The 69,844-nt window shown below is 33.0% G+C and overlaps 2 protein-coding genes and 1 pseudogene across 2 annotated transcripts; all 3 read right to left on the bottom strand.

Annotated features, from left to right (window-relative positions):
- Window positions 1–812: 812 nt before the first annotated feature.
- Window positions 813–2,407, bottom strand: LOC132945718 (uncharacterized). The gene is made up of 2 exons (XM_061015473.1): window positions 2,324–2,407; window positions 813–2,126 (listed from the first exon to the last, which is right to left on the bottom strand). The coding sequence occupies exons 1-2, from the start codon at window positions 2,405–2,407 to the stop codon at window positions 813–815; spliced, it is 1,398 nt and encodes a 465-aa protein (XP_060871456.1).
- Window positions 2,408–17,021: 14,614 nt separating this feature from the next.
- On the bottom strand, window positions 17,022–21,274 carry LOC132945717 (uncharacterized; annotated as a pseudogene).
- A 4,838-nt stretch (window positions 21,275–26,112) lies between these two features.
- Window positions 26,113–66,274, bottom strand: LOC132945716 (uncharacterized; the record flags this gene model as incomplete). Its single annotated transcript, XM_061015472.1, has 5 exons — window positions 26,113–26,318; window positions 31,481–31,534; window positions 32,068–32,127; window positions 64,267–64,299; window positions 66,202–66,274. Coding segments are annotated over 5 exons (264 nt in total), but the record flags the coding sequence as incomplete, so codon positions are not given.
- Window positions 66,275–69,844: the final 3,570 nt, after the last annotated feature.

Raw genomic sequence — 69,844 nt, 5'->3', positions numbered from 1 at the left:
CAGAGAGGTACAAAGTTATACCCCCCCCCCCCTAATTTTTCCCACCCAAGAACTGCAGAATGGCTACCTCATGATTAATATTGAAAACTGTTAAATTAGTTAAATTAGAGATAATTTATCACCGTTTAAAAATCAAAATAGGTACCCCATATCTATTATATTATATTCTATAACCGCGTGGTTCATATATCCATATTTTCAGCTTTCGATATCAGTAAAATGAGTATGTTCCGTGATAAAACCGCGTGGGTCAGGCCTATTATCCTAGGTAGGATAATTTTAAACTGGTCTATACTCTGTTCAAAATAAGACCGTACCTCGGCGGCCGAGTTGTGCGCATGGGCGTGGCTTATTTCTGCGACTCGGCCTGACACGCCGCCACCGACGAGAGCGCCGCATTATTCTAGTATCGACTGCAGACGAGTACAAATAATTTCAAATGCATTGTTTAGCTCTGAAGCGTATTAATTTGTACGACACTGTCAGGTCGCCGGTCGGACGTGAATTATCAATGTATATAAATAAATAATAATATAATAAATGCAACGTATAGAAAGATTAAGTATGTAATTAAAGTATTGTTTTTTTATAAACATTACATAGGTTAGTTTAATTTAATTAATACTCAACAAAAAGCTGAGTATACGTCAGTTATGCATAAATTAAAACAAATTATATACAATTATTATAAGAAAATTATAATACATTCAGTCACTTATACAAATAAAAATTACACAAATATCTACAGTTTAAAAATGATTGGCAAAATATTTACAAATAACTATTATGTACAAAATACATCATGGAAGTAATTACAAGTCATCGTCAGAATTGGAAGTATCGCCTGTTATGGTGAGAACACAGGGTTCTAAATTGTCTATAATTTCATCCATATTTTCGTCTACTTCTGTCATTTTATCCTCCTCTGTTTTGACATGTTGAAGAAAATGTTGCCAATTTTCGCTGGTGACCCGTTCAATTGCCGTGTTCAGAAGGAGCTTAACGTCATCGATTTTGTATGTCGTATTGTGCTGTTTGACGTAGCCCTTAACCATTGCCCATGCCAATTCTATCGGGTTCAATTCGCAATGGTAGGGTGGTAATCTCAATACATTATGCCCGGCGTCTTTGGCCATACTTTCGACATTATATGACATATACTGCCCCTTTATTTCTTTGACCTTCGCCAGTAATTGTGGTTTAAACATTTTTCGGTCAATGACAACGTTTTTTGAAATTAACCACGATATAATGTCTTCTTTTTTTGTGCTGGATGTCAGTATTTTTTCTGTCCTGACCGAGTGATACGGGGCATTGTCCATCACAATTACCGAGTCTGGATCAAGGCGTGGAAGAATTGACTTAAACCATTCGTGGAAGTTGTCACCATTCATTTTGTCATGGTAGTCTGCACTATTTTTTTTTGATTCAAAAAATAACAGACCACCATCTACAAAACCTTTGTGCGAGCCAATGTGTACAATTATCAAACGTTTGCCCTTGCCAGTCGGGTTCGTAACACCTGTTGTCAGACCTTTGTTAAAAGCGTCATGTTTTGACCGAATTGTCTGGTCGACCCACACTTTGTCAACACAATCACCTGCATTTAGCCACGTTTCGTCTAGATAGTAGACGGTACGACCTTCTTTTCTATATTTACGTACACCGTACAAATAATTCTGACGCCAAACCAACAGATCTTCTCGCTCCGTCAACACGCTGCATCTTTTCCTCTTGGTGAAGACAAAGTCCAATTTCTTTATCAACGAATACAACGAAGTGCGTTTGAAATCGGGAAGGGCAGGATCTTCATTCACCGCATGCAAAATTTTGTCGATGGTTGGTATTTCTTTTCTCAACCAAAAGGAATGAACTTTTTGACGAAGTGCATTACGATCTAAATCGTCAATGCGATTGAACAGACACTTCTTATTACATGTCTTATTAGGAGACATAACAGTTCCGGTTTTTTTGTATTCAGAAATAATTGAAACTATCGAATTGCGACCAATACCTGTAATATTTGACATTTCAACCATCATTTCCTTGTACGGCTTACTCGGAGACTTCAATTTCATGTCCTTATACATGTTGATAATCATGGTCTTCTGACGGCTCTGTATCAACTAAAAAACAAATTTATATTTAATTTTGTCAAACTTATATTATTTTGGGGAGTATGTTATATTTATTTCGTATTTTTAGTTTTGAAAATCAAAATTCGTATAAACAAAATTTCGAAATGCCGGTGAAATAAAAATCATAAAAATTAAACCTGTATTATTACAGTACCGATATTATTAATTTATAATATTTTACTCACTTTACCTGGAATATTTCTTCTTTTAGGTGAAATACTTTCCTCCACGTTGTCCAACTCACAAACCATATCCACACGATCACCCATAGTGAATTTTTAAAATGAAAAAAGTTTAAAAAAACGTACGGAAACGATGAAGAAAACAAAAAAATCACGGAGCGTATTTTCAAGCAGGCGTCGACACGGAGAGTGGAGCACAAATGCGTTGAATTCGTTATATCTTACATGTTATATTGATATAATAGGCATATGTGCAGAGCAGCTGTCGTGAGTGTCCAGCTGCTACCTGGAATTTCAAAAATGCACGAGGTATCTACACACAATACCGAGCTATACATTTTTTTTCTATAGAACATTTTTCTTATATAAAGCGACGCATGACGCGCGTACGCTCATGCACCTAGCACGGACCGCACAGGCGGCCGGAGCCATGGTCACGTGATCTATGGTGGGGGAGGTGCCTGACCGTCGCGAACGAAAACGGGTCGCCGCCGAGGTCCGGTCTTATTTTGAACAGAGTATAGTTTAGCGATTTGTGGTATGTCTATCAAGTATCGAGTATCGTTGATACAAATGCAGTCTGTTATCTAGTTATTATGTAATATACAAATATGTATATAATATAATATCTGTGTTAGAATGGACTCCATTAATCCATTCTATCTTAGGGCCCGTATTACAATAGCTAAACTAAAGTTAAACCATCGAATTCAGCTGGTAAAATCAGTGGGTTAAGCGTAACCGAGGTTTAAATTATGATTGTAAAACAGGCCCTTAGTCGGTAAGTCCGTGGTTTACGTATACGTTTATTCTTTATTTATTTTAAGAGGACGTGATACCCGCATGTGTTGTCTCAGTCTAACAAGTGCATAACATAGCAAATTTTACGCTCAGCAAAACATGTGTATACTCTGTCCAGCGAGAGAACGCGCCGATTCTGCGCAGCTATCCACGTCTCACTGCTATCGAAACCGCTTCCCCTATGGCAGAATGTTGCGTGGGGGAACCAGTTTTGGTCAGTGCGCGGCGCGTTCTCTCACTGGACAAACTATAGTTCCGTTAATTTGAAAATTAGAGTAAATTGACCTCTTATGAAATCTAAAGGTAAGATTATTATCTAAACAGCCTCATGAGGTTTTTATTATATTTTAATTTTCAAGCGAGGTATGAGTACTTTAAAATGTACAAACAATTCACAATTTTAATATATAGTTTTAAAAAAACCTTGTTTTAAATTTCCAATCCCTATATATACAAGTTGAACATTGCATAGACTTTTAACTACAAAATAATTATTAAATTTTAAATTTTATTGATATTTATAGAAAAAAAAAACTAAAAAAATTTAATGACAATGTCCGTAAACGGCTTAAAAAAAGTCAAAATATTTTCAAATTGTATGGTGTATATAAAATAAAAATATAAATATTCAGTGAAATTTTCAAGTATTTATAGTTATTTGTTTTTGAATTACAACAAAATAACAAAATCACTACATGAGAAATCGAGTGGATATCCAATCTTGTAAAAATATGAACTTCAAACGCTCATAAAAATGTAATTTAATTTGCTTGTAGAAATTTTTTTATTTATGAAGGTAGACAAACTTATGAGTGATCTTGTCCCAACAAATAAAGTTTCATTGACGTTCATAGAAAAAACCTAAAAAAGTTGGAAACTAAGTATATTTGTAAATATTTTAAAACAAATCAAAATATTTTGAAAATATTTTCATGTATAGAAAAAGTTAATATAAATATTCAGTGAAAATGTCATGTATTTACGATCATTTGTTTTAGGTTTACACCTGTAATGTATTCAATAAAACACCAATTAATGTTAAAACAATCTTTATTAATTAACAACTTATTTAAATTACTTAACAAAATATATTTATTTAAATTGACAAAAAGTGTGTGTGTATTGAGAGAGAATGACATATTAAGAGCATGGTTTTTATCATTGTGTATATCAACAGGATGTGTGATAACTGATCCATCAGTTAAACATTTTGTAAAAACATGGCCCACCTAGCGATTCGAGGATTTATATCTTTTTTTGTAGCGTCAGTGCAACACTATTACAATCGGTTATTATCTTAAATTTTATACCTTGTAAATATACGCGGAACCGCTTAATATAATTTATAATGGATAACATTTCTAACTCATAACTAAGGTATCGTAATTCGGACTCAGTAATCCTATGACTATAATAAAAAATCGGGTGGAATTGATTATCGGGTTGCTTCTGAAATAAAATGGAACCATATCCATGGCTACTAGCATCACAGTGAAGCTCTGTTATTGCATTAGGATTATATATGGCTAATAACGGTTGTTCTTCGAATTTTAATTTAATGAAATCGGACGACCTCATTTGTTCCTCTCCGAATTCGTATGGAATATTTTTTTTGAGCAAACTATAAAGAGGTTTAGCAATAATTGCAAAATTCGGAATGAATCCTTGAAAATAAGACGATAGACCAATGCAACTTTGGAGTTCTTTATTATTTTGTGGTACAGGATATTTTTCAATTATTGAGACGTTTTTTGGATTCAGTTGAATACCGTATTGATTTACACAACAACCTAAGTAGATTACCTTACATTTCAAAAATTGGCTCTTTTCCAGACGGATCTCTAACTGTTTATTTTTCATTACCTTTAACACATTAGACAGGAGCTCTAGATGCTCTTGGATAGTTTCTGTGGCCAACATAATATCATCAAAGTATCAGAGGTATCAAAGTACAATCACCTCATTTTACGAATAAATTCGTCGAAAACATTTTGGATAAGACGACTAAAACACAATGGACCATTGGCTAACCCAAAAGGCATTTTTAATAATTCATACTGCCCTAATGGTGTCGTAAAAGATGTAAATTTAATCGAATCATCAGCGACATATACATGGTGGAACCCATCCTTCAGGTCCAAACATGTGAAATTTTTTTTTCCGCGCAGTAAATCCAAATTATCATGCGGCAGCGGGTATCGGTCTTTTACCACATATTTATTTAACTCGCGGTAATCAACACATTCTAAAATCTCAATTTTTTTTCTTTACCAGGATTATGGGGCTACTGTATTCGGAACTACTTCGTCGAATAATACCTTTGTTCGACATATCATCTAACATTTTTTGTAGACAGTTTTTCTCAAAAAAAGACAAACGCCGGGGGCGAAAATAAAACTGTTTATCTTTTTTTAATATAATGCGTATTTGGACGATAGTTGTCAGTTCTACTAATGACACTTTCGTGGTTAACATATGACTCGACATATATTTTTTAATTTTTGTTTTAATATCATCCGGCAGAGTATCCTCAATATTCAAACTAATATCAGCATCATCTCTATTATGATCAGTGTATTTAACTGATACAATTTCGGCAAATGATATATTATCAATATTTTTAAAGCTTACTTCAGAACGACCATCCGACACATTCAAATTTACTCTAGGATGAGATAAAAATTACGACCTAATAGGCAATCATTATTCATGGCATTGCTGGGCAGCACGTGAAAACATAAATTAATCGGGGCATCAAGGTCGGTATGAAAAATATTCGCATCAAATTGATGTTTAAATCCGATATATGATTATTTATATTACAGAACTGTATGTGAATATCATTACATCGAACCCTAAATAATGAGTAACAGATTTATTATATGTTTTATTTGTATTATGTAATGTGTACTGTAAACATTTGTGACTGTGAGTTATTAGTATTTATTATGACTATATTAACCATTGACGATTGAGAATATAATTATTTATACTTTATAGTATATATATACTTAAAAAGGTACTTAATGATAATAATTAATAAATATACATTGTAATATTTCTCAACACCACCAGTTATCCACTCATCCATTTTTGGACAAATGCTTATCACTTATATTAATAATTGATAAGATATGAAGTTGATAGTTGTTTTGGGCGCGCGCATGCGTGTGCGGAGCGTGGAACTAGCTGCAGTGATCCGTTCGTAAACCTCGTGGTTACCGGCTTCATTCTGACCCGTTTCATCGTCGTCCATTTTGGACTAATAAAAGTTCCGCAAAACAAAATATGCGCTACAAACCAGAACGACACAACGACTAATTATGTCAAAACACAAATTCGTTGAGGGTTGCTGGATAGAATCGCACTTCTGAACTGTAGGGCGTTTTGTGGATATCAGGAAATTAGTATACGGCTAGGTGACGTGAAATAAAACACGAGACACTCAATAATCAATTAATCAACACTTTAATAAATTGTGCCTTGAGACACACTCAAAATGAATAAGGGCATAGCAAAATTAATATGCAAAGTATACGGTGATACCAGACCACAACTTGCATTACAAGAGATAAATGTGGGAAACACCATACCTATAAACAGCAATCATAAAACTATATTTAATTTAATAACAAAAGTATTACACTATCAAAAGCCCAAATATGAAGACCTAAAATTTTCAATTCACACCCTAAAACTTGTAGCCATAAAGCTAAATATTTCAAAAATTGCAATGCCTACGTTAGCGTCGGGGCTAGACAAACTAAATTGGTCCGTTGTAAAACAATTATTACATTCAGAATGTCTTAACACTGTTACAAGTCGGTTGTCCGTAGCCTCGTATTTGTAGAGTTTGAATTTAGATTTATTAAATAAATGAACACACACACACACGTCTTTTTAGTTATGAAGTTTATTGAGTTGAACATATACAGACAATAGCACTGTCCAATCTCCACTAATTGTCTTTCCTGTTGAAAGTGGAGCTTGACGGACTAATGATGTTAGCATTAATATAATAAGTAATAACACGACATTATGATTATGTATAAGTATAATATATAATAACATACAACTGGACAATTAAACTGTGACTATACGCACACACCGCGTACACTCGGTATGACGGCGTCTGTGCAAGTGGTTATTACATACATCAAAGGCCCTATTTATATGAACAATCGAGGCCATCCCGTATCCGTATATAATATAGAAAGCGATAGTAAAGGTGTTACACAGCTATACCGTAGCTGCATAAGTATCTATTAGAAAACGACATTGTACACGCACGTGTGTTTACATGGTTTGAATACTAATATTAATTGTATATTTCAACACCCTCCCTCAATTAATAATTTCTTTAATTGTAGTCACTCCTACAGCTGACCGCAACTTCTCGAATCGTTCCTTAACCAAAGGCTTGGTTAGAATGTCCGCAATCTGGTCCTCTGTTCCAATGTACTGTAGTTGAAATTGTCCTTCTTCGTATTTCTCCCGTATGAAATGATATCGTACGTCTATGTGTTTTGTCCTCTTATGAAACTCCGGATTTTTAACTAAACGAATAGCACTCTGATTATCAACGAATAATGTCGGTTGTTTATCACCTGTTTTTGATAAGCTTATTATCAACCGCGTAATCCACATGATCCCTTTTACAGCTTCACTGGCCGAAATATATTCAGCCTCTGTCGATGACAATGACACACAATGTTGTCTCTGCGATGTCCATGAAATTATGCTTGACCCGTATCTGAATAGAAATCCTGACGTTGAACGTCGTGTCTGAACGTCACCTGCGTAATCTGCATCGCTAAATATTTCTAATGACAGTTGTGTATTATGATTAAAATACAAGCCATAATTAAATGTTCGTTTGACATATCGTATAATCCGTTTTACCAAGTTCCAATGAGCTTTAGTTGGTTTTGCTAAGTAACGACTAGCAAAGTTTACTGCATATGCTATATCTGGTCTCGTTACCTGTGATAAAAACAGTAAGCTACCTACTGCCTGCCTATAAGGTATTTCTTCACTTAATATCTCCGATCCTTCCTTTTGTTCAATAGTATGTGATTTGTCTATCGGAATTGAAAGTTCTTTGGCGTCCAGCATATTAAATTTATTAATTATGCTACATGCATAATTTGTCTGATGCACAAATAATGAACCATTTTTCATTAAGTTTACCTGCATACCTAGAAAATATTCTAAGTTTCCCTTTTTAACCTCAAACTCTTTCTCCAAGTTTGTTAAAAGTTTCTCTATAATATCTTCATTATCTGCCGCGATTAAACCATCGTCAACAAATATTGCAAGAATAATTTGGCTGTTATCAGCTTTGAATACACATGCATCCGCTTCGGTACATTGTAAACCAAATGCATTCAAAAAATTCTTAAAACGTATATTCCAACATCTTGGACTTTGTTTTAAGCCATATAAACTACGCTGAAGCTTACATACTTTATTCGATCCATCTTCGTATCCTGGTGGTTGTACCATGTATATTTCTTCCTGTAGTTCTCCGTACAGAAATGCTGTCTTGATGTCGAATTGTCGTAGTATTAATTTTTCCACAGCTGCTACTGCGAATATCGCCCTAATTGATTCGTATCTGACCACTGGCGAAAATGTTTCATGGTAATCTATACCATATTTCTGTGAACAACCCTTAATGACCAATCTGGCCTTAAATTTATCTATACTACCGTCAGTTTTATATTTTGTTTTGAACACCCATGCATTTCGTAATGCAACTTTATCCTGTGGCAAATCGACTAGAGTCCAAGTCTGATTTTCGTGTAATGAATTAATTTCGTTGTTCATAGCATTATTCCATTCATTTTTGTTTGACCCAGTAATTGCCTCATCATAATTCAATGGACTGACACAGTTAGCAATAAAAGTCTGAACATTATACCTGTCCGGCTTCTTAAGTGTATTCCTGTCACGTAGAACCATAACATTTCTATCATCGACTATGTTTTCGTCCTTCTCACGCACGCCCGTTGAATTAATTTGAGTGTCTGTTAACTCTATTGTGTCAGCAATTACATTTTCATAATTATTACATTCGTCTTCGAATATAATGTCTCTGCACACGGATATTTTATTTGTTTTCGAATACCATACACGATAACCTTTCGTGCTGTTCGAATAGCCAACAAATATTCCTTTTTCACTTTTTGGATCCCATTTCTGACGTTTTTGCTTTGGTATGTGTGTATATACCGCAGTACCAAAAACTCGTAAATGTTTAATATCTGGCACGACTTTATAATATAACTCGTAAGGTGGCTTACCATTCTGTGAACTCGTCCCGGTTAGATTAAGTGTATAAACGGCTGTGTTCACAGCTTCTGCCCATAATGATACGTCAAGATTTTTCGCACATATCATTGTCCTGGCAGCTTCTACGATTGTTCTGTTATCACGCTCGACTTTCCCGTTCTGTTCCGGCGTATATGCTACCGTAGTTTGGTGTCGTATGCCATATTTCTGTAGAATACCTGTAATATCCTTGTTTACAAATTCTAACCCATTATCAGTCCTTAATATTTTGACCTTAGATCCTGTTTCTGTTTTAACACTTTTTATAAATGTTTCCATAATATTTTTTACTTCATATTTATTTTTAATAAAATATACCGTTCTGTAACGTGAGTAGTCATCTCTAAATAATAAAAAATATTTTGACATACCGATAGAGTCCCTCTGCATCGGTCCACATAAATCTGCATGTATTAAATCGCCGACGTTAAAATATTCGGTCTCACTTTTACTGAACGATTGACGGTGTTGTTTCCCGATTATGCAGTCGCTGCATACAAATTGATCGTCCTTGGTTGAATAATCAATATTATGTTTTGCTAAACAATTCCTCACGTATTGAATATTCTGGTGAGCTAAACGCTTATGCCGTACTTCTAATCGTCTTTCTACTGCAATGTTCGCATAACATTCAGCTTTCGACGGTGTTTCGACTTTGATCTGTAATTCAAACAACCTACCGCATCTTGTGCCTATGCATACAGGAATCCCATTTCTTTTGAACACACACGTTTTATTGTCTGACGTTAGTTCTAAACCTTTGTCCAACGCTGACCCGCACGAGAATAAATTAAATTTTAATCCCGGCACGTGCAATACATTTGCCAAGTAATTTTTATTCCAATTACCGTTCACGTATGATAATATATTAATATTACCTTTTCCTGTTGCGTACAGATTTGTTCCGTCACCTATTGTTACCTGTTGTGTATATTTTAATGGTTCATAACTTGTAAACCATTCTAGGTTCGCGCTCATATGATCCGACGCGCCTGAGTCTAAAACCCACGTATCTGTTGTAGTTTCATTTATCCTTGACTCGCTTACAAATGCATTTAAATTTGTACCTGTAGTACCGGTTTTCCCACCTTTCATACTACTTAGAAAATTCTTACAGTTTCTTTTATAATGACCAATTTTACCACAGTAATAACATTTAACATTACTTTTATTAGTAAATTGCTTTTTACCTTTACCATAACTGCCGTTTTTTCCATCGGATCTGTTTTGAAATTTGGCTGGAAATGCACTCGATTTCTCTTGTTCACCAACTTCACCTTTGATCTGGATAACCCGTGATTCTTCAATCAACAACCGACTAGTTAAATTATTTATATTTTTACTTCCCGTTGGGACTGAATCCCAAGCACTGTAAAAATGATTATATTCTTTTGGTAATGTCATTAGTATTTTTGTCATAACCATGTTATCCGTTACTGGTTCACCCGCTACTCTCAGTTTCCTTCCTAAATTGACCAATTTAGAAATATGCGTCGACAAGTCATCTGTCGACTCCTTTGAATAACTGAAAAATTGTTGTTGAAGCAAATGTATACTTGCCTCAGACTTCTGCTCGTAAATACTCAGCAGTTTCTCCCACATTTCCAATGCAGTCTCACAGTTAATCAAATATTGTAATGGACCATCGTCCACTGAGGTAACTATTATTTTCTGACATTTACCTCCGTTTTTTGCCAAGCGTTTGTCTGCCTTTGCCAACGTGCTTTGGCATCCTCGTCGGTTTCTCCTGCCGACTTCTTTATAGGTAGACTTGGTTTCGTCCATTCACCTGAAACTATCTCACCTACTTCCAAGGCATTTAAAATGACCTTCATCTGGAACTTCCATAACGACCAGTTTTCCGCACATAATTTTGTTATCTTCACCGTGTCTTCCATGACCGATGATTTCCCGTATACTTTCCTGTATAACAATTTATAACAAAACTTTACCTATGTACACTGTTCCGCCGTTTTCCGAAATCCAGGATATCTCCGACTGGTTGTAGTTTTCTGCGTTAATACAGATATAAAAATACTTCGATCACGAATCCACTAGACTGTATGTCTTGGTTATTGACTGGGCTAATGTCCTGGGCTATTGTCCTGGGCTATTGTCCTGGGCTATTGTCCTGGGCTATTGTCCTGGGCTATTGTTCTGGGCCCATAACCTGTTGAAAGTGGAGCTTGACGGACTAATGATGTTAGCATTAATATAATAAGTAATAACACGACATTATGATTATGTATAAGTATAATATATAATAACGTACAACTGGACAATTAAACTGTGACTATACGCACACACCGCGTACACTCGGTATGACGGCGTCTGTGCAAGTGGTTATTACATACATCAAAGGCCCTATTTATATGAACAATCGAGGCCATCCCGTATCCGTATATAATATAGAAAGCGATAGTAAAGGTGTTACACAGCTATACCGTAGCTGCATAAGTATCTATTAGAAAACGACATTGTACACGCACGTGTGTTTACATGGTTTGAATACTAATATTAATTGTATATTTCAACATTTCCATCTTTTGGTTCCTTATATCTAAACTTATCTAGGATTATCCCTCCTATATAAAAAGTGCTTACACGCAGTTTCGGGATTGTACCTGTTTACACTAATTTACAATCATAATTTAATTTCATAATTCTATTTGTTTTCTAAATACTACATTTCTTATTTGTTTACTAATTAGTACATCCTTGCTTATTTCCTATATTTCATAATATCAATTCATAACAACACTAACATCGAAATACATATATACCATAAAAATGACGAAAGCATATCACAAAATTGGAAATCAAAAGAATACTCTGATATAATAAATTATTCGATAGAATAACGAGTTATATCAAAATTACATTATATTAGTATAAATTGTTGACAATAAAAATAAAAATAATAAAAATATAATATTTTTCACTGTTGTGGTTGTCTTTTTGTGGGTGCAAAATGTTACGTTGGACAAATCAAAAAGAAATACAAGATTTTTTCGGGGCCTTATTTTTGATTGCTCCAAAGAGGGCTAACAGAACAAATTTGAGTGAATTGTTTACCTCAAATGGAACCGGTCGTATGGTTTTACGTGTCAATTTCAGTGAGAGGTGTTTCAGATTTCTTATGAGGTGTATACGTTTTGATGATATAAGTACAAGGACAGATAGGGTAAAAAATGAAAAATTGGCCCCTATACGAGACCAATTAAATTGCTTTGTAATTAACTCCCAACAGTCATATTTTTCCGGCGAATTCACCACTATTGATGAAATGTTAGTCGCTTTCTGAGGCAGCCGTGGATTCATTCAATACATGGACAAAAAAACCGGTGAAATATGAAATATGAAGATTTATGCATTGTGCGATGTTTTATACGTATAATTTGGAAATTTACTGTGGATAGCAAGACACGGGCCCTTTTGTGACATCGAACATGCCCTATGATATAGTTACCAGACTAACTGAACCTATTCAAAAATGAAAGCGAAACGTTACAACCGACAACTGGTTTAGTAGTTATCCATTAGCTGAAAACTTACTAAAAAACAGATTAACTTTTATGAGTACCCTAAAAAAAATCAAAAAAGAAATACCTCCTGAATTTATTGTTCAGCATAGAAATTTGGAACCTGGTACACATCAATTCGGTGCCCAACCAGACATGACGCTAGTATCTATGGTGACGAAAAAGAAAAAGTTGTGCTTGTATTGTCTTTAATGCACGATGATAATGTCACTAATGAAGGCACAGGTAAACCAAACCAAATAATGGATTACAACGCTACTATGTGTGCTAGATGTTCCACATCAAGAAATACTCGTAGGTGGCCAATGTGCGTGTTTTTCCGCCTTTTCGATTTAGCAACAATCAATTCCTACAAGATTTTCAAAGCCAATAATCCAGATTCCACCACTGTCCGAAAAATGTACACATTCAAACTAGCGCTCATCATAATAAGGAAAAATCTGAATTATTGAGCCACAATTGCAAGCCTTCCCAAAGAAATCAAGGTATTTTTGGAAAAATACAAAGCACCTGCTGAACCTATTCCTCCATCACAAAGTCGAGCTTGCGTTTTGTGTGGTAAACGAAAATATAACAGAAGGTCGAAAACCTGCTGCCAATGTGGTAATCATGTTTGTAAAAATCATTCAACCAAAACTGTTCGATGGAACTCGTGTGTGCAACCCGAAAGTGACAACCAAGAATGTTTTGAGGATATATAACTAATTTATTTTTTTCTCATTCGTATTTTTTCGTAACAAAAATGTCTTATTTTAGTAGTTCACAAGAACATAATATTTAAAAAAATAAGTCATACATATTTTATAGTCTATTTCTCAAAAACACTATTTTATAATTTTGTTTTGCGTCTATTTATATTATATGAAAGTCTAATAAGGTTGTTATTGTATCATTTGTTTATTTATGTTGGTATAATAATTTTCCTATATATTATAAAGTTTTAGTAAGTTATTGTTTAATTAACTCAAAAATGTATAAAAATGATGTTTATATAATTCATTGTATTAAAAGAGGATGTCATAGAAAATAAAAGACTGGTTTCAACTTTATTTGTTTATAAATATATAAGTTTTTTTTAATATATATGTTTATATTATTTTAATATTCTTTGCATATTAGTCAATAGTTGTGTTTCTTCAACATCATTTTTCAACACATTCAATTATTTTTTTATTCTAAATGAACATAAGATTAATATTGCCTATTGAAAAAACTATAAGATTCACATAAACACAAATTCAAATACGGCTCTAAATTGTGGGGTGTTAATACCATCGAGCGCCCACGTGTGTAACTGCAAAATGCGCGCCCGCTCAAAGGTTAAGTATAATATAAAGTAACATAGGTATACAGATATAATGAGTATCGGCTGGAGGTGAAGCAATGTCAACAGCAATTCCTCCTCCGACTACGTAAAAAAACGTTTAATGAGTATTGAATTATTTAATAATTATATGTACCTACCGTTGGTACGTTTAATATTTTATGCAAATACTTACGATATAGTTTTAAAGACTGTATTTGATACACAAACGTAATATTAGAAAATGCAAATGTCAGCATTAAGATAATAGAAACATTTAAAACGATGATGAATGAAATAAAAGTCATTTTGTTGGTTAAAAAAATGTAGGTACGTCTTGAACTAGCAAATGGTTGACTAAAAAAATATTTTTACAAAACTTCAATAATGTACGAGTATTATATGTTGGATTATTTTTTCAAGCCTATAACATGCATGAATATTTGAGTAAATTATTGACATTTTACTAAAATAAATGTTTTTACACACAGAGATTAATGTAAAAAAACAAATTACAAACAAATATAATGAAAATATTGTAAATATTGTAAGCTACCCCAGGTGGCAGACAAGTGATATTTGTACTTTGAACAATTAAAAGGTTGTATATCAAATATAGCCGGTATATACACACATAAGCTACTAGGTAGCTACTATACGCTTTAAATTACTGTTTGATTACTGATAGTGGTTCTTATATTTACTTAGCAATATTATTTTGTCGTAAAAACTCAAGTAGAAACAAATTTCTAATGGCAATATTATATTATTATATTACTAATAATACTACTAATACTACTAATATTATATCTGCTTAAACTTTTTATTATTTTCAATACGTTATAAGACATACACTGTTGGGATTTACCTAGATATATAATATTTAGTTATCTTTTATCTTATCTAGATAAATAATTTTAAGTTATTTAAACAATTATCTAAGATAAAAATTTCAATTATCTAGATAAATTCTTCAATAAAAAAAAAAGATAAAATATCAATTTTATTGTCTTTGAAAAATAGCATACTAATTAATTATCCGAACATCGTTATATTGTACTCTCAGGAAAAAAATATGATATTATAATATATTAGTCCACATATTGTTGATACACATTCATCAATTGGAGTTTGACCATACTATTGTATTTATTAGTTGAATTTTGTAACGTTTCGTGTTTTTTTTTTGTTTTAGGATTATGGTATTTAATGCGTTCATTTATACTATTACTATTTAACTTAATATATGTTTCTATTTTAACTTCTTTTAACTTTTCTAAGAACGTGAAAATATTTGTATGAGTTGTATAAAAGCTAGAATGAAGTGACTTGCACGGTTTAGTGGTTAAAGTTGGCTCTGCTGATGCAGTGGTCCTTTGGCCCATATTTCAGGTGGATACTGAGCTTCTTCACTTATATAATACATCTAAAAAATAATCCACAAATCGTATCATTCTTTCGTCGTCAGGCCTTGATTCCATTAAATAATTTACAAAATACTCAGATTATTACTTGAAAATTGGAGGGTGTATACAGCTTGATTTTTCAACTCATATAGGCTGTATATAGGCAAAGGGTAGCTCACACATGATTTTTTTTTAGCATAGAAAAAAAGAAATTCTTTTTTGTCAATCTAAATGGTTGCAGTTTATTACATATTATATTAAAATTATAATTGGAAGAATTATGGTATATACATTTTGTACAAATAAAAATTTTTATATAATATGCCTATGTTACCGCCAATGTTGATAATTAGGCATTATTAAAAATGGTTAGTCTATGTTGACCCTGCCCGTTTTTTCATCGGCATTGATATTATTGGCTAGTCATTTTAGAGAATGCCTGACTAGTGACTAAGATAGATCATTGTTACGTTCTGCTCCTTCAGGGATTCACTATGTAGATGATTTTGAAAATAATAGTGGTCAAATTAGAATAGTAAATGCAATGTTTTTATTATAACAGAATAAAATGTATAATATCGTCGTGGTAGTAGTAGTCGTCCTGTATATGGATAGTGGCGTGAAGTCGCTTCTGTGTTGCTGGTCCAGGTACATCTGCTTATGCTGTGCTCCTAGCCCTCCTATATACGATTTCGGTTCCTTTGATGGATCCTGCGCGTGGACAGGGTGCCCTTGAGGTGGCTGTAGCTGGTTCACAAAGTTGATATTATCGCAATTTAGTGAAACTGCCGCCTCGTAATGATAATTTGTTGTTGTCCGCTCTTCTTGATTAGCTTGCCAAAATAGAATGTGGTTTCTAACTATGAGGTTACGTCTAGGAGACCATAAAAACTCAAGGAGAACTGCCTCTGAGAGTAGAGTAATACTTATACACTAATACGTGAATTGATTACCTATATATGTTATATATTAGTACGTAAAGCTATTCCTTTACACCATGATAAAAACAATTTTATAGTAATACATTAATTTTATGATCGACCAGTCATTGTCATTATTGACTAAGATTATGCAGTCATTGATAATTTAGTCAAAGAAAGACTAACAGCCAACCGGGTTGTGATAAATTAAATAATATATTTTTTATGGAGATTATGTATGGACATCACTTATTCTCACATGGTAAGCTGCTATGTCACTTTGACGTGCAAAACCGATTAGCAGATCGACAAGTACATTTATTTGTTTTGCATTTTGTTTTGCAGTGGCACCGTTGAAATCCTTGAGTTCCCATAACACTATTGACCCCATCCGCTTCACGAAGTGTAATTTATTTTTCCGCAGATAACCTCAGGATGTTTTCAAGGAGAATAAATTTTTCTTTGCAAGGGAAAATTTCTGTTCTTGTGTATAAATGTTTGAGAATACTGGTCTCTGTACCTTAAGTATATTTTTATTAATTTAAATTAATTTCCTAATTTTGAAATTTGCATACCTACCTAATTTATACATGCCATTTTCTATACTAATGATAACAGCCAATAAATTTCGGACTGAACATATAGCTAAGTGGTTCTTAACCTTTTTTAGTTCAGCGCCCCCTTTATCGTAATAACTAACTGCTAACGCCCCCCCCCCCCTCATGCAAAATCAAAATGTTTTCTTATAATCATATATATATATATATATATTATATATTTATTTTTATTCATCAGTATATTATAACATTATTAACTAAAGTAAAAACTCTTATTTTTACATAGTAATGGTTATATTTTACACCACTTAACATAAACATTTTACTTTACTGTACAAAAAGAATTACTTAACTACATACGAAAAAAAAAATTATAAAATGTAAAAATTATACCTATCAATGACTGCCCTGAGCCTGATGAGTAGCTGCTAACGTGGCGATGTCTGGTTCGATATTGGTCAAAGCTAAACGTAGACCACCTTTGTTGTAAATGTCCAACCGATTTCTTTGTTTCGTCAAAAGCTGAACAACAACGCTGAATCCTTTTTTAACTAAATACGTTGACGGGAAAGAGAGAAGCAACAATTTAACTTGTTGCCATAGTTGTCGATAAGTGTCTTTAAGCTTGATCCAGGCAAGCTCATAACCAACCTGCTTAAAAACAAGATGTGCCTCGCATTTGTAAATGAGGTTCGAGATCTTCCACAAATTCAAACGAAAATTGATCTAAAATCCAATTACAGATTTGTAACTCAAGTAGGTCTTGAAATCTTGATTTCATGTCTTTTTTGAGCTGCAAAATATAATCAGTGAAAATTAGAATTTTGTCTTCTGGAATTAAACCATTTGCGTCTGAACATGACTTGAGATTCGGAAACTGACTCAGTTCTTGACGATTTATGTTTGTTCTGTAAAGATCAAAATTAAAAATGAATGAGGAAATTATTCCTTTGACTTTGATAAAGTTCGTCTTATTCCCTTGAAGCTTCAAATTGACTTCATTCATTTTTTCAAAAATATTTGTGAGGTAACCAATCTCAATTTTTTGTTGCTTCGAATTTTCTTTTAAGACAAGATCAATTTAATTCTGAATAATTTTGAATTTTTATTATTTTATATTAATAAATTGTATTATTTTTAATCTCCAAGTTTGAAAAAGCTCACCACCCCTTCAAAACGATCGCCCCCCCCAGAGAGACCAAAATGCCCCCAAGGGGGCGGTACCGCCCCCGTTAAGAACCATAGCTAGACGGTCTAGCTCGATCAACATCGGGAATTGAAACTCGAACATTTTTTGGCTTGATTTTCTAAACATTTTGCAGATAATTGTCTTTCATTCAATAATTCGCCTTGTCTAATATGAACTAAAATATAAAAAGCAATTGTTAGTCGTTGTGATTGTTTTTTTTGAATAAATAATTTGAATCACAGATTGGCTCACTTATAGTTGCTCATTGTTGACTAGTTGAACACCATTAAGAATATTGTTAATATCGTCTTCTTGTCTAATATTAATAATATTATTAATATTTTCAATATCTTCTACTTGGTTTAAATTAGCGGTTTCATTCAGCGGAAATCCCAATGACGCAACAACAAGTCTTACAGGACACCTAAACACCGCCTCGTATGGTGATCTGCCAATTTCTATTAAATAACATGTGTGGGCAAGTTTATTTTCAACTAATTTTAATTATAGATTTTTATGCACTAAAATCAAAATATGACATATTATATAATGCAGCGTTTCCCAAACCATGGGTCGCGACCCATCATTGGGTCGTGAAATTTTTTTGATGGGTCGCGACTAGCAGTTACGATTACAGTTATTTTAGTCGTAAAACTATTTTTGTGACAGTATAAATGGCTGATAAAGTTGGCATATTTAGTAGATATTTTTACTATACTTAATGATTTAAATTTTCGATGCAATGTAAAAATTTTGACATTTTTGATCAATCAAAAAAATTGCTTCGTTCAAAAAAAAAATTATTATTTACAAAAAAAAAGTAGAAATAGGAAATATTGATATGTTTTTTGTACTTAGCGAGTTTCTAGAAGAAGACGACTCAGTGAATGTTAATGATAACAAAACAATTATTTCATTGCATTTAAATCAAATATCAATTGCATTGAATAGTTATTTTCCAAAAGATATTCATGACGATTTTCAATGGATTGAAAATCCTTTTACTGTTTCTATTGAAGAGTTGAACTTCAATACACTTCTTGAAACTCAGATTATCGATCTTTCTTGTGATAAAACTTATGGACATAAATTTAAAAATGAAACTCTTGTAGATTTTTGGTGTGCAGTATATAATGAATATCCAGAACTTTCAATTAATGCAATAAAAAAACTATTACTTTTTCCTACCACTTATTTGTGCGAAAAAGGATTTTCTACCATGGCCAATATTAAAACAAAACAAAGAAACAGATTAGATGTCACACATGACATGCGCATTAGTTTATCTAAAATTGTACCCCAGTGGGAAATTTTATGCAACAGTGTCCAAAATCAAAATTCACACTAAATTTTCTATTATACTAATTTTTTATATTTTTATTATAATTTATTTTATTTATTTATTTATTAAGTTATTATTATTCAGTATATTGTAATCGTATTGTATTTTATAAAAAACTCAATGATAAAATGGATTATAATAAAAATCTTATTTATTTACGGCATACTTTTTTTTTTTTTTTGGGGGGGGGGGGGTCGCGTACCTAATAAAGATTAAATTTATGGGTCGCCATTGCAAAAAGGTTGGGAAACGCTGATATAATGTGTAGTCAAAATCGTAAAAATATAAAACACTAATAAAAAAAAAAAATTTTTAATTAGATAATTATATGGTAAGAATATTGTTATTTATTATTAGGTATTAACTTATTTTTTTTAATTTTCTGAACGAAATATTAATTTATACCTTTTTATAAAGAGGTATTAATTAATTATGTAGGTATCAAAATATGCACAAATATGTAATTATCATTAATATGCAGTAATATTTAAACAATAATTCGCTAGGTATGGGCTTCAAACTGTTATTGATCATGAAGATTACGGACGAAAATCCAAAAAATGTATAAGGATAATAATAGAAAATATAAAATCAACTACATAATAAGTTAAGTTTCTTAAAATTGTACTTTTTAATTACCCATCTACATTAATTTACATTTTTCAATAATTTATTTTACAAACTGAATGAAAAGCCGGATATTTTCTAAATTGAACAAATTGTATTCCCAATGGCCAGTCTTTAGAATTATTTTCAGCCATCCATAATGCCAAAATATCTTCGACATCGCGATTTGCTAGTTCTACCGACCCCTGGCTTTGGCTGTGCCTTGGTTTGCCATGAACTATTTTAACATCACCCCACATCACATTAAGCTCAGTTATAATAGTGTTTACAAATTCTCTTTCGTTGTTAGCGTGGAGTATTGCAGGTGCACGAAATGTGGTATAAATATCGATCAAATTAAATGCTATTTCCTCAGTACGTTTTGATTTTAAAGGTCATAGTACACATTTTGTGAGATGATCCTAATAGTTCATAATACATTTAAATCCATTAAAACTTTGACTTTGCATATCAATGGGATCAACTTGGGCTCGTGAATTGAATGCGTTATGAAGTATTGGTTTAGAAACTAGGCCTCGCTTTGGATAGGATGATTTTTTTTTCACAGTGCATACAGAGAATTTAAATAGATCATAATAGTTTCCTTGGTAATATTACAATATTTTGTCTTCAATTCATAAACCATGCAGTCCCGACCGCCATGTCCTATTGCAATGTGACTATAGTGTAAAATATCAAATAATTCGTTGTTTGATACATAATAGTGTACACTTTCTGAATCATTGCTTATAAATATAATAAGTCGTTCTTTTCCATTGAATGTTAGTACATCATACTTACGAATGTATCTATAATCTTTTACACTTTTCTTCCAAATTTTTTCTTTAGCTAATTTCACTTCTTGTAATCTTAACGTATATTCTTCTTTGCTTAAAAATGATTTATTATCCTCACATTTATTTTTTAGTAAATTAGATAATGCATGGTATAACATGGTAAAATTTTATTTGTTGGGTAAAAAAGCTTTAACATTTAATACAAGGCTCCTACTATATTGTTACAATGACATTTAAAAAATATTAAAAGTCCTTAGTCACAGTTTTTGTTTATAAGCATTTAAAGTTCAAATATTGACAAAATACGAAAAAATCACGAAAATAAGCAATTATTTTGAGTTGAGAATTCATAAAAATTTTTCTTTTTCAATCTAAGATTTGAAAATGTAATACAAGATTATCCATAAGTTTATCTACCTTTATCAAAAAAAATATGTCTACAAGAAAGTCAAATTACATTTTTATGAGCGTTTGAAATTCATATTTTTACAACATTTGATATTCACTCGATTTCTCGTGTAACGATTTTCTTATTTTGTTGTAATTAAAAAATGTGTGACTGTAGATACTTGAAAATTTCACTGAATGTTTATACAGTGGTCGCCGCTTATAGTGTTCATTGTATATAAGAATCAGCCACTTTTAGTGATCAAAAATGTCAGGAACGGAACAAACAGCCGTCTTCAGTGCATTTTTCACCGCGTACCTGTGATCAGGTTTTCGGTTATAGTGATCAGAAATAATCATGTCAGAAATAAAATGTATTGTAAAATTACCTTCATACCGTAATATCGTATATTATGTTTGAAACAGATATGTACACTGATGACAGTATACTCGTACGTATAGACTTATACGCAGTTTGTTTTCGTCCGTCGCGTTGTTCAGTGTACTGTATGTTTAGCGTGTAGACTTTAGAATATGGCTAGTAGAAGTGCGCTTTCAATAAGTGAAAAAAAGTGTCCTAGCCGATTATGATAAGCTTCCCGAGAATCAGATATAAGCAGCACAACAATTGGGCATTCCACAGTCAACATTGAATAAGTTACTGGAATCGCGTGACAAAATAAGTGACTGCACTGAATCTCAAAATAGAAAACGTAAGCGTAAAAGCAAAAAAAAGGCAACCGATGAAGCTCTTTTCGTGTGGTTTAAGCAAGCTAGCGCTATGAATGCTCCTATAAATCGCAGCATATTAATGGCGAAAGCCAATGACTTGGCCAAAAAAATGGAAAAAATTAATTTTAATGCAATTGATGGTTGGTTGACTAGGTGGAAAGATCGCCACGATATTGTTTACAAAAAACTTCATGGAGAAAAACAAGACGCAGATGCGAGTGGTGCTGATTCTTGGATTAAAACCACGTGGCCAACTGTTCTGAATAAATACACTCCGGAAAATATATTTAATTTAGATGAAACAGGGCTGTACTATAGAGCAACACATGACTATTGCATGGTTTTAAAAAATGCACCGGCCTCTGCAGGGAAAAAAAATAAAGCGAGAATCACTTTGGCTTTAACATGCAATATGACGGGTACTGTAAAAAAAAAACCAAAAGTCATTGATAAAAGTAAGGAACCAAGATGTTTCAAAGGTGTCAAGAACTTACCTGTTGACTACTTTAGCTTGGATGACATCTTTTATTTTTGAAAGTTATTTGATAAAATGGGATTCAACACTTGATCACAAAATCGCTCTAATTTTGGACAATTGTACAGCGCATCCCAACTTTTCTTTAAAGAACATTGAACTGGTATTTCTTCCTCCCAATACAACGTCTTTAATTCAGCCCCTTGATCAGGGTATAATCAAAGCTTTTAAGACTTTTTACAGGTCCGATATGAGAAGGAAAATTATTGACGCAATCGATGACGGACAAAGGAATGGTAACGACATAGCTAAGAACATGACAGTGATATAGGCAATTCACATATCACACTATGCTTGGATGAAAGTTACAACTTCATGTATAGTGAACTGCTTTAAAAAGTCCGGTATGGTTCCCATAACCACGAATGAAGTCCTTGAACTCGATTTACCCAATGTACCAGTAGATATTTCAGGACTCCAGATAGACAAAGAAACCTTCAATGAGTGGCTGGATGTAGATAAGGACTTACCAGTTTTTCAAGTGATGAATGATGACGAAATAGCTGCTGAAATAGTTTCACATAAGGAACAGGGAAATGATGTTGGAGTGCATGATGATGACGAAGTTGAATAATATGCAGAGGATCGTGTACCAGTAACCAGGAATGAAGTATTCAATGTAATTAATATATTGAGAAGAGCTATTGAAGAGCATGACATAGACACAAATTACTTTGATACGTTGAACAACTTAGAGCACATTATGATGGTTTCCATACCAAAAAAACAGGGGCAAATTACCGAATTTTTTAAAAAAACCTAAGTTTTAAATTTCGTATGTATGTATGTATGTATGTATGTATATTTTATTTGTTAATTTTTAAATTTAAATTTAATTAATATTACTGTATTTTGATATTTTGCACAGTCTTTTTAATGTTTTTTACAAAATAAAATATGTATTTAAAAAAATGTTTGTTATTTTTCGATATTTTTTGAGTCGCCGCTTATAGTGATTTCTGGTTATAGTGATCAAAATACTCTCGAACGGATGTGATCATTATAAGTGGCGATCACTGTATTATCATTTTCTATACACGATAAAATTTTGAAAATAATTTGACTCTTTTTGAGCTGTTTACGGACATTGTCAGTTCTTAATTTGTTTAGTTTTTTTTTCTATAAATATCAATAAAATTGTATTTGTTGGGTAGAAAAGCGTGAATATTTTATGCAAGGCTCCTGATATATTGTTACAATAGCAGATGAAAAATATTGAAAATACATCCGCATCATTTTTTTTATAAGCATTTAAAGTTCAAATTTTGACAACATTTATCAAATTTAAAATGTAATAATTATTTTGTAGTTAAAAATTTATAAAATATTCAAATTTTGTAGCTAAGGATTCAAAATTAAAAAAAGGTTCCAAGTAAATAAGTAAATATATAAATTACTTTATTTACAATAATATCATCAAATATACTTAGTAATATCATAGGCTGACTGACTGCATTCGCTCAGAATCGTTTTTCTTATACAATGATATTATATCATTGCATTCAAATTTAACACCATCCATTACAGTGACCCACTTGTAACCTACTGTACAGCAGAGCGACATCCACTTACCCACCTTTTTTCTATTAATGTCAATTAAATTTTCTTCGTAGGGTCAAAAAGCGTGAAAAACATTTAATCTTCAAATATTGACTTAATGTATCAAATTTTAAATTTTAAAATAATTTTGTGGTTAAAAATTTATAAAATGTTAAACTTTATGTGTAAGGATTAAAAATTTATAATAAGGTTCAACGTAGTAGTAGGTTAATCTGTTCCCAAAATATCTCAAAAATATAAAAATGCTGTTTCTTTATAGTTATTTTGTTGTAATTGTATAATATTAATTCAACTTACCGGCTACCGTATTAATAATAAGTTATAACAATACGTATAAACATAATATAAAATAATATACAATATTATATCATTCAATACAAATTTTAATACCATCCTTTATACCAGCGTTTCCCAACCTTTTTGCAATGGCGACCCATAAATTTAATCTTTATTAGGTACGCGACCCCCCCCCCCCCCAAAAAAAAAAAAAAGTATGCCGTAAATAAATAAGATTTTTATTATAATCCATTTTATCATTGAGTTTTTTATAAAATACAATACGATTACAATATACTGAATAATAATAACTTAATAAATAAATAAATAAAATAAATTATAATAAAAATATAAAAAATTAGTATAATAGAAAATTTAGTGTGAATTTTGATTTTGGACACTGTTGCATAAAATTTCCCACTGGGGTACAATTTTAGATAAACTAATGCGCATGTCATGTGTGACATCTAATCTGTTTCTTTGTTTTGTTTTAATATTGGCCATGGTAGAAAATCCTTTTTCACACAAATAAGTGGTAGGAAAAAGTAATAGTTTTTTTATTGCATTAATTGAAAAGTTCTGGATATTCATTATATACTGCACACCAAAAATCTACAAGAGTTTCATTTTAAAATTTATGTTCATAAGTTTTATCACAAGAAAGATCGATAATCTGAGTTTCAAGAAGTGTATTGAAGTTCAACTCTTCAATAGAAACAGTAAAAGGATTTTCAATCCATTGAAAATCGTCATGAATATCTTTTGGAAAATAACTATTCAATGCAATTGATATTTGATTTAAATGCAATGAAATAATTGTTTTGATATCATTAACATTCACTGAGTCGTCTTCTTCTAGAAACTCGCTAAGTACAAAAAACATATCAATATTTCCTATTTCTACTTTTTTTTTGTAAATAATAATTTTTTTTTTGAACGAAGCAATTTTTTTGATTGATCAAAAATGTCAAAATTTTTACATTGCATCGAAAATTTAAATCATTAAGTATAGTAAAAATATCTACTAAATATGCCAACTTTATCAGCCATTTATACTGTCACAAAAATAGTTTTACGACTAAAATAACTGTAATCGTAACTGCTAGTCGCGACCCATCAAAAAAATTTCACGACCCAATGATGGGTCGCGACCCATGGTTTGGGAAACGCTGCTTTATACAGTGACCCACTCGTAACCAGCTATACAGCAGAGCAACATGCACTTGCCCACCTTTTTTTGAATGATTTTCAGTATAATTTAGAGCTAAATTTTGATCTATATAGTAACTGTAATGGAGAGGGTGAGCTTATAAACCTTTCCCGCAGGTCTCAAATGCTCAAATACGTGTAGGTATACCAATACATTATACGTATAGTTATTTATAAAAAATGTTTAAATGTGGAAGTAATTTTGATATTAATTAAGTAAAAAATATAATTTCAAAATATTTTAGGAAACAGCTTTCAATAATATATCGTATTTTATTAAATTTATTGATTCTATTAAATAAGCACAATTGTTATATAAAAAATATGTCAAATAATTGTAATAACAAAATCAAAAATTTATAATTTTTAACATGAAGTGATACATTATTTTTAATCAGTTATAAACTAAATATCCTTGATAATTTCCGTACTATCGACAAATTTGGCGTTCACTGTGTCTTATTTTTTACCTAACTCTTGATATATAGCGACAGCATTAGTTTCTGAAAGATTTTACATAATAAGTAGCACTGAATTGGCGTAATAATGTTTTAAAATTTTTCATTTCTTCACACTAATGGATAGATTCTATTGGATTTGATGTAATTGCCCAAATAATATTGTTAAGTGGATTAAGACAAAAATACATACAAACTATTCCTTCGATTAAATAAATAGTTATATGGATGTAATATATGAAATATGGTAATGGATGTATAATGGTTATAATTTCTATATAATATGTCAAAAATATGCGAAAAAATTTAATAAAAAATGCAAATCATAATGCAGTAGTTTCTCTGTTTGGTTTTTTGAAAATTAACTTAAAATATATGTTCCAGAATCACAAATTTAACATAAGCAGGTCACAATACTAAAAAAAATGGTTGTGTGTATATAGACAGAATAGTGAATAATTTACTATCCAATACACATATTTAGACGCACCCAGTACAACTCGTCTTGGTACAACTCGTCGTCTCAGAATGAAAAGGTTCTATTGTAATTTTTGTTACTGTTCAGGGAAACGTTTTAAAGTGAGCTCGTACCTATCATTCACATATGAATTAGAACCTTTTCATTCTCTGTATCTCATTGAATAATCAACGGATCAATAGAATTTTACGATTGAAATATACAACAAAAAATATTTAAAAAAATTGATTTAGAACCTTTTCATTCTGAGCCGACGAACTCGAAATCTTGCCTATATTGAATTTAATTAATTTAGTCTGAATACAAATTGCTTGAATAAATATAAATTGTAAAAAATTATAACTGTAATTAAAGTGTAAAATATAGGTGATTCGTAAAATATTTTTTTTTTTTTTTTTTTTTTTATTTTATTATTATTTATTTATTAATTAATTCACGGAATAAAAAATTCCTTATTTAGTACAGTACATAACAATAATTCAGTAAAATAAGATAGCTAACATATACAAGGGGTGATAGCCTAAAAAATACAGCAGAATTACAGGCACAGTAAATATAAACTAAAATAATTAGGACACAAGTAAAATTACATACAACAAATGTACAAAAATAACAGAATATTAAGGTAAACTGAGAAAGGAGGGGTCCTCGTTAGCCAACCGCATCATGCGGTCAATTGGTTTGTTTTTACCGTAATTGGTACAGTGGAGAGGTACAGCAAAAGGAACTCGAGACCTTGTGGCCCGATGAGGAACTTTAAAGTTTACTTGGACGAGCAGTGAAGGGGCGTTTAAGGAACCATCGATTAATTTTTTTAAAAAGGCCAGATTAGCTTTAACGCGCCTATCTGCTAAAGATGTAAGGCCAAGTGCGCGCAATACTGGAGTATAGTCATGAGGAGGATGGACAATTTTTAGCATGTAAGCTGCAGACGACAGAAAGCGCCTTTGTACTCGCTCTAAGTGGCAAGAATCAGTTACCACAAACGGGTCCCAGAGCACAGACGCATACTCTAGCATGCTTCGGACTAAAGAGCAGTAGACAGTCTTGAGAGATCCAGACAGCTTGAACTCATTCATGGTGCGCATTACGAAGCCAAGCGATTTGAGGGCTCGGCAGCAGATGGAGTCAATGTGAGGGCGGAAGTTCAGATCAGCAGTGAAAAGAACGCCCAAGTCGCTATTGCTTGCAACTCTATCAATCACTGAACCATTGATAGTGTAAGAATAATCGAATACCAACCGGCGCCTGGTGAAGGACATAGCTTTGCATTTATTAGTATTAAATTGGAGGCCAAGAGTGCTAAACCATAAGCTAATGGAATCTAACTCGTTCTGAAGGGCGAGACAGTCAGCTTCAGATTCGATTTTTCGGAAAAGTTTCAGGTCGTCAGCGAACATAAGGAATCTACACTTAGGAACAGCCTTCGTAATTCCATTTATAAATAACGAAAAAAGCAGGGAAGACAAGTGACCACCTTGGGGAACACCAGATGGAACAGGGACGACAGCAGATTTTGATCCAAGCACTTTGACCCACTGGACACGATCGGACAGGTATGATTTAAACCAGGACAAAATAGGTTCGCCAAAACCGGACTTATATAGGATGTCAATGAGGATAGCGTGGTCGACACGGTCAAATGCTTTCACAAAATCAGTGTAAATCACGTTTACCTGGGAGCGATTTTCAAATGCCTCAAGGACAAAATTATTAAACACAATTAGGTTTGAAGTGGAAGAACGTCCGGGTCGGAAATCATATTGTTCGTCGACTAGTACAGAGTCAACCGAGGGCTGAATGGATTGCAGTACTAAGTGTTCGAAAAGCTTGGCAATATGACTTAGAATCGAGATGGGTCGATAATTCGTGACGTTAGATTTGTCGCCAGATTTGAACACAGGGGTGACTGAGCTGATTTTAAGCATTGATGGAAAAATTCCATCATCCATTGAACGCCTGAAGAGTAACCATAAAGGAAAACAGAGGACAGATCTGATGTTATACAAAAAGGTCCCAGATAGACCATCAGGGCCAACGGAGTGTACATTTTTTAGAGCAGCTAACCCGTTCTCGACATCATCGACACTGAAGATGCAGTCAGAAGGTAAAGTATGCTGCGCAAAGGAATAACAGATAGGCTACTTGCTGGGGAAGGCACATAGACTGAGTTAAAGTAGGATGAGAAAAGACTGGAGATGGATTCAGGACCAGTGGCAGTTAGATCATTGAGGTGAACAGAGTTGGGAATACCATTGCTAGATCTACGCTTACGTACAAAGTCCCAGAATAAACGAGGATTAACTTTAAGCTTGTTTTCGGTGTTATCCAGAAATGTTTTATAGCACTTTTTATAATAATACTTATACTGAGCGCGCAGGTTAGAGAACTTGTTATAGTCAGCAGGGTTACGTGATGCTTTGTATTTAGCGTGCATTTCTTTCTTGGCAAAAACAATGTTTTTTAGATTTTTAGAGAACCAGGATGGAAATTTAGAAGGTTTGAAAACAACTAAAGGTACAAAACTTGTGACACAGTAATGCAATGCATCGTACAATGCACACGTAGCAGAATCAATATCGGTTGTTGCTAAGGTTTCTAACCAGTTAAACGATGATAAGAAGGCACTAATACGAGGATAACAGGCTTTACGAAAATTATAATATTTATGACATCTATCAATAGATGGTAAGTCATCTACAAAAGTAAGCATAAAAACTAAGGCTGGGTGGTAAGGATCACAAGGAACCACCCCAGTAACGGATTTCTCTATATTGATCCGAGAATCATTTGAAAAAACTAGATCAAGGAAATTGCCATTGGAGTTGGGTATGTGATTTAGCTGGAAAAAATTATTATATGCGAAAACGTCAGGAACGCAGTGGATTGCAGGGCCAGAAGAAGAATAAATTAAGCCGAAATCGTCATTAGACCAGGATAGGTCAGGAAGGTTAAAATCACCAGAGAAAATAAATACGGAGCCAGGATTGGCGTCGATAATATATTGAGCAGCAGACATAAAGGATTCATATACCGGGATAGGGCTACTAGGAGGAATGTATACGGAACAAACAATATAAGCAGTATTATTTACATAAAATTTAACGAATAAATATTCAACATTGTTTATGAGTGCAGGTAACAAGTTATGGACCACATCGTTACGAATGGCAACGAGAACTCCTCCTCCTCTACTAAAACTACTGGATTGACTACTTCTATCACACCTAAATACAACATAGTTGTGTAAACCTAATTCCGTATCTTGGAAGCTATTAGTAAGCCACGTTTCAGTTAAACAAATGAAAATATAATTAAACACAGCAACATTACATTTAAAAAGACAAAGTTTGGTTCTTAGACCTCTACAGTTTTGATAGTAGCCCATGGGTAGCTTCACTCCTTGGCTGATAAGTTTTTCGGGGTGTTTCACAACACCAGATCTGGAAGTAGGTGAAGCGTACGCCACACTAAGAGGAGGACAGGTAGACGAACATGAAGATATCAGTTTTTTGTAGTGGCGTCTTGAATCATCTCAGGAGCAAGACGACCCCAAAAACGTTTGACCATTACACCATCGGGCCAGAATACAGGATCGAGGACAATATCCACCTTATCCGCAGGCAGACGAATATGGAACGAAGAGTATGATGGATGCCTTGTAACCATTTTGCTGATGGTCACGTCTGGGTAACCATTGAACAGCTCAGATTCTAGCAGGGCAGTTGTAACACTTGGATCAAGCCTCGAGACAAAAATATCAACATGCTTACGCACAGGCACTGATGACAGCTTGGAAGATGAGTTCTTTACAGAACCAACAATGCATTTTGATTTTACAGACGAAGTTTGACTGGCAGTCAATTGATTTGTGGGTTGAGTAGAACGATTACCCGTAACCGAGTTCGGGTGTACATCAACTGGCAGTTTAAAGAGTTGAGCATTTGATTTGGGAGTTTGGGCATTAGGTGCCGCATTGAGGTGGTTGAGCTTATCATGTAGCTTAGCGTTACTAAGAGCCACTGATTTGAGCTCCACAACCACGGATTGGAGAATATTAGCAATATTAATTGAGTTTCCATGCGAAGGCGATACAGGATCAGAAGAAGAATCTTTTAAAAACTTAGACAAGTCGTCACTTAGCTTCACACCAGCGGGCAGAGTCTGCGCCACTATATAGTCAACGAGCATGCTTTTAGTCCATTTGTTTAACTCGGAAGAAAGAAGATCATTGTTTTGAGTCATTATGTGTTTTCGACTAACTGGTGAAAAACGTGCGGATAAACAAAGGACAAAATAAAGCGCCTTAGCAAAAATAAATAGGCCAAATAGTATGCACCCGGCGTAGACAACAAAGATAGGCGGCGACCTTGGCACGTGCCGGATTCGAATTACGAGATAGCCTCCACGGGTCGACGCTGCTTATCGATGTCGATAAGAATTCAACCGTAATTAGGTGATAGTATAAAGTTATAATAAATTATTACCTTTCAATGATGCGCACACTTTAATTAACAAATGATTGAAAGTAAAAAATTTAGAATAAATAGTAATCAGACTGACTCAAAAACGACACCAGTCGAAGCACGCACTTTTCCGGATTTAGTGAACTAAAAAACGCAAAAAACGGGTAACTAGTTACGAAGGAAACTTAATACAGGCACAGAGCGTTATTTGTATTGTCGACGGCCAGAACAAATTTTAACTTATTAACATTATAAAATCTTACTTTTTGTAGCTTTTAATTCTATTTCCCACTCTGGTTCACCTAATGGTCTGCATCCTGAAAATTAGTATTAATTAGATAGGTAAATATTGAATGATTAAATAATTAAAAATTTGGACATTAAAATGCTTAGATTTTTAAAACAAATTTTAGTATTGGTAGTGCAATTAATTGAAAACAAAATAACAAGAATCACATGATAAATGATAGATCTCTAATTTTGATCCACGTATACTTGAAGTTATGTCATCTATTGAAATAATAAAAAAACATACTGCTGAATTATTTTACATATTGTTAATTTCCCGAATATTTTCAGAAAATATATTCTTTAGGATTAATTAAAGATTTAATTGGACGTAATCTAATTATTCCAAACTCTTTATTTAATATAATTATATTATATATTAGAATACAATATTATAAATATATATTATAACTTCAATGTTTGATGTAGTTATTAATAAAACCCATAATATTTAGGAATTGAAGTGAATCGAGAAATTGAATTATATTTAGTGCCTCCTTACATAAATATAATATACGTACTTATATACTGTTGAAGAAATAGTTAGATTAAAATATTTTACCGGTATTAATTAGTCTCATTACGTATACTTCATAGTCAACTTCTCCACTAAGAGCCCGACCTGTTAATTATAATATGATTTATTTATTAAATACACTGAAATTAATAAATATACAAATACTCAATTGCATAATATAATAGTTAAAACGAATGTCATTCATGTATTGCTTTAATACATTTTTTATGCATCATTATTAGAGCAAGGACTGGAACCTTACCGAAAAGAATCGGTTTTTGAACCGGAACCATTTGAATATTGGTAACCAAAACCTCACCAAAACCCTTATTTAAATTAAGTTTAATACCGGAACATTACCGGAACTGCTACAGTGTTGCCGCCAAAGTCAAAATAAATAGACACGCCAAAGATTGTCCGGCCGTATCAAGGTCGCGTTTTCGCCGTCGTGTCTAACGAGACACAAACGGTCAGCGGCGTTGTTATGCAATCGGCGTTATCGGCGTACTACGGTCAGTTATATGCAAATATCGCAAGAGCCATCACGCCCAAAGGGTGCAAATTCACCACCTGAGAATTTTAATAATTTGGATTTTTCAAGTAAAAAATAAAATATAAAAATTCCTTCTCTGTTAATTTATAGTTTTTATCTTTGATTATGAGTTATGACCAACAATATGACAATATTGTAAATACCTATTTTAAGAAACCGTCGTCTGTCGAATTTTAGAATAGGGTACAGTGATGAAAGAACGCTAATACCACGTGTCTATTAATAGATTTATTTTGGTCACTAATGATATTATTATTACGATACGGCTATTATTTGAGTGGCAAAATTCAGGCAATTTTTAATTAATTACCGTTTACAATAATATAAGTTTTAATTTTTACAAAGTGTTCCAAACGATCGGGTATTCCTGGCGAGTTTTAGTTTTTCAGAATAAAATTTAAAGTCACCAGAAAATTGTCCTTAGATCCTACGAAGCACTTTGTAAAAACTAAATTTTATATTTTTGTGAACTGTAATTGAAAACTTGAAAATATCAACTTTTTCAAATCATAATTAAAATTAAAATTAATATTAATAACGGAAAATATTTCGTACGATCTACAGACATTTTTCTGCTGAATACAAATATTTTTTCAGAATCAAAATCAGACAATGTTAGCTAACTTTTTCGTTACCAAATGTATGCTTTTGTAAGATTCGTGTTGTGAAATTGTTATGGGTATCGAGTTATTGACATGTGCATGCGCGTACGATAGAGGATACACGCATTTAATTTCACTCACACTAATAATCATTTACAACTAACACATAGATCCCGGGTGGCTATGAGAAGATTAAAAATTTCCTAAATGTTTCCCCTTAAATAAAGACCGTAGCGAGGCCCCTTAACAACTGTGGAACATATTATGGGTTGGTGTATTTGATTCACTCATTATAATAATATATTAGTGAATACTGTATAAAAAAAAAAATAACGGTTTCCAATTTTTTTAGATTTCGGTTTTGAATTTAATACCGGTTTCCAATTTTTTCCTGATTCAGTTTTGACTTTAATACCGGTATCCAATTTTTTTCGGTTTTGTTTTTGATTACGGTTTCGGTTTCGGTTTTAAAACGGTTTGTACCGCTTTCTGAAAATGGTTTTGAAAACGGTTTATACTGCTTTCTGAAAATGGTTTTTAAAACGGTTTCAAGCCCTGCTATTTACCATTATTTATTAGGTAATAATTTATTACTAATAAATATTGGATCTGTAGGTACACACTTAGAAAGCTGTTGTAGATTGTAACAGTACGCCAGCGCATGCGGTGTTGAGTTTATCTAGATAAATTATCTAGATAAATGTTATTTTATCTTTTATCTTATCTAGATAAATAGAGATTATTAATTTACACAGTTATCTAAGGTAAAAATCACCGTTATTTAGATGAATTTATCCAGATAATTTAATTTATGAAACGGCCTTTGTTTATTATTATTTATAGGTAGACAATTAAGTAATTTATTTAGTAGGTGATTTTTACTAATAACTATCGACATTTTTGATGACATACTATTAAGTTATTCTATATTTCTACGAGCTTACAGAGAGTTCCATAAACCAATATAAAAAAAATTATCCGATAATTTATCTATAAAAAATAAATAATTAAGTTATCTTTATCTTTATCTAGATAAAATTATATTAATCTCGGCTCAACACTGAGCACATGACATAAAACGGTCTTTTTCAGGACCAATCAATCAGAACGCAGTATTACCGCGCAAACGACCAGGATAACTCGGAACCCACATTACAGGGCCTCAAGTTGTCCCAGACACATAAATTCAAAATATAAACGTGGGGGAAGCTGCCACAAAGCCCCAATGCAGGGTGAACAAGATCACTTTCCGTACCGAACATAAACACAACCGCACACAGCGGTTGCGCACAATTTACAATTCGGTATGGAGGACAGTATATATACCGGACGATTTCGGGCACACACAATCAGTCTTCATTCAACCTTCTACCGAGTAATACTACAACACTTAGAAGAAACGAAGACCTGACCATTCGACGAAACCCGCCACCAGTCGACGACGAGCAGACCAGCAGCCAGATGTGAACCGGCCGTAATTCGCTTCCAGATCAAATTACCTAAGCCCGCCATCAAACGATATTGCCGCACGACGCTGATCACCAATACACGTGGCCCGGCACCCAGTGATCGACCGATACCCACCAACGACAACCACGAGTCCGCGGCCACCAATCGCGAGGCGATCCGAGCGATCATGAGCGACGATTCACTGGCACGCCTGAAGTACCCAGGGGCGCAGCCAGTATAGTTGCCGCCGCTGTGCTCGACTAATCGCCGACACATAACGCCGATCATACCATCCGCCAACACTGACTCCAACGATCAAGAGTCAACGGACCTCCCCGTCACCCCTCTGAAAACTTGATTGAGTCAAACCCCGTGTACAATATGCCATTGTAGCCGCTTCCTGCGAGTCACGCGCAACGATATATTGACCCCATCCATACGGCGACTGTAACACGCCGATATCCTCAACATATTTCCTATCACTGTAAATAGGACCAGGCTTTCGCTGGTCGCGCCGAGCTCTCACCGCGACTGTCCGTCTATTCAGGCCGGCCGTCGCACTCGTGAATCTCGCTACCCTTATTATTTTGTATAATAAACATATATTACGATAAATAAAGAATAAGACGTAATACCAAAACCCTAATCGTTCTTATTCCGGACGCCGGTCCGCAGTGACCGTGCCGTCTCAAGATTCAACACCAATTTGAGTTAATCTCATACACATTTGCACGTTATGACAATTACAGTAGTTTGTTAAGCGTGATTCTCAAATTATCCCGGTATTATGGTCCTCTTGACTTCCAAATTAGGTTAAAATAACAAAAATTATTGGTTATATTAAATTGCATATGTAGTTTGATTTAGTATCATATTAGTTCTCAAATATACACAACACATTTTATATTAACTACAAGCTTATTGTTATATTGGGTGTTGTATGTTTTATTTTAAGAATAGATATGGCCAAACATTTTAAAACAACATCAACATAACGTTATCGTAAATATTTTATTAATTGAAATAAATATTTAATTAATTATTTTTGAAAATAAATTGTAAAAAATGCAAAATACGAGGTCTGGCTTAATTGCTTCAGACGGTCAACGTTACGAATTCGGTCTGGCTACCCCCGGATTGTTTTGACTACCTACCTACAGGCTACAACTTACCTATCGACTACCTAACCAGCTGGTGAAACTAACAAAATACATGGTATTTAAGAGAATGTTTTTATAATATGATTTTGCATAATATTCATTTCACGTGTGTCACTTTAAATAGGAATGTAATTCTTAATTTTTAATTTTAAATCATAAAAAAATTGTTTACATATCTATTAATTTAAATTTCTATAAACACTATTATGAGACATAACACTTATACTTATTGATCATAACTCATTATGTTACCATGTCATTACTAAAAATTACTGCCTAACTATTGTTGTCATAGCGCCCAAAGGCCATATTTATATAGTTACATCATAAATTATTATTATAATTGTTGCCTAGTTGCATTTTAACTAGATAAGTTTAATTTATTTATCTTGTCATCTTGATACACAATGTAATTTCATACGTCCATACCATTACTTTTATCTGGGTAGGTATTTTAATAGGTAATGTTATATAAATACAATTCTTTTTGATGCAAAAGTACTGTATAGTAGGTAACTACTACTTAGTAATATCAATACAATTTTATTTGTTGGTTAAATAGCTTAAAATTTAATAAAAGGCTCCTAGAATATTTTTTCTAAGGCAGTTGAAAAAAATTTAAAAACCCATAGTTACAATTTTTTTTATAAGCATTTAAACTTCAAATATTGACAATCAGTTCTGCGATAGCAGTCAACCGGTGCGCACGCGTTCTCTCTGTGCGCCTCTAATGTGTTTACTGTTCTCCTTACCTACCTCAAATTTCACGAATTTGCTTACAGGTTGTAATGTTATTCAACTTCCTTCTGTTTTGTACGATTTTTTAAGTTATCTTATTCACTTGCTTCGTTACAAGTATACAACACAAAATAAATATTTCGCAAACCGCCTGGTGCGTGTATACGAATTATACCGTATACGTCGTTTCTTATCAAGTGCCGCCGCGGCGGCCTTGTTATCGTAATTACTATTATATTAATAAATACGCTATCGCTGTGCAGTACCTCGACTCTACCATAGTTAAACTAATCACAGTTCTATTCGAAAATGGCAAATGATAATAATAAACCTGCTTCCTCGTCCTCAAACGTAAATAAAAATATTGGATCTCATTCGAACAAAAATACAAACAAAACTAACAGTTCTCCAGACGGCGAGTGGAAAACTCTGCAAAAATCAAAAAGAAACCACTCGGACTCCTCAGCTTCTGATAATCCTACATCACCCAAATCCCAACAAATACGTAAAAAATTATTTTCTAGAACAAATCGATTTGAAGTTCTCTCTCAAAATTTTAACACAGACGAAAACTTGGACGACAATCTTATCGATTTAGAACCGCCGATTATTCCGGATACAATCAAACCACCTCCTCCTATATTCGTTAAAGGAGTTGAAGACTTCCCCGAACTATGCCTGGCCTTAATCGAGCTCATCGGTGTCGATAACTTTATTTGTAAGTCTACCTCTGATTGTTTAAAAATTCAAACGTCGAACCCTGTTGCATACAGAGCATTAGTGCATTTTTTTAGAGATGAAAAGGCTCAGTTTCATACGTATCAGCTCAAGGAGGACAAGCCTTTACGATTCGTTATCCGTAACCTCCATCCAACCACACCATTAAAACTAATCAAAGTTCGCCTATTCGAGGTAAGACAAGTAACTAATGTTCTCCATAAGGTAACTAAAAACCGCCTCCCCCTCTTTTTTGTTGATCTTGAGCCTACTACTATAGCAAACAAAATCTTTAAACTTTCATCGCTATTGGACACCAAAATCAAAATAGAAGAACCATATAAATCAAAAGTTATTAGCCAATGCCTGAACTGCCAAGAATACGGCCACACAAGAGATTACTGCGGATATCCTTCACGCTGTGTCCGCTGCAGCGCATCTCATCCATCCACCGAATGCACCAAACCACGTGACTTAGCAGCCAAATGTGCCGTATGTTCTGGTGACCACCCTGCCAATTACAAAGGTTGCAGTGTCTACAGGGAACTACAACGTCGTAAAATACCAACTACAAAAAGTAACTTCTTACACGGTAATATTAAGCATAATGTAAACAATTATAAGGTTAAAGCAAATCACCCATTACCAACTTCATATGTAAATAATTCAGCTCCCCCCCCCCCTAAAACTTATGCTCAGGCCACGTCTAACCAACCATCACAATCCTCCCCTTCAACTCCCCCAGCTGATCCAACTGATCTAAATGCAACCATTTCTTCCTTTATGAATGAACTAAAGTCACTCATAAATCCACTGATCGCTCTCCTAACTCAAGTAATTACTTCCCTTCTAAATAAACAAAATTAATAATTCATTCACTAAAAATTCATTATCAATTATATTATTCAATGCAAATGGTCTAAAAAACCACGTCAATCAACTGCAGAGTGTGCTATTCGATAAACGCATTGACATCGCTCTAATTTCCGAATCCCATTTCACAAAGCATTCCTACATATCTATTTCTGGTTACAGCCTAATCAAATCCAACCATCCCGATGGCACAGCTCATGGTGGAGCAGCCATACTCATAAAACACAATCCTAAATACTATTCACTTCCCAACTACTCTCAAAACCATTTCCAATCATGTGCTATCTCAATTACAATAAATTATATCCCTGTTGTTATCGCTGCAATCTATAGCCCACCTAGGCACAATTTAACTAGTGATAATCTTGCTGACTATTTTGACTCAACGGCCAATAACTTAATCATCGGTGGTGATTATAACGCGAAACACCAAAGCTGGGGTTGTCGAGTCACCAACCCTCGTGGAAACTTGCTCTATAATTTCACCAATATGAAAAAATACGAAATTCTCGCACCTCCTGGGCCAACATATTGGCCAACCTCAATTAGGAAAAAACCTGACATTTTAGACATCTTCGTCACAAAAATTCCTAGCAACTTATACTATTCAATTAATAATAGTCTGGATCTTAACTCCGATCACTCGTCTGTTCTTCTAAATATTGATGCCACTCCACAAACACGAACGACTAGTCCCAAACTTTTTACGGCATCGACTGATCGCCTTAAATTTCATAACATCATAGACGAAGAAATTAACCTAAAAATAAGATTAAAATCTGCTGACGAAATTGACGATACAGTTAATAATTTAACAAAGCTTATGCAATCAGCGGCTTCTATGTCAAACTCCTTAAACACCTCAATGAATTCAGCACACAAACACCCATTTGTTCCCGACCAAGTGCGTTCATTAATAGTCGAAAATCGTAGAGCAAGAGCACGTTATCAAATCACTCGGTTACTGGTTCGGCTCAGTTTCAATTTGAATAAAAAAAAACTAATGAAATACTAGTGGACTGTATAATTGATTGATATATTTTATTAATAATACTTGAATAATAATTTTAAATAATAAACACTATTTTAATTGTTATAATAATGTGAATATTACATTACGTCGCGTACATTGACCGGCATTGTCACCGACGCGTCGTTGAGATCGAACTGACGACCCGTGCCTTAATATTAAAGGTGTTATTGCCCGATCCATAGCGATATCATAAATGATAATAATGGCTGCTATACATTATCGATAATAATATTGTACATTAAACAGTTACCTTCACATAAAAGTGCATATAATAAATTAGCAAATTCACTAAAAAAATATTTGGCTAAAAACACTTATGGCGTGAAACAAAAAAACTACTTCAATATAAATGCCCCTCAGTACCACTTAAGAAACCAGATAATTCATTTGCCTTCTCTGACATTGATAAGGCCGAAGTTTTCAAAGCTCATCTTCACGAAACATTCCAACAGCAAAATGATATCTTTACACCTGAACACATGGATGAGGTAAACACCTATCTAAACCTACCATCGTCAATCAGTCGGCCTGAAAAATATTTCACCCCAAATGAAGTAAAACAGACCATCCAAAAATATTACCTAAAAAAGTCACCCGGCTTTGATTTGATTACGGCCGAAGTAGCTCGGTGCCTTCCCAAAAAAGCTATAATACTAATAACATATATTTTTAACGCTACTCTCAGACTTTCATATTTTCCGATATTATGGAAATTCTCTAAAATAGTTCTTTTTTCTAAACCTGATAAACCACTCGATACCCCAACCTCATTCAGACCATTACTAACCACTGTGTGACGGGGAGTTATAAGACCATTCCCTCGGGGGTTTTTATACCTTTAGCCATACGTCGCGAGGGCGGCTCCTTCACGCCTTTGGGTGACGCGGAAACATCCCTCCGACGGGTTACGTCAGGGCGCCAGGCTGACGGTCCCCCGTCGGCTTCTCTCGTTCGAGATAGATCGGTGGGTTTCGTATAACCGCGTCGGCGAGCGCTGGATTCGACCCAGTCAAATAGCTCCCCTTCTACTAAGGCGCTACTCCCGACAGCCCCCGCGAGGCCATCCACATATGTCGCGAACGCGCGGCCGGCGACCGCGAGCACGCGAGGTACACGCGCGCGTCGGCCGGACGCACGCCACACAGCTCGACGGGCATTGTTACCGATCGGGCGTTAGCTAGGTCGGGTTTTCAGTGGGGCTGTCCTCGTCGCTCACGGGATGAGATTGAAGGATCCGTTATCCAGAGTACTCACAACGACTCTTTTCCCACTAGCATCGACACCGGGGCAGTTCTTACGCTGACGTGATGCGACCTTTTTTGAGTGGTACGGTTTTCTTTTGCCGGGTGCCGTGTCCGTACCGAATGCTCGAGTTTGAGTGCTTGACGGTGAGTGTCCCCCAGCCGGACTTACACCTTGCACGTCTTCGCACACGAGTTGGGCGGGCCTGTGTGCTCTCAGTCAGGTTCGTGCTAGAAGCACCAGCGCGCTAACGTAGGTCCGCGTCTGCTTCCCTCGTCATGCTCTAGCGCCTCTCGCCCAAGCCCACCGGTTTGTCGCAGGTGGTATGATTCCCCACTTGGGTAGGTGGTTCCCATGCGGAAAGAGGAAGGTGCCCTCCATCACCTCGGTCGTCCTTATACGGGGACCCACGTCGGGGGCTTTTGACGTGCCTATCAGGTCTTCCCTTCCTCAGTGCGTTGATACGCCTGGAACATGGTTATTGGTTTTTCCCGTGAGTCCACGCTCTGCGTTTCGGTCCGCTCCGATCGCTTGCACCTTGAGCACGGAACTTTTTCGTAGCTGACGGTCGGGCAGTCGTATGTGTAAGCAGATGCTCTGCGATCCTTGAGGACCTGCATATGGCAAGCTGCCCATCTCTGGGGTATACTGTTGGAATGGCTGGTCTGCTGAAAACTGCCTAGCCAGTCCTCTTTTCCTTCATTGATGACCCTTCCCCGTCGCCACCGGTAGGTCTCTGAGACCACCTCCAGGTGCTTCCTATTTCCCCGGGAAGCTCGGTTTGGAGATGCGCCCTCCACTGGCGTTGAGGTCGGAACGGGGTCCTTAAGTGGCCCGGGGGTGCGAAGAAGCCTTCCGGCCGTTCGTCATCCGCCCAGTCCTGTACCCAGGCAGGACATCGTCAGCCACGGTCTCAATCCTGCGGCTCTTTTTTGCTCCGCACGATTCTGCACAATCATGAGTGAGCTTTTCGTGAGGGCGCTCGAGGGTGTAGCCTTGTTCGAGCGCCCCCCGCCTTCCTACCCATTTCAGACCCTTTGTGGCTTAGCGTGCTCTAAACCACCGGGTTGCCACCCTGGAAGGTACAGGTGGCCCAGGGAACTCGGAGGTCCTTGGTCATTTCGCTAGCACCAAGCATGGCCTAACCCGAGCCCTTGTGATTACAGTTCAGTTAACTCGAAGCTCTAGGGCTAGCTTCGTTAAGACCGTATTCCACCTGCCCCTTTCCCGGACCAGATTAGTCAGCCAGTCTTTCAACGTGACTCGTCTTGGCGCGGCCGGTAGCAGGTGTGTACTTGTACTGGTCAGTCTACCCGCCTGGCTCGTCGTGACCTGGGTAAGTCTCTTACCATTCGTTTCTAAAGTTTTAGTAAGACTTATTTTAAGACGCCTAATACCACATATTATCACTAACAACATACTTCCAAATACCCAGTTCGGGTTCCGCAACTCACATAGCACAATACATCAATTACACCGAGTTGTTGATGTTATTTCTACATCCCTTGAAAAAAAGCTTTATTGCTCGTGTGTTTTTCTAGATGTTGCACAAGCGTTGGGTCGGGTTTGGCATGAAGGCCTTCAATTTAAACTTAAAAAGTTTCTCCCCTTCTCATTATATCTATTAATTAAATCTTATTTAACTGACAGACATTTTATTCGTCGACATCGGAAATCGCACTAATTAAAGCGGGTGTACCACAAGGTGGCATACTTTCCCCCTTTCTATTTAACATCTATGTAGCAGACCAACCCACCATGCAACAAACTATTGTAGCGGACTATGCCGATGACAAAGTCCTCTTATCCTTCAATGAAGATCCTTTAATTGCCTCATCCAACTTACAAGAACATCTTAACCACTTATCCAATTGGTATGAAAAATGGCGAGTAAAAATTAATCAAAACAAATCTATACACACAACATTCACACTTAAACAAGGATTATGTCCAAACATTACACTCAACAATGTACCAATTCCCACATCCAACACAGTCAAATATCTAGGACTATTCCTTGACAAAAGACTAACATGGAAGAAACACCTTCAAACTAAACGACTATCCCTAAACAATCGCTTACGTATGAACAGACCTCTGCTAATTAGAAATAAATACTCCACTCTAAACACCAAACTAATAATCTACAAAGCGCTACTCAAATCAATCTGGACGTATGGACTCCAACTGTGGGGTGCAGCAAAAAAATCGAACACTAACAGAATTCAAACGTTCCAAAATATATCACTCCGACGATTATCCAACGCTCCGCCGTATATTTCTAACCCTACTCTACATAACGATCTCCATATGAAAACAATAAATGAGGAAGCACGCTTTTTCTACACACGTTTTCATAAACATCTCCAAAACCATCCTAACCCTCTTATAAAAGATCTGTCCATCCTTATTCTCCCAGGGAATCCTAACCGAAGATTGAAAAGAAAATGGTGTCGTGAGCTTTTACAAAACTTCAATGTCAGTAGGATAAAAAAGAGAGTTCTGGAACCCCAGCCTGATGGCTCAACCCGCGAAACCCGTTGCTCAACCCGTATACATCTATACACCTCTGCTCAACCCATGGGTTGAGCAGATCTATCACATACGTACACGACATTCCCCCCCCCCGCTACCCCGCTCTTAATATACCCCCACCATCAATCACGCACTTGTACGATAATCCCCCCGCCACTCTTCCCTATCAATTAGCCGCGGAAAATAATTTAAAAATTTCTTTGCCGAACCGGGATTCGAACTCGAACCGGTAGCTGTCCATACGACAACCACACCACTGCGCAACTTACTCGCTTATGTTTTCAAGGTATATTCTATCTCATTTAACTGGTGTTTACGACAATCGTTCACATACGTACGAGATGTATAATTCCCCCCCCCCCACCACCGCCACCACTATACCATACAAAGGGCCGCCGCGAACGCGCGCGAGCCCGCCACCGCGTTATCATATCTATGTTATCAGTTATCACATCTATAAATACCTACTTACATACGCACTTATGTACAAACACACATACATACACATACATACATATATATATATTCATACATACATACATACATATTATATACATACATACATACACACACGTTATACATCTTAAACAAACACACATTCAAATATATTATAATATAGTCTACATATAATATACATAGGTACTTACATATATATAAACAATTATACACACATCATTATCACAAACCCCTGAACATATTATTATACAATTAATATACTTATTACTTACATATCAATAAAACGCATCATATAAATATGATATAACCATACACATACAAACTATAATATACTATTAAACATTATACAGTACTCTTCAGTTTTCATTCTGAACTTATATATACATACATACAAACACACATACATGCATACACACATACACATACATGCATACATACATACATACATACATACATACATACATACATACATACCCACATACACATACATACATACATATATACGAACATACGTTATGCTCATAATATAATATAAGGTACCTACAACATCACACATTCACACATACCTATATACAAATATTATACCATAATATTATATACTTATTACTTACATATCAATAAAACGCATAGGTATATTTATTCATATAAATATGATATAACCATACACATACAAACTATAATATAGTATTACACACCATACAGTACTCATCAGTTTTCATTCTGAACTTATATAAAAATAATAACTTTTAGCAAAAGTATCTATGAAAATACCGGTTTTTAAAGGTAATGTATTACTTATATATACCTATTTTTACAGTGAGATTATGATAATTGAACACATTTTTATTGATATTTATGAAATGTTTACATGTTTTAACATAATATAATGTATGAGTCATAAAACTTGAAATATATCTAATGCGATATGATTGATGGAATGATTTGCAGACTATAGTTATATGTAATTATTAAGATTTTCAATATCTTAGACATGTCCTTGACATAGAAATTATATTTGTATAAGATTTTATCGACATTAATATACCTAATATAATAATTTGGGAGAAATTAAGGTATTTTTATCAATTTTCACTAGGAAAAAAAAATATATATATATATTTCCAAGCTTGTGAAGGTAATATACAAGCGATTTCATGATTATTTTACAAAATAAGCATATAGAATACCTAATACATGAAAAGTATCAGTGATAAGCATCCATGTAGTATAGATATAACTGTATAAATAATAATAAACTCCTATTATTTTGTATAAAATAAATGCTGGACCATCTGTGTAAGATATGCGTTAAAAATAATTGAAATATATATGGTTTACTATATGATATCATAAGTGAAAGATGATTACAGCTTGACGTAGGTACATTTTATTTTGTTTTTGCTAATATGTGATGAAAATAACTATATAATATTATTTTTCTTATTATCGAATACCATGGAATTTAAATATGATTTTGTAGGTATTATATTGCATTTAATTGTAGTATTAGTATGCACAGCGACGTTGTGATATATTTCATGTATCTACTGTAAATATATAATAATTAATATATGTTTAAGAATTCAGGTATTAAATAAAATAGGTATATATCGAAAGTATTTTATATAAATTATTATTTGAAATAATCAATCGCGTCTATATGTATGCACGAATGCTGTTTAAGTAAATATGTATGCAAATGTATGTACGTGTGTATGTGTGTGTATGTATGTATGTATGTATGTATTAACTATTATATTATAGTGCAACGATATGTTTCGGATGTTGAGACTTGTAATAATGACTCATCGTTATAGTGATGGTCATGCATTTAGATACATTTAATAACTAAACTGTATATATGCCTTTGATTGTAATAAACTAGACATGGGTATGATATTTTTTATAATATTGAATAAATTATATACCGAAAATATTTTATGTGAATTATTATTTGAAATAATCGAGTCTATGTATGTATGTATGTATGTATGTATGTATTTATGTATGTATGTATGTATGCATGTATGAATACTGTTTAAATATATAAGAATATCAAATATGTAAGGATATAGGTACACTTGTGTGTGCTTACTATGTAAGTAATATATGTGTATGCCTATATTATGTAGATGACTTATTGATGTGTACCTATATATATATATGAATGTTTATATGTATATATAGTTATGTTAACTATAAAATATGTTTAGGCGTTTGTAATATCGAATATGTATATATGATTTAATGTGGGTTTTCATAATATCATACTAGGTATCGCGTATTCATGTAGGTAACTATAGAACTAAGTGATGGGTTGGTAATAGTTTTTAGTATTATTTTTTTTTACTTATTGTTATATATATATATATATATATATATTATAATTCTCACTACACTTGACGAATAATAATAACAATAATAACAGTTAAAGAGATTTATTTTTTCTCGTATATACCTATAATCCATGTATGTATATATAAGCTATGGTTTTAGTCTAATGTAATCTCATACAATATTTCAATGTATGTATGATTGATTAAAAATATAAGTATCTGTAATATTATTCAGGATAGGTTAGCCTGATAGTATTGTGTATATAAACATACAATAACAAGAATGTATGTATGTTCCCACATGTATGCACATTGTAGCATGAGCCTGTATGGAAAATGACGAATAATATGAAAATTTTTAATTGTTAAATTGATAAAGATGTTGGTAAGATAGGTACTACAGATGTGACGTTAATTATTGTATATTTCTAAATTTAGGCTGAAATGAGAGATATTGTTAATAGTTCTTAATTTTCCGATATTATAACTTATACAATAATATATGGCGGTGGTGTTATATGCCTTTGTGTATGCACACGGTAAAATAAAAATATTATACAAGTGATATGACTGTTGTACGTATGTGCTGATAAAATATACGCATCGGCCACTTGAGTGATATGTAAGTTGTTGATGTGCAAGCACACATGCGTTTTCTCATATGTAAGCGTGAAAAAATATGTTTTCGAGAGTGTTTCGTTGGTGGTGACTGTGACTGGTAATGGTGTGTGTGTTTTTCCCGTGTACATGCATGAATTAATATATTATATATATGTCGGTCAGGTTATTGATAATATGTAAGTTGTTGTATGCGCGTTCGTGTATGTGTTTTCTCATGCACAGGTATGAAAAATATAGAACACGAGATCAGAGGATCAAGGGATCAAGAATAAGTGATAGGTAATGATTAAGGATTAGTGATCAAGAGGGGTATATGTGTAATAATAATATGATAGGTGTGATACATAATGTAAAAAATAAATATTACACAAGTGATATGGCTTTTACATGTATGTTTTTCTCATTCGTTCTTAAAATATATCAATTGTTGATTAACAATAGTTAAGGTTTTATTAGCATACAAACATGTAGATGCATGACTAGTCTTGATGAATGTTGTTTTTCTCAGATGTATTACATAACAATTGATCAAGACGTTGTTTGATACATAATGTATCCGTTGGTTCGAAAGTATAAAGGAGATATGAAAATTAATATACCGTTGGATATATAATATGGATGAGGCATCATATACGTTGTAACGATTATTGACATCGTACATTACTCCCTACGTTGAGCACGGCTAATATGCTGAGTGTTAGTAATGACAAATGTGTATATATGTATGAAATATATATTATGCTGACGCGATGTTTAGCTCACATCGTGTAAATACCGACCTGGACGCCTGGCGGGAGTCAGTTATGAGAGAGTCGACAGTGAGGTAGTCGATAGAATAGAGTCGGCGGTTGATAGTTGGATTGTCAAGAATGAAGAGTCATGGTCGGTGGTCGATAGTGGAACTCGAGGGCTGACAACGACCTGAAGAGGACCTGCGGACGACCAGCTCAACCCACATTTGGACATCGGCACCCACGACACACCATGGCCCGATCGGTAGCCCGGAGTTATAATTTATAAGTATACTTTCAATATTGTAACTTGTAGTAAATAATAATAATACATCAATAACAGATATATATATATATACATTACGTTGAGTACTTGCTTCACATAAGGTAACCCTGATCCCTAGTAATAATATCACACACCGAGGTCGAGTCTCCGAGACCTCGTTAAATAAAACAGAACGACACCGGAACGGGTAAGAGCCCAGGTGAAGAGGAGACGTTACAGTTGGTGGAGGCGCCCGTCCCTGGAGTCCCGATTTTTTTTTAGAAAATATATTTTGTTTTTTCTCGAGAAAAATTTCGATTCTAAGGTACACCCCTTGTGTTGTGATATTATTGTTGGGTGTCATGTGAATCTTATGTGAAGTTATTGGCCTAATAATTCTTAATGGATGTCAAATTTTATATTAAACGAAATACTAATAATCAGATTGCTAAAGTAACAAAATTAAATATTTTATTTTTAAATGAACACTTCGATTCAGAAATAAATGCAACAGAATTGATCGGCATATTACGACAAATCGATGAGAATAATTTAGGAGATTTTTTTGAAAATTCGAAATTTGGAAAGATACCTTTATCGGCTAAGTTAGTTAAAAAATTTACGCTTTGCACATTATACGAAGTCGAATGTTTAAGTAAAGATGAATTTAATGCACTAACACCAGTAGAAAAAAAATTTGAATTCATAATATCTCAGAAAACGGTATCGTGGATACTTTTGTTAGATAAATCTGAAGTAGTCGGTTTTTTAAAATTTTGTAACATATATTGTGAAGAATCGTCAACTCTCTTACACTTAAGGGATCTCGCGAAATCAGCAATAAAAACTTTTAGAGTTGGACTTATTGATACCGAAGATAAATATAATTATAACGATAGTACTGCAGATCTTACCTTTACTGAAAATAAGTTATCATTAGATTTCAATAATAGCCAGAAAAATCATTGTGAAAAAAATATTAGCGAACCAGACTCACAGGTAGAATTAGAAAATAAAGGTACCGATACGGTTGGACCTAAAGACGTGGCCCAACAGTTAGAAAATCTCTTAATAGACCAATCACTTTCACCAATTAAAAATACTGAGCAACCGAATAATTTAAAATTTGAATCTGTAGAGATAAATCAAAATAATAAATTGGACGCTAGTTCAAAAATTGATAATATAGTTAAATCAAATACGAAAAATAAAATGGCAAGACCTCAACAATTTGTACCTAATATTTTCAACGGTTCGGGCGATGAATGCGTTTTAGAATTTTTCGAGTACTTTAATGTGGTAGCTACTGCTAATGAGTGGTCTCCGCAAATAAAACTAACTTACTTGCCATTATATTTAAAAAATTCCGCTTATAAATTATACAAGACATTAACAATTAATAACTTATATCCGACTTTTGATGAAATAGAACAAATATTTAAGGAAAAATTTGCATCGCCGGCTAGGAATCGTATGTTAAGAAACAAATTACGAAATAAAAAATTAAAATCGACAGAAACAATATCGGAGTTCTTAGCAGATATTTTATACTTAATCAGTCAAACAAATTGCACCATTCCTGAAACCGAGAAAATTGATATAATATTAGAGGCACTAACACCAGAATATTATAACACCGTAACTATTATGAATAATGACACTTTAGACAATTTGGAAATTAATTTAAAGAAAATAGAAAATTCGAAATTGATGCACACAGATTTTCAAAATATAAGTTCCGTAGATATTGACACTCTTAGGAAAGAAAATGAATTTTTAAAATCTAAATTAAATAATATTAACAATGGTAATAGAAATTTTAACCAGAAAAAGAAATTTAATAATAATATGCATGTGAATAGTCCTAGCCTATATCACAATCTTCAAAATAATCCAAACAATGCATTCAATAATAATATGTGCAATTACGACCCATGCAATAATAACAATAATAGTTATAGTAATCAAAAACAGAATTTAAATAATTCATTTTATCCAAACAACAATTTTAGTAATCAAAACTATAGTTCAAATAATTCATTTATTCCAAACGATTATGTTAATAATCTAAATTATCACCCAAACAATACTTTTTATCCAAATAATAATTACAACACAAATAATGAAATTAGACCGAATCAATATATAGATCCTAATAAACACTTCCATCGAAAAAATACATATAACCCTCCAAATCATTTTAATAGTAATAATGGCTATACACAACCAAAGTGGGATGATAGGTATAAAAATAGGCCTAACCAAAAAAGTCAGCAATATTATAAAAATAATGTGTATAATAGTAATCAAGGTGCAAATTTTAACAAACAAAACGTAGGCCAAAATTATCAAAATCCATCGCATGCTACAAATGGTATCAATCAAAATAATGTAGACGTAAATAACGTGATGAATCAGCACACTATCGGTCAGGTGCCTGATAATGATACACGTAATTTGAATAAAACATATTTTCATAATAATCAAACTATTAAGGCAAGAGAGAGTGGTTAGACTCCCTCTATGCCAGCAAAAAAATTCTAACGATACCATTTCTAGTACAACATTGTTGGAAACAATAATAGCGAAAAAATATAAAAATGACGAAACCTTATTTCCAATTCCAAAACAATTAAAAAACTTAAAAATTAACGATAAACATAATGAAATTGATATTAATAAAAACACTGACATAGACGATTATAATATAGATAGTTTATTCAATGAAAAAAAAGTAGCAGTCATGAGTGACCATAATATTCATCACAAATTCGCAAGTAAAAATTCAGTAACTGTTGAAAAGCAGAAAAATAATGACAATACGATACAAAAATGTATAACGACGTGTAATCCGACCTCGCTTCCGGCAGCATTCGAACCAGGTCAAAGACTTGAGGTAGTAGGCAAAATTGAAAACAGAGAACATAATTTTGTAATAGACACAGGGGCCACTGCGTCTATAATTAATGCTGACAATTTACCAGTAGGAATCACTCCAAAGGCAATCGATTGCGTAAAGCTAATTACGGCAAACGGTTCCAATTTAGAACTACTTGGTATTATTAATACAGTTGTTGTGTTCGAAAATATTAAATTCCTTATTAAATGCATGGTAGTTAGGAACTTAGTTGGACCTAGTTTAATAGGTACAGACTTTTTAGAATTATATCAAGCCAAAATAAATTTTGTTAATAAACAGATAGTTTTAACAGGTGATAAAGGTTTAGTTGTTTTGGAATTCGATCAAAAACGTAGAACGTCAGATAATATTAAATTGAAAATTGAAAAAATAGTTGATGAAACTACATTAAATAGGGATACGGATAATGACAACAAAATTGAAAAAATGAGAAATTTAATATTAATTCAGCCAACGTTACGTGAAATTGTTAGATGTAGTAGTAATTTGATTGAGGTCCCGGGAGACGGATTTTGTGCAATATATGCGTTGACAGTAATGCTGGCGCACGAAAATATTTATGTAACTGCAGAAACCATTTCCCATTTACTTGATTTAAATTTACACGAAAAACCAATTTGGTTAGACGGTGAGGACGTAGCAGCAGTAGCTGATTTTTATAATTTCAATTTAATAATCATATGCCCAAATTACGAAAATTCTAAAAAAACTGCAGGTTTAGGGTTTTATAAACCAGGTAGGAAATTTCTAGTAGTTTTTTTTGAAAATGATCATTGGACACCAGGATGTTATGACAAAAAATATGATAATCCCGACCTAGAAATGACACAAGTTACTTTTACGCATGATTTTCGTTCTCTTCATACTTCTCGTGCTTTGCTAAAGGAAAGGAAAATGTTAGAAGCAATCAAGTTACCCGAAACCGAGGTAATAAACAATGAAAACGACTTGAAACGCGCTAATTGTCCATTAACCAAAGTTCGCGAAGTAAAACACATTTTATTAAATTCAAACAATCCAAATATTCCTTGCCAAGATAGAAATATAAAACCTTATACGACATTTAAAAAGATCGATCGAAATTTACCAGACGATTATGACGAAAATAGTAAAATTGAATTTGATATTAATCCAAATCTAGACAAAACACAGAAAAGTAAATTATTGTCCTTGCTACAAAAATATGAGTCAGTTTTCTCAAAATCTAAATGGGACTTAGGAGATTCAAAAACTAAACCAGTAGACATTTTTTTAACCAAAAATATTCCAATAAATCTCCCAAATTTTAAATTGAGTAAGTTTGAGAGGGATGAAATCGAAGAACAAACACAAGAAATGCTCAAAGCAGGTATAATTGAACCATCGAATTCACCATACTCATTTCCAATTTTTTTAGTACCCAAAGGCAAACCACAAGGTTCACAGAAAGAAAAATCACCAGCACAATATAGAATGGTATTAGATTATAGAAAATTAAATGACATAACTATTAAAGAATCTTTTCCACTTCCGGTTATTCAAAGTATTTACGACTGTCTGGCGGGAAATAAATTTTTTTCATGTATGGACGCTATGTCAGGTTTCCATCAACTTAAATTAAGTGAAAAAGCTAAAGAGCTAACAGCGTTTTGTACAACAACCGGGAAATATCAATTTAAACGTATGCCGATGGGAATTTGCAATGGCCCAAGCAAATATCAGGAAGCTATGAATACAATTATGACAAATTTAAATTATAAAATTAACGTAAATTATATTGATGATTGCACATGTTTTGGGAAAACTTTTGACGATCACTTATATTCTTTAGAATCAACTCTGGAAAGATTTAAGCAATTTAATTTAAAATTAAAATTGTCAAAATGTAAATTTGGATACACGGAGTTAAAAATTCTAGGAAATATAATTGATAACAAAGGTATCCGCCCAACAGACGAAGGGCTTAAAGCAATTACACAAGTAAATTCTCCGACTAACATAAATCAATTACGTAGCTTTTTGGGATTGGCAAATTATTTTCGACGGTACATCCCAAATTTTAGTAAAATCACTTTTCCTCTGACCGAGTTAACGAAAGGTAATTTCAAAACAAAAAGAGATACCATAAAATGGGAAAAAAATCATGAAAATGCGTTTAATGAATTAAAAAGTAAATTAATAGCGCCACCAGTACTAATGCATTACAACGAAGATGCTGACACTATTTTAGTAACGGACGCGTCTTTATTGGGTTTAGGTGTTATTTTACAGCAAAGGGATGACGACGGTAATATTCATCCGGTATCTTTCGGTGCAAAAAAATAGTTACCAGCACAAAAAAATTATTCAGCGTTAGAACTAGAGGCATCAGCTTTGTTTTTTGGTTGCACTCATTTTAGACAATACCTTTATGGTAAACAATTTACAGTTTGGACGGACCACAAAAATTTAGTAGGACTTCAAAAATTAAAATCAGATTCACATGTATTAAATCGCATAAGAACGAAACTAATAGGATATGAATTTAACATAATATATAAACAAGGTATTTTTAACAAGGCGGCGGATTTTCTATCAAGACACCCAACAGGTTTTGATGAATCGGCACAAATTAAATATGATACCGAATTAGATTTAAATATGGTAAATGTAAATTCTAGTGAAAAATTATACAATTCTATTACTTACGATGATTTTATGCATAATAATGACCAGGGAGTTATTTTTGACTTCGGTATTCAACAGGTTAATCAAGACTTATTTAGCGACTATTTTGATGAAACTTTTCACTTAGTGCATTGTGTTTCACACGATTTCGAAATGAACAGCGGGATTAGCCTTAAATTCAAAAATAGATATGACCACGTCAACGAATTAAAGGCACAAAACAAAAAAATCGGTGAAATCGCTTATTTAAATTTTAATAGTCGGTTTATAATCTATTTAATTACAAAGTCAAAATTTTATGAAAAATCGACATACAAATTTTTATTCACCACGTTAAAGTTACTAAAAATATTTTGCAGTACATATAGCATTAATAAAATAGCAATACCCAAAATCACCTTCGACTTGGAAACATTAAACTGGTTAATTATTTTAAATATGATAAAATACGTTTTTCGTGACACAGAAATCGACATAACAATTTCTACATTTACGCCATCGCAGCATATATCACTGGTAGAACCTATCAACGTTCATTTGTTGCAAACGCGTGATGATTTTTTACAAGCTATAACTGGAGCAATTCTAAATCCCGAGTCATCAGAAATAAAATGGGTTAGGAAGGCGAAATCGTACGTAATAAACGATGATGACAGACTTATGTATTATAGAGATATTTATAAAGGTATTCCAAAATTAGTAATAGCATTGCCAACTAGCTTAATCAAAGAAGTGATCGAACATTTTCATAACGAAAAAATGTCGGGAGCACATTTAGGTGTTCATAAAGTGTTTAATAAAATACGATCGCGATATCATTGGCCTACTATGCTAAAAGATATAAAAAATTATGTAATTTCGTGCAGAAAATGCCAACAACGTAAACCAGATAAACAACCAGCGGCTGGAATGTTACAATCGAATAAGATCTTAAATGGTGTCCCTTTCCAAGAGATTTATATTGATTATATAGGACCTATGCTAGGCTCACGAGGTTGTAAATACATATTAGTTGCTACATGTCGGGCAACAAAATTTTGCTTTGCTAAATCATACAAAAACGCGGATGCTAAATCAACGACAAAATTCTTGTTAGAATTAATACTAACTTATGGCCCACCCAGAGTAGTAAGATCGGACAATGGCACGCATTTTACGGCAAAAGTAATTACACAATTATTACTAGCTTTAGGAATTGAAAAGAAGGAGTGAATAGCTTATAGACCAACGAGTCAGGGACAAGTAGAAAGACAAAATCAGGTGATAATAGATATGATAGCACCATACGTTGCAGAAGGTGAAAAGTGGACTGATGTTTTACCTATAGTATTGCATGCATATAACACGGCTATACACCACTCAACGGGATACACTCCATTTTATTTAGTACACGGCTACGAGCCTAGTTCAATTTTAGATATCGCAATTATTCCATCAAATTTAAATCATTCCACCATTATAGAGCTACAAAAATTAAATTCAATCCGTGAAAAATTACCTGATATTTTACAAAAAGCGTTTGATAAACAAAAAAGTTACGCGGACCGAGGGAAAAGAGAACAAGATTTTTATGTGGGAGAAAAAGTTTTAGTTAAGATTAATGTAAGACAAAATAAATTTTCAGATAGATATGAAGGTCCCCACACAATATTAAAGAAAATCAACCCAGTTACTTATTTAATCGAAATAGATAAAAACGGAAAAAAACAAGCTGAGAAAAAACATATTCAACAAATAAAAAAGTATAGAGATCGATCGCAAATAAAAAACGTGTACTATTATAATTAGAAATAATAATTACTTGAACATTTTATTATAGTTATTTATAATATGTAAAATATAAATAGAAATCAAAACATGTTTAAGGAGTATTTTTATTCCTGGACAATTTAATTAGGTATATTTAAAAATATAAGAAGACAATATGGTCTCTCACAACATATAATTTACCACGTTGTAAATTATAATATTACAGTCGAGAGACCACCATAATATATTTCACAACCACTTAATTTCTTAATATTGTTAAGCAATATTAACGAAGCTAAGTTGTTTGTAAAAAAAAAAAAAAAATGTGTGTGTTCATCACTTCATTTCCTAACGATAGATTTTAATATAATATTATAGTGTAGGTATATAACGTAATTTTTAACAGTTTGGCATTTTAGCTGAATAAATATAGGTCAATGAGTGAACAACATAAATATTAATTCAGCACAATTTCATTCATGGGCATATATTATAATATTATTAATATTATAAGTAAGGATATATATATAGCGTATACATTAGCGAATGATATTATAATAACACACCTAGAGCGTGACTACGACAGTCAATGAACAATGTGTCATAACTATCGTTTTTAAAATTGTAATTTAATATTTAATATTAATAATATTTAATCGGCAATCTTCATACTATATTATAATTAATCATTTCGTTTTAATTTTTATAATTTAATAAATTGTAAAATGTTCGCAATAGTTACAGTTGTTCTAGCATTAAGCGTGATAATACCAGATACGTTGCAAACAGAAGAGACAATTATCGACAACTACCAAGGACATGGATCGGGTATTTATTATGAACCAATTTATAAAATGAGAGTATATTCGAGTGAATTTAACTTACTAACACATGTAAATATTTCCGTTTTTGTTGAGAAATTTGATGAAATTAATAATTTAATGAACTACAATGATAGATTATGTTCCGTCAACAAACATAATGTTTCAAATATATGCAGTAACTTTAATTCAACGTTAAAAATAACTAAGACGGAACTATTGAAACGATATACAACACTTATGTCTTTACAGGATGGTGTAAGAATAAAGAGGGGTTTAATAAATGCAATAGGAGAATTTGAAAACTGGGCTTTCGGAGTCGTGGGAGACAACGATTTTCAACAAATACAACAAGAATTAAATACGAATAAAAAAAATAATAAAAATACTCTAGTTACTATGAAGTCGCAAGTAAAATTAGTTCAATCATCATTAAATCAGATATCGAATGTATCATCAACAATTTCATAAAATTTCATAAAACTACAACGGGAATATAACGATTTGGTAGATAAAATTAATGTTAGGAAAAATGATCTAATAGAACTTCAAGTAAATCAGCAATTAATTAATTACTTAACAAATTTTAATTTCATTTTGACAAGTTTTTCCCTTGAAATAGAAGAATTATTAGATGCTTTACTACTAGCACATCAAAATACACTACACCCACTAGTTCTTAATAGCATTCAGTTGAAAACAATTTTGGAAAATATACAGCGAGAATTACCTGTAAATCAAGTCTTACCAATAAATATTGACACTAATTCATCACTGGAAGGTTTTATGAAACTTATAAAAGTGACTACTAAATTTTCAAATTTTCAATTAATTTTTATTATAAATTTTCCTATATGTACTCCAGAGATTTATACTTTATTTCAGATATGGCCTATGCCAATAGAACTAACAAATTTACAATTTATATTTATCCAGCCCAATAATCCATATCTAGCAATTTCATCTGATAACCAACATTTTATATCGTATTCTGATATTGAATACAATAAATGCACTCTAGGGGTTACTATAAAATATTGTGCTTTAGATATGCCGGTTTATTTGGGATCATACCCGTTGTGCGAAATACAGCTTCTCAAATTGACGAATAATACTGTACTTCCGAAACAATGTACTGTGCACCATATCTATCATAATAATGCTTACTTTGAAAAACTAAAAACAAAAAACACATTTTTATATTGGGTAGCTACGGAAATACAAACCACCTTAGTTTGTTCTACGTCAACAACGTTTCATATTTTAAAAGGGACAGGGACTATTAGGTTACCATATTCATGCTCGTTATATACACCAACAGTGATACTTAAGTCATCAGGAGAGGAAATCAAAAATATAAATATATCAGTTAATATAAATCCAGACATATCCTTATTAAATGTTTCTGAATTAGGTTTGAAAATAGACAAAATACAGAATTCAAAAACAAATTTAAAAAAGATTAACTTTCAAATGCCAGAATTAAAAATTTTACACCAATCCGCCCAAAAATTAGACGAAATTGTAGATGATATAGACAAAGAATTAGAAAACGTCGTAACCAATAACTATCAGGATTTATACATTTATGGATTGTATTTAATAGGGGCTCTCGTAGGATATTTGGTAATTCATACAATTATTACTAAAATAAAATTATATTGTAGAGGAGAGAGAGGGCCAAGGGAAATGGTTAACAGAACCAGAGGTAGAGGGCTACACGGAGATAATATAATATAATTAATGTACCAATTGAATAGACAATAATATGGTGAATAATGGCTCAGCGACTGAAAATTACTTGGTAAATTTTTAATATTACATCTAATACTATATTAGTGCATAATTTGTGTAATATTTATCATATTAAATATTAATCGTTCATACTATTTTATCATCCATTACAATTCATGTACAATATTTTTTTTTGTTAACCATTTGCTTAATCGTCATTATTCAGTCATAATAATTTTTCAAAAAAAAAGTCAAAAAAAATTTTGAAATTTAAATAATATATTTAATATTTATAATATATGATATGACTAGTGTACCATAATAATTAAAATAACGTGTCAATGTTTTTTTAACAATTTATTCAATTATGGTATGTTTATTATTATTATTATTATTTATTACAGGTAATAATTGATTAGATTTATAAATTATATTATAGCAAGGTGTATTGATACACCTTGATTATGGAGTTATCGTCTATACCTACGATATTTATACTATCATTTTTATTATTATTTTAATACAATAGAATACCTATTAATCGAATTAATAATTCTTAACTTGGTGTAAAATGTGAATTTAAACCTTTTTCCCAAGAAAATTTGAAAAAAATACATTTTTAATGTAAAAATACTGCGTTATTGAATTAGCAACCAATCCAAGTTTAGCCAAAAATTGGTGCTCTACTGTTGAGTTTATTTATAGTTAACTAGTACAGTTTTGATTAATAAAAATTATGTACTAAATTATGTAATTAGGTTTTGTACTAGTTACAACACTAGACATAACTTGAGTATAATATTTAAATGTATATTATTATATCAAAAAAGAAAAAAAAAAAAAAATTTTTTTATTATTGTAATTTAAATTATATATTAAGTTGAACAAAACAAATATTTGTACATTGTTTTGTATACTATTTTTGAATTCAAACATGCTATAATGTATTATGAACATTTATTATAATAGTGATAAAAAAAAAAAAAAAATGTTAATAGTACCTACTTGCAATGTTTTTGTAACCTTATAATATATTTCATGTACCATCTTCAATGTAATTTGTATGAAATTAAACACTATTTCTTATATACATATAAATATATAAAAAAAAAAAAAATGTCTTTATACTGCATACTTAAATTTTAACTAACTCGAGGCAACTGAAAGGGGTAAGTGAAGACAGCCGTGGGTGTCGGTATTCAAGGACGGAAGAGCCAACGACAATCCACTTCACTATCCAGAAGTTATCAAGCAATAATATACAATGAGCATATATTATTAATATTATTATATACGCATGACCATTGCCTTGGTGGCTTGGTGTTTGTATACCTAAAAAATTCATGTTTCACAGTCCAAGTAAGAACATACAGTCGGAGGAGGTTGGAGTACCGTTATTCTTTGCTACTGGATGAACAATGAACATGAAATCAGAAAATACAACACTACCACTAACACAGCTACCGTTGCTTGACTTCCCAAATCTGGGGTCCAGATTTAAATGGACAAGGGGTACATGTAACGATTATCGACATCGTACATTACTCCCTACGTTGAGCACGGCTAATATGCTGAGTGTTAGTAATGACAAATGTGTATATATGTATGAAATATATATTATGATGACGCGATGTTTAGCTCACATCGTGTAAATACCGACCTGGACGCCTGGCGGGAGTCAGTTATGAGAGAGTCGACAGTGAGGTAGTCGATAGAATAGAGTCGGCGGTTGATAGTTGAATTGTCAAGAATGAAGAGTCATGGTCGGTGGTCGATAGTGGAACTCGAGGGCTGACAACGACCTGAAGAGGACCTGCGGACGACCAGCTCAACCCACATTTGGACATCGGCACCCACGACACACCATGGCCCGATCGGTAGCCCGGAGTTATAATTTATAAGTATACTTTCAATATTGTAACTTGTAGTAAATAATAATAATACATCAATAACAGATATATATATATATACATTACGTTGAGTACTTGCTTCACATAAGGTAACCCTGATCCCTAGTAATAATATCACACACCGAGGTCGAGTCTCCGAGACCTCGTTAAATAAAACAGAACGACACCGAAACGGGGAAGAGCCCAGGTGAAGAGGAGACGTTACAACGTTTTTATATATTATTACCTAGAAGATGACGAAATACCGAGAAATATATGTTACTCAGATAATGATACAATTTTATAATCCATTTAATGGATAAGTAAGAACCTTGTAAATATTTATTGTAAACCTTAATATTATTTTAATAATTGAAAATACTTTTTATATATCGTGTCTTTTTGTTTCATATAAATTATTTAATTTCCTATAAATATTAGAATAATCTACGTCTCACATTGCGTAGGTGCTGGTGCGGGGTGTTTGGCGAATGTTGATTGAGACGGCTGTGGTGTAACCTTATGTAGCATTATTACCAATAAATAAAAAAACTTTGTATCTTGATCGGGGGGGGGGGGGGGGGGGGGGGGGACGAGCAGTTAAATATAATATATTCAGGGAGAATCGTAGGATCCTATAGATATAAATACCATAGGTTAGGGGCAGATATGTAAATATCAGAATCTTAAATAATATATTTAAATTACTAAGATTCCATTTCAGTTATAATTATGGTTTATTGTCTACTAAGCACTGACAAATAATAATAATACTCGCAAATATAATATTCCTAAGCTATGTTCTATTATAATATGTGACTGTATCGTAGTCATACATAGTCGTAGTGTGTATTGAGATATGAGGTGTATAGTGAACTGCTTTACTAATCCATGGTGTGTGTTGGTCATAGCCCTTGCAATTATGTGTGTGTGTTTTAATATTAATGTATCGATCAGCAGTTAATCGTACATAAGGTAGAGTTCGTATTATATTATACATAAGTGTTATGAAACATATAAATATGTTATATTATTATATTTATAATTGTTACAACTTGTTTTTAAATATCACGGTTGTTTTTATTTTACACAAAAATTAAAATATTAAAATGAAAAGTAAGTATAAGCATATTTGTGTTTAATTCAAATATATTAGATCAAATGTTGTATTATTTCAAACATTAAAATAAATGTAGTAGGTATATAAACGGTGAAGTCGAAATAGGATACTATAATTTTTGCATTTAGTGACCAAACTATATACTCAAAGACGACGTCCAAGACCCTCAGAGTCGATATCCTCTATTCTCCTTAGTCAGTATACCTACTAGTTACACAAATTCATAATATCGTGTGTCATAAATATATAATTTTGTGTATGTTGTCGAGTAATCCTTTGAGCTGTATAAAATAGTTAGATCTATGTATTTTAATAGGAATTACAATTTTGTAGTCGTAATTAACGAGGGATGGCGGGGGTGAAAATACTTTCTAGGGTGGATGGATTGGAATGTTTAAATGCATCTACGTAATTGCGACTATGTTTTTTGTAAGTATGACTTTTGTGTCTTAATATATTGATATGTACCTAAGCTGTATAATATGTTTGGTTGTGTGTGTGTTTGTGATATTGTATGTGTGAATATATGTACATAAACTAAATATATATGAATACTGCATATACATATATATTATAATATATTTGGGTGTTTGTGATACCTGATGAATGTGTGTATGTATGTATATAATATGCGACTATGTAAGTATCTAAATATGTATGAACTATCCTATGGGTATATGAGTGTAAGTGTGTTGTGCTAGAGAAATGTGTGAATAAAACTCATCATCATCTGTAAATGATTAAACGATTCACCATATATACATATATATATATATTATAATTAATATTTCCGTATGTTGTCGGGGAGAGGAATGTGTGAATGCAAGCGAATGTACCTATATTCCGACGTGTATATTTTGAAAATAAATATTTTTACGAGTTTATGTCTGTGTGTGTGTGTGTGTGTGTTTGAGATTTATTCTCATGTATAACGAAGGACTGGGCGGCTTGTTTGTATACTATATGGAATACTGGAATCGCGTGTGTGTGTGTGTGTGTGTGTGTGTGTGTGTGTGTGTGTGTGTGTGATGTGATGTGATATGAATGTATGTATCTATGCATGCATGCGTGTACCTATGTATGATAAGGTATATAATATATATGTTGAGCTTGTGTGTGTTGTAAATATTATCATATAAGTTCAGAATGAAAACTGATGAGTACTGTATGGTGTGTAATACTATATTATAGTTTGTATGTGTATGGTTATATCATATTTATATGAATAAATATACCTTTGCGTTTTATTGATATGTAAGTAATAAGTATATAATATTATGGTATAATATTTGTATATAGGTATGTGTGAAAGTGTGATGTTGTAGGTACCTTATATTATATTATGAGCATAACGTATGTGGGTATGTATGTATGTATGTATGTATGTATGTATGTATGTGTGTTTGTATGTAAGTGCGTATGTGTGTTTGTATGTATGTATATATAAGTTCAGAATGAAAACTGAAGAGTACTGTATAATGTTTAATAGTATATTATAGTTTGTATGTGTATGGTTATATCATATTTATATGATGCGTTTTATTGATATGTAAGTAATAAGTATATTAATTGTATAATAATATGTTCAGGGGTTTGTGATAATGATGTGTGTATAATTGTTTAGATATATGTAAGTACCTATGTATATTATATGTAGACTATATTATAATATATTTGAATGTGTTTGTTTGAGATGTATAACGTGTGTGTTTGTATGTATGTATATATGTATGTATGTATGTATGTATAGATGTGATAACTGATAACATAGATATGATAACGCGGTGGCGGGCTCGTGCGCGTTCGCGGCGGCCCTTTGTAAGGTGTAGCGTTGGTGGTGTTGGTGGTGGTGGTGGTGGGGGGAAATTATAGAATGTTTATTGTTAGAAATATCAGTGGAATATTATATGTTCAAGTCACTGTGATAATGATGTGTGTATAATTGTTTATATATATGTAAGTACCTATGTATATTATATGTAGACTATATTATAATATATTTGAATGTGTGTTTGTTTAAGATGTATAACGTGTGTGTATGTATGTATGTATATAATATGTATGTATGTATGTATGAATATATATATATGTATGTATGTGTATGTATGTGTGTTTGTACATAAGTGCGTATGTAAGTAGGTATTTATAGATGTGATAACTGATAACATAGATATGATAACGCGGTGGCGGGCTCGCGCGCGTTCGCGGCGGCCCTTTGTATGGTATAGTGGTGGCGGTGGTGGGGGGGGGGAATTATACATCTCGTACGTATGTGAACGATTGTCGTAAACACCAGTTAAATGAGATAGAATATACCTTGAAAACATAAGCGAGTAAGTTGCGCAGTGGTGTGGTTGTCGTATGGACAGCTACCGGTTCGAGTTCGAATCCCGGTTCGGCAAAGAAATTTTTAAATTATTTTCCGCGGCTAATTGATAGGGAAGAGTGGCGGGGGGATTATCGTACAAGTGCGTGATTGATGGTGGGGGTATATTAAGAGCGGGGTAGCGGGGGGGGGGGAATGTCGTGTACGTATGTGATAGATCTGCTCAACCCATGGGTTGAGCAGAGGTGTATAGATGTATACGGGTTGAGCAACGGGTTTCGCCGGTTGAGCCATCAGGTATAGGGTTGAGCCAGCAGGCTGGGGTTCCAGAACTCTCTTTTTTATCCTACTAATGTCTAACGTCCCACAGTAAGAAAAGTGATATATAAAAAAAAAAAAACAAAAGAAAACTAATTAACCAATAGCCAAGAGTCACTAATGGGTGGCTGCTAAATCACACCATTCATGTTATATTATTATCCTCATCTTATAAACTTATTGTGCAATTGTGTATAGATTGTTTATGTCAAATAAAAATAATAAAAAAAAAAAATATTGACAAAATACGTAAAAAGGACGAAAATTTGCAAAAAATGTTGAGTTGGAAATTCATAAAAAATTTTCTTTTTAAATCTAAGATTTTAAAATGTAATATAAAATACCTCATAAGTTTGTCTACTTTTATCAAAAAAAAAAAAAATGCTTACAAGCATATCAAATTTAATTTTTATAAGCGTTTGAAATTCATATTTTTACAACATTTGATATTCACTCGATTTCTCGTGTAACGATTTTCTTATTTTGTTGTAATTAAAAAATTAATGACTGTAGAAACTTGAAAATTTCACTGAATGTTTATATTAGCATTTTCTATACACCATACAATTTAAAATAATTTGACTCTTTTTGAGCTGTTTACGGACATTATCAGAATTTATTTGTTTAGTTTTTTTTTTCTATAAATATCAATAAAATGTTATTTGTTGGGTAAAAAGCGTGAAAATGTAATGCAAAGCTCCAGATATATTGTTACAATAGCTGTTGAAAAATATTAAAAATACATAGGCAACATTTTTTTTATAAGGAATTAAAGATCGAATTTCGACAAAATTCATCAATTTTAAAATTTTATAATTATTTTATAGCTAAAAATTTATAAAATGTCCAAATTTTATAGCTAAGGATTGAAAATTTAAAACAAGGTTCAACGTAAATAGGTTATATATAAATTACTTTATTCACAATAATATCATCAATTATACTAGTAATATCATAGGATGACTGACCATTTTCGGTCAGAATCGTTTTTATTATACAATTATATTATATCATTGAATTCAAATTTAACACCATCCATTACAGTTACCCACTTGTAACTTACTGTACAGCAGAGTGACACTCACTTGCCCAACTTTTTTTAATATTGATTTAACAATCAAGTGTGTTTGTGTGTGTGTGTCTGGCGTCATCACCGTTAGGGGCAGTAAAACTGTTTTGACTTTCTTCAACAGTATCTTGTTCGATGGGAAAGTGAATCTAGTTGGTGCATTCTGGAGATCAAAGTGTAAAACCCTCAATAGTTTTCTAAAGTGCCGTGAAAAGCAACATACAAATTAAGGAAAAACGGAAAATTTTACGCAAAATCGGTTGCTAAAATTATTTAGATATGTATGTTAAGTACCTATTCAATTTCAATCAGAGAAAAATAATTTAATATAAATGACTCACAATTTTTCATCAAACCATAATACTTTTGATCCACTGAAACAAAATTATTTATAGGTACGTACTATTATATTTTATATTAAAGGTAAATTAATATATGTAATATAATATAATAGATATGTATAAATACTATATACATCAATATTAATTATAATTGTATAACATTATATCACGTAATAACTAATAATCGTATTATAAACAACATTATGGGGAATAATGTGGCTCGGTCGTTGGCCTCAGTAACTAACGTATTGTGAGGTCATGCATCGGCTGACATCGCGTATAGTTCCCGGATGGATGACCCATGACCACACAGGTTTTTAGTGACGAAACATCGCCGCCCAACGTACACGTGTTCCTCAATCAACCATTACCTCCTGGCCCCCACAAATTCTAATGGCCATAATTTCCGATGCTTAATATCAATAAGAAAAAAAAAGAACTATACATTATTTTAATTATTTTAGATTCTGAGCGGATCGTAAGAATGTATTGATTTTATAATGATGTGCGTTTTTTTACCTGTCTAGAATCCACATTTTGGGTAGTAAAAGTACTCCGATTTTCGAGATCAATATCTTTTCTGATAGAAAGAAAACCTTGTTAGTACTTTTAGGAGGTCAAAATTGAAAATTTCAAGAAGTCTAAGAAAGTGTCAAGAAAAATAAAAAAAAGTTTTATTTTTCACGCAAAACCAATTTTTGAAAAATTAAATTTTTTTGGTGTAACTCAAAAATAAATAACTGTGGACCCATGAAATTTTCTTTAAATATTTGTCTTAGTATTCTCCATAAATGGTAATATTTTTTAAATATTTTTACTCTTTTTGAATTAGTTATAAAAGCTATAAAACCTCGAGACACTTTTAGATTTTTAGATATTTTTTAAAATTATTCTCGATAAAAACTTTTTCAATTATTAAAAAAGCTTGGAAATGTAATGCTACGTTTCTCATATATTTTATTAATGGAAGTTCAAATACATTAAATATAGGTACATATAGCTTCAATTATTTTATTTTAAGTTTTACTTTTGAGAATATTTATCAACATTTCGAAAATGTTCAAACTATTTTCAGTAAGATATTCATAAACGTGTTGCCTTATATTAGAAATTTTTCCACGATAATTCTTAGCTAAATCAATAAGAAAAAATTTACCGGGAAATAAACTTTTTTATGAGCATTTAAATTTAAAATTGTTACAATATTTGATTTTTATCGGTAAATTAAGAAATTTTTACCAATCAATTTTTGATATTTTGTTGTATTTCAAAAATGAATAATCCTAAATAGGTATATGAGATTGACTTTCAAACAATTTTGATTCTTTTTGAGCTATTTATAGCCTTGATCCTTTTGTAAAATGTTGTAAATTATTTTTCAGTTGGAAATTCATAAAAGTTTTTCTTTTCATAGCTAACATAATAAGTTTAGGTAGAAGGTACCCAAAAAGTTGTTATACCTATAACAAAAAGAAAAAGTATATTGGAAAGTCACGCTGTTTACAGCCATCTTAGTTAATTTTTTAGATTCTGACGTAAATAGGTTATATATAAATTACTTTATTCACAATAATATCATCAATTATACTAGTAATATCATAGGATGACTGACCATTTTCGCTCAGAATCGTTTTTCTTATACAATGATATTAAATCATTGAATTCAAATTTAACACCTTCCATAACAGTGACCCACTTGTAACTTACTGTACAGCAGAGCGACATCCACTTACCCACCTTTTTAATTATGAAATTGGATTATTCATACAAGCAAACTAGACTGATACAGCGTCTTCGCTCAGAATCGTTTTTCGTAAACAATAATTCATCGTTAAGTGTTCAACGATTATGAATCACATTAACTACTATTTAATTATATGTTTATTCTTAACATTTAAATAATTATATAATATGATACTATGTTCTATTATATACCTTGGCCATTTCCTTCTTCTAAAGCTGTGAACCTTTGTTTTCTCTTATCATTTCTGTGAAGATGATACTCTATAAGGAAAAGTAAAACAATTTTATTATTTAAAACAATTTTTTATCCGGTGCGATAACTAGGTAATTTTACTTTTCAGAGAAGTTCTAAGTGACCATGTGAAAACTCATTATCTTATTTATTCCCATAGGAAAACAATTAACAATATTTTGGTGAGTGGCACAAAAGATTTAACCATCCGTCGTCAGTGAGGGTCTTTTGAATGTTTTTTTGAATGTCAACATTTGGTCTGGTTTTCGAGCCCCTTTATATATATCATCGATATATGGGTCATGTGACTGGGTAGACGAATTGGGGAATAGTAAACTCCTACAGACGTAGTTAATCTCCTACATAGACATAGTATTAACTCCTGCAAAAAAAATGTTGACTCCTACAAACGATACCAAAAATAATAGGTGGTAAGTTTTTAAAAAAATCAAATTAATTTTTAAAAGGTGGACAAGTGAATACCACTTGTACCGCTGTTCTTTCCTCCTATCATACTTATATAAATTATAAAATTTAATGATTTCCTCCAGTTTGAATCGTTTAATTAATTAATTGCCATACATAATTAAATATTGAAAAACCAAATGACTTATGTATATAGGTAAAAATATCAAATGTTAAAAAAGAAATCAGTTGAAAAAAATATGTCTTCGCATTTTGCAATACTTTAATAAATATTAGGTATGCAACAATTCAACTACCTATATCAATAAAAACTTAAACAATAATCAAATTAAAATAAATCATTAAAATAAGTGTTTGTATTTTATCTATAAATATTTATATATATTATATATATATAATATATATTATTATTTTCAACTTATCGTATTTAGCTATTTCAGCTTTTCAATTCCAAAATCGTATGTTCAAAATTTCAAATAAAATTTTGGAGTGTCAGATATTACTCCATTTTTGTTCAGGTAAAAATGTCCATGTGGGAGATTACACTATGTTTGATTTACAGATAAAAAGTTTACTCGTGTAAGAGTTTACATTTGGCCGACGATTTAATCGTCGGTAGTCGAGTGGCGTCATTTATGGAGGGGCATTATTCTATGCTTTTATGTAGTCATGCGGATATGTATTGTTGTTGTACTGGGTTGTTGCTATGTCTTCCATGAAATCGTTTTCATGAAAGAGTCACTTTCGAAAAAAAACAGAGATACCTGGTTATTGCACCGGACCTACGGTCTTAGAAGATAAGGTCGGACAACTTCCAACTTATCCCGTCATGTACATTAGAGGTTAGGTTAGGTTAACTAGGTTAACCTCTAATAGTCATGCCCTCTGTTTATTACAATATTTCCTTTTAATGAGGCAAAAACATTTTCCAAATTGCCATAAAAACGCTGTCGGTTAGACGTATTTTGAGGTTAGGAACTTATTTATACTAAACTCGGGGTTTTATTTGTATGGACTTTATTATTATATTATTTTCTTCGACCATATAAACTGGTTTATAATAAACTAGTTAGTTTATATGGTCGAATATGATTCTTTTAAATTAGTATAATATTATAATTCCATAACTTTAAAAAACGTCTGTAGGGCAGCGCTCAATTACACAGTGGCAAAATTTGGAAATTAATTTGCCTCACTAAGCGAAATTCTGATAATGTATAGTTGTCCGTCTATATCTTCTAAAACCGTGATCAGACACATGTCCACGAACTAAGATATACTGGACTGGTATCAACTTATTAGTGGCTCTCAAATGTTTCGAAATCCGTCGTAATGTACAACTAGGAGTAAAAGTGTCATCTATACATGTGAGATATAAAACACAATGGTAATATACGCTCGAATTCCCGTTACACAAATTCAATTCCTACGTTGAAATGTTAGTAAATTCGTGCAAAAACGGTGCAAAATATTAGAGAACACTCAGGGTCTAGTAAAAACTGATACTCACACCAACAAAAACAAGCCCATGTCCTGTGATCGATCATTGCTATCTACAGGAACAACCAGTGGTTCGCTGTCCACGAAAAACTTTCACTAATCCTGCTCAGTTTCCGCTGAGGGAGTCAAACAGTGTTCTCGTTCCCAAAATGACCATGCAATATACCGTTGCATCATGTTCAAAAAATTGACAACTGTTAAACGTCATGACCATGTAACAAAAAATAGATTATGCGTGTCGTGTTTAAATGCCTCTCATACGGTAACTGCGTATACGTCAAAATATAATTTTAATGTTTGCGGTCAACGGCATAATAAACTTTTACATACGAAGAAAGAAGAGGATGCTACGTCTCCATCTACCTCACATTAAGTGACTGCCACTGATTCCCCTGACGTAACGCACTTATTTCGCAGGCACTACACGGGCAACTAGTAAGGTGCTGTTGGGTACAGCCATCGTATGCGTCCGGAATAAAGACGGCAATTATGATAATATGCGTGCATTAGTTAATAGTGGTTCGACAATTTCTGCTTTTACTACTGAATGTACCACTCGATTGGGCCTCGCCCGCCGCAAATGCCACACCGAAATATTCGGGTAGGTCATAGTCCCATCAAGCAGGTGAAAGGTAGTGTTACATGCTCATTTGTACCACATCATGCATCCAATTCAAGTTTCAACTGTCCCGATTTGATTGTCCTTAATCGAATCACTTCAGACCATCCGCTCCGTTACCATCAAGTGTGCGAACGTGTTATCAACATCTGGCAGATCCACAGTTTTATCATCCTGCGAAAATCACCTTGCTTATTGGAGGTGATTTATTCCCTCATTCCATCCACTCTGAAGCTGAGATCAAACATACTCTAGATTTTCCTTCAGCAATGGACACGAATCTTGGTTTGATCTTGATCGGGACCGTATCCACACAGGATCGGCAGTTATCTCCTTTGATATCGTTGATAACTAGTTCGAACCCGTCCATTGACACTCTGATGCGTTCTTTTTGGTCTATTGAAGAACCAGTAACACCGAATTTCCCTACAACTGAAGATGAACGTTGCGAACGGTGGTCAAGGAAGTCAGATGGTCGCTTTTGTTTAGCTTTACCGTTCCGAGATAGTGTTCGTGCCGAATATAATGTACCCTCTCATGGGTTGGGTGACTCGAGGTCATTAGCTTTAAAACGGTTGTACAATCTAGAACTGATAAAATAGATTCTTTAAATTGACTAGATTGTTGAAGAAAGACAGTGATAGCGTGCTGAAATGTGTTCCTACAGAAGACGGAGTCAGTCGTCCATCTTTCGATCCCCAGGACGAACCATTTATCAAGGTACTCGCCTTCATTGGGACCCTCACAGTGATGTTTTTGGATAACATACTCATGTTTATGGTGCTTCAGAAACCAAACTTGGCGTCTTTTCCACTGTTGCGAGGCTCTTCGATCCTGTCGATGCACTGGGGCCAATGTTGTTATAGGCCAAGTTTTTTATGCAACAACCTTGGCAAGAGTCCGTGAAATGTGACACTCCGCTTCCTTCAACTTTGCGTATCACTTGGCATCAGTTCTTGGCCGAATTGCCCTCTTTATCGAAGATATCATTTGTTCATCACATTGACACTGGTGACTTCCGGGATATACAACTCATCGGGTTCACCGATGCCTCCCAA

The sequence above is a fragment of the Metopolophium dirhodum genome, chromosome 5 (genome assembly GCF_019925205.1).
Source record: "Metopolophium dirhodum isolate CAU chromosome 5, ASM1992520v1, whole genome shotgun sequence".
NCBI lineage: Eukaryota > Metazoa > Arthropoda > Insecta > Hemiptera > Aphididae > Metopolophium > Metopolophium dirhodum.
This window is presented reverse-complemented; position numbering and strand designations above follow the sequence as displayed.

Bases quoted from the DNA above. Each gene is read 5' to 3' on its own strand.
- LOC132945718 (XM_061015473.1), bottom strand. From the start codon at position 2,407: ATGGGTGATCGTGTGGATATGGTTTGTGAGTTGGACAACGTGGAGGAA. The intron at 2,127-2,323 runs GTGAGTAAAATA...TTTGTTTTTTAG, and splicing joins GAAGAAATATTCCAGGTAAA to TTGATACAGAGCCGTCAGAA.